Source organism: Gossypium raimondii, chromosome 12 (assembly GCF_025698545.1).
Source record: "Gossypium raimondii isolate GPD5lz chromosome 12, ASM2569854v1, whole genome shotgun sequence".
NCBI classification, from domain to species: Eukaryota; Viridiplantae; Streptophyta; class Magnoliopsida; order Malvales; family Malvaceae; genus Gossypium; species Gossypium raimondii.
Window position 1 is genome coordinate 51,841,226 of NC_068576.1, and position 51,561 is coordinate 51,892,786.

At 32.3% G+C, this 51,561-nt stretch overlaps 6 protein-coding genes and 1 non-coding gene across 7 annotated transcripts; 3 read left to right on the plus strand and 4 right to left on the minus strand.

Moving 5' to 3' along the window:
* Positions 1-6,570: 6,570 nt before the first annotated feature.
* Positions 6,571-8,370, plus strand: LOC105765001 (inositol oxygenase 4). Its single transcript, XM_012583861.2, has 8 exons — positions 6,571-6,685; positions 6,755-6,860; positions 6,936-7,014; positions 7,092-7,296; positions 7,377-7,436; positions 7,515-7,567; positions 7,661-7,783; positions 7,870-8,370. Exons 1-8 carry the CDS (start codon positions 6,658-6,660, stop codon positions 8,125-8,127), a joined length of 912 nt encoding a protein of 303 aa, XP_012439315.1. The 5' UTR covers positions 6,571-6,657; the 3' UTR covers positions 8,128-8,370.
* A 3,295-nt stretch (positions 8,371-11,665) lies between these two features.
* On the minus strand, positions 11,666-14,161 carry LOC105765002 (protein RGF1 INDUCIBLE TRANSCRIPTION FACTOR 1). Its single transcript, XM_012583864.2, has 4 exons — positions 13,883-14,161; positions 13,527-13,724; positions 12,609-12,824; positions 11,666-12,358 (listed from the first exon to the last, which is right to left on the minus strand). The coding sequence occupies exons 1-4, from the start codon at positions 13,883-13,885 to the stop codon at positions 12,131-12,133; spliced, it is 645 nt and encodes a 214-aa protein (XP_012439318.1). The 5' UTR covers positions 13,886-14,161; the 3' UTR covers positions 11,666-12,130.
* Positions 14,162-21,078: 6,917 nt separating this feature from the next.
* LOC105765003 (probable ADP-ribosylation factor GTPase-activating protein AGD9) lies at positions 21,079-25,159 on the minus strand. The gene is made up of 7 exons (XM_012583865.2): positions 24,775-25,159; positions 24,529-24,647; positions 23,021-23,453; positions 22,625-22,885; positions 22,065-22,190; positions 21,558-21,650; positions 21,079-21,464 (listed from the first exon to the last, which is right to left on the minus strand). The coding sequence occupies exons 1-7, from the start codon at positions 24,844-24,846 to the stop codon at positions 21,357-21,359; spliced, it is 1,212 nt and encodes a 403-aa protein (XP_012439319.1). The 5' UTR covers positions 24,847-25,159; the 3' UTR covers positions 21,079-21,356.
* A 7,968-nt stretch (positions 25,160-33,127) lies between these two features.
* On the plus strand, positions 33,128-35,576 carry LOC105765004 (transcription factor MYC2). Its single transcript, XM_052625407.1, has one exon. The coding sequence runs from the start codon at positions 33,314-33,316 to the stop codon at positions 35,252-35,254; it is 1,941 nt and encodes a 646-aa protein (XP_052481367.1). The 5' UTR covers positions 33,128-33,313; the 3' UTR covers positions 35,255-35,576.
* Positions 35,577-36,868: 1,292 nt separating this feature from the next.
* LOC105762262 (uncharacterized) lies at positions 36,869-37,210 on the minus strand. Its single transcript, XM_012580143.1, has one exon. It carries the CDS (start codon positions 37,208-37,210, stop codon positions 36,869-36,871), a length of 342 nt encoding a protein of 113 aa, XP_012435597.1.
* A 450-nt stretch (positions 37,211-37,660) lies between these two features.
* Positions 37,661-37,747, plus strand: TRNAM-CAU (transfer RNA methionine (anticodon CAU)). Its single transcript is given in 2 exon segments — positions 37,661-37,698; positions 37,712-37,747. It is a non-coding gene; the product is annotated as a tRNA-Met (tRNA).
* Positions 37,748-49,505: 11,758 nt separating this feature from the next.
* LOC105765008 (abscisic acid receptor PYR1) lies at positions 49,506-50,489 on the minus strand. The gene has a single exon (XM_012583876.2). The coding sequence runs from the start codon at positions 50,340-50,342 to the stop codon at positions 49,710-49,712; it is 633 nt and encodes a 210-aa protein (XP_012439330.1). The 5' UTR covers positions 50,343-50,489; the 3' UTR covers positions 49,506-49,709.
* Positions 50,490-51,561: the final 1,072 nt, after the last annotated feature.

Consider the following 51,561-nt stretch of genomic DNA (forward strand, 5'->3'; position numbering starts at 1 on the left):
TTTTTTTTGATAAATTAGGATGGTACACTTATGGTTTGACCTATTTAGCTATTTAGTTCTTTACACATAAACTTTTCAATAGCCTAGACTTAATGGGTAAGATTTTTTTTTTTTTAGGAATTATGAGTTTGCTTGACTGCCTACCTTATATCACATGTCAATTTTTTGTCTTCTCTTCTTAAAAAAAAAGAGAAAAAAAGAAGAAATAAATAAATACTCCTCTGATACGAATGTTAAGAGTGAAAAATTAGGGTTGTACATCGGGCTGAGTAACCGAAATGTGATGCTTGGGTTGTCATCACATCTCGCGCAAAAAGGTTCGTGGGACTATCTAATTTCTTTGCACTCACTCCGCTAACAAGCTATCACGAGTAGGGCGAAATAACCCGCTTAGAGACATCTGAATCGAGTAACCGGAACATGGTGCTTGGGTTGTCATCTTGTCTCGCGTAAAAAAATTCGAAAATGTCCTAAGTACACAAAAAATTATTATTATTATTATGATAAATAAAAATAAATTAGGGGTAGGTCTATCAAGCTCTAATAAATTCTGAAATATATTTACTTACTTCTTAGGCTAGGTTATTTGAGATGTTAATGTGCTAGGATTAAATTGTTGAATTGTGCAAACCATGGTGGTCAAGTCCTATTTTGGAGAAATTTTTTTCTTTTTGCAGATACATACAAAATGTTAGAGGACTAGCATAAGCTAAGTAGGGGGATTTGGTTAAATGCTAAAGTTACATATTTTATGTAATTAAATTGGTTAATTTATGAGAGTGCACCACTAATTTTTCCATGTTTTTGTTGAATTTTGTGCAGGGGTGCAATTTGGAGCTAAATAGAAGAAAAAGGAGACAATTGGGCTAGATTGAAGAAAGAAGCAAAGAAGGAGGACCAAAGTAAATTTTTTCCAAGATTAATTAGCTGAAATTTTTGTTGACTTAGTGGGAGATTATGTAGGGATTTTTAATATTTTATTCCTTGATTTTCTATACTAGTTGGCTCTTAATTTAGCAAAGCCACTAGTATAAATAGTGGACTACTTTGTTCATTTTATCATCAAGTCTTGAATCAAGTCATTAATCAAGTTTTTAATTACCAAGTTTTTTTTTATTAAGTATCCATTTCAGCTTTAGGCCGGAATTAGCCTCGTCAAAACCCGTGAGTTACGAACCCGGGTAAATTAACTCCTAATCCAGTACTTATTATTTCTCCGGATTAAGAGTATGATTTTGTCAACTCACAAATTCAGATCAACATTAAGTCAAAAAAACGTCGTTTGATTTAGTGTGGTTAGACATACAGTTGGAATTTCGAAAGAAACGTTTCTAATCGGTTTTCTGTGAACACATTGGCGTGCCAAGTGGAGATTGTTGTTTGGTTCCGTCAAGGGAAGTAGTAACTGGATTTAAATGTCCCACGCGGTTGATGGCATTAGTTCGAGCTAGGCTCTTCTAGAACGCAAAGTTGCTAGAGTTCTAAATCACGAACGTTTCGTGGTTGTTTGATCGGTAAGGGTTAGTTATTGGACGTTCCATAACTAATTTACACAAAGAAGAGTTGGTGTCTGAGGCGTCCTTGGTAGCTATAACTAGCTTATTGGAAAAGAGGAGTTCATCTAATTTCGAGGATCGGTTCAAAGACGAGGAAAAATTCGTGCCTAAAGCTGAGCTTATTTTAATTAATTTTTCTTCAGATTTATTTAACTGCTTTTTATTATTTATTTTCAATTTTTACTTTTTACGTATTTTATTTATTTATTTCAGGTTCTAGGTTTTCGATTTTTTCTTCCCCCCAGATTTTTTGGGCACGACAACTGCCCCAACATAAATCTGGTCAAGAGAGCAACAATTTACAGTAAACTCAGTCTCTGAGGGATCGACCCTACTCCCTATACTGCTTAAAATTGCAAAATTAGGTGTAGGTTTATATTGGTGGATTCGACACCCATCAACTACACGATCACAGAATTCCTTTGATGGATGAGCCTAAAGTGGTTAAGGTGCGGCCTTACAGATATCTTGCAATTCAGAATACTGAAATTGATAAGCTAATACAGGAAATGTTGCAAGCTGGAATTATCAGAGACAATAATAGTCAATTTGCATCTCCGGTAGTGATGGTTAAGAAGAAAGACAGTAGTTGGAGGCTGTGTGTAGACTATCGACAACTCAACCAGTTGACTGTTAAGGACAAATTTCCTATTCCTATTATCGAAGAACTGTTGGATGAGTTGGGGTAAGCTCATTATTTTTCCAAGTTAGATTTGCGTTCAGGTTATCACCAAATTCGAACGTGCGAGCAAGACGTGTATAAAACATCTTTCAAAACTCATGTTGGCCATTACAAATTTTTGGTCATGCCATTTGGCTTGACCAACGCTCCATCAAGTTTTCAGTCATTAATGAATTTAATTTTTCGAGCTTTCTTGAGGAAATCAGTTCTGGTTTTTTTTATGATATACTCGTGTATTCCCAGAAGTGGAATGACCACTTGACTCATTTACGTGAGGTACTTCAAGTACTGAGGTCAAATCAACTTTATGCTAAATAGTCGAAGTGTATTTTTGGAGCTGTGCAGGTAAAGTATTTGGGACATATAATTTTGCGAGGTATAATTAGTATGGATCAAACTAAGGTAGATGGTGTTTTGGACTGGCCTGCTCCGAAATTAGTCAAAGAGTTGCGGGGTTTTTTGGGTTGTCTGGATACTATAAAGGTTCATCAGAAGGTATGGACTTCTGGCCAAGTCCCTTACAGCATATTGAAGAAGAATGTTCTGTAGCAGTAGTCAACGGTGGAACAAGTTGCTTTTGATCAACTAAAGGCAGCTGTGTGTTAAGCGTCTGTTCTGGTCTTACCGAATTTCCAGGAGCCCTTTTGTGTAAAGACGGATGCCAGTAGTCAAGGGGTGGGAGCTGTCTTACAACAAAAGGGAAAACCAGTGACATTTTTCAGCAAGGTTTTGGGAGTTAAATATCAAGCTTTGTCTAATTATGACAAGGAACTGCTTACGGTAATATTGACGGTTAAAAAATGGCATTCCTATCTAGTTGGTAGACATTTTTTCAATAGAACTGACCACCAGAGCTTGAAATTCTTGTCCGAACAGCAAGTTATTACACCATTCCAACAGAAATGGGTTGCTAAGATGTTGGGATATGATTACTTGATTGTCTACCACAAGGGGGCTCAAAATACAGTGGCTAATGCTTTATCTAGAAAGCCCATTGACCTTAACTACCAGCTATTGCAATGTGAAGGCAATGTTGATTCGAATTGGTCCACGTTATGAGAACTTATTATTAATTCGTACGTGACAGACAAGAAGCATTCTTAATTGTGTCAGGAAGTTTGAAATCAGCCCCAGTTGCATCCAAAATATTCCTAGCATGGTACATTTCTCCTTCGAATGGGCAAGGTTGTGATCGGTAATGATGTCCAACTTCGAAGACATATCTTTAGTCTTTTCTATGACACTCCCTTAGGCGGTCATTCGGGGATCCATGCCACTCGCAATAGGATTTCAACCTTACTATATTGGAAAGGGTTGTTTACAAACATTAAACGCTGGGTACGCGAGTGTGTTATCTGTCACCTTGCAAGGCTGATAGTTCGGCTTCACCTGGACTCTTGCAACCCTTACCTGTACCAGACCGAGCATGGAATGATATCAATATAGACTTTATCGAGGGTCTACCACTGTCCCAGGGTAAATCAACCATTTTGGTCGTGGTTGATAGTTTGACCAAGTATGGTCACTCTATTGCATTGGCTCATCCTTTCACTGCCCTTACTGTGGCTCACAAATATCTCACTCATATTTATAAATTGTTAGAGTATGCCCAAAGATCAATATGAGATAGTTGTAATAACATACTTGATTTATCATGTTTATTAATATAAGGCATTACCATTATTATTTTAGTTTCTTTTCTGTGTGTATAAATAAATTGTTTTATAATAATGTCCTGAGAATAATATGATTATTCTTAAAAGGTCCTTAGTCAAGTATTATTGTTGGCTAGGACAACAATAATGCATTAAGACTAACATGTAGCTGATTGATGATAAATAGTTGTCATTGATATGGAATGTCAAAATCGATGCATGAATATGTGTGTTAAGATCCATGGATCCATGGTTAGGATCGTCGGATGTTTTATTTTTCCACTGCGCCATAGAGGTGTCGGCGTTCCAACATAAATTGCATGGGATTCCTGAATATATCATGTTGGACAGAGACAAAATTTTCCTAAGCAATTTTTGGCAGGAATTGTTCAAACAAATGAGCGCCAAATTAAAAAGGTCTACGACCTACCACCCTCAAACGGACGACCAAACTAAAATCCTTAACAAATGTCTTGAGGGGTATTTGCGATGCATGATTGGTGAGAAGCCCTCTACTTGGTCGTCTTGGTTACCATTGGCCGAATGGCGGTATAACACCACCCATCATTCGGCTATCCACACCACTTCGTATGAGGCCCTCTATGGACAAGTACCACCTATCCATTTACCCTATGTGACGAGTGCATCTCTTGTGGCTACGGTGGATAGGACGTTGCAACACAGAGAGGCTATGCGCAAGATTCTGAAGTTCCATCTCACTAGGGCGCAAGATCGGATGAAACAGATGGCTGACAAACGGAGGTCGAAACGTGAATTTTAGGTTGGCGATTTGGTCTACTTGAAGCTGCAACCATATTGACTACATTCTTTGCGTAAGTTCAAAAATCAGAAGTTATCACCTCGATATTTTAGACCTTTTTCGATAGAGGCTCGAGTTGGTCAGGTTGCTTACAAACTCTCGCCACCACCTTCTGCTTGTATTCATCCTATTTTTCATGTTTCCCAATTGAATAAGCATATAAGCTCGGTGGTGAGTGCACCCAATTTTCCACCAATTGGTTCTGATGACACTCTTCTTAAGACACCTGTTCGAGTTCTGGATAGGCGTTTAGTTAAACAGGGAAATCATGTTGCTGTGGAGGTTGTTGAGTGGGCGGACACCTTTCCTGAGGATGCTTCATGGGAAAAGCTCCATGAGCTTCAACGACGCTTTCCTACGTTTGATCCTTGATGACAATGATCCTTTTTCAGGAGGGGCAATTGTTATGACAGCAATCAACGGTCATTTTATTTTTATATTTTCGTTATAGTCGTTCTTAAACGTTGCGTTTTATAATTGTTTGTTTAGTTATACGGTGCGTTTCATGATGGTTAAACGATGCGTTTAGTCCTTATTATTGGGTTACTGTTAGTGGGTTCCCTTATATACTAAAACAGTTTCAAATGGAGGTTTTAAATTGAAAATAATATTTTTCAGTAGATCTCTCTCTCTCTCTTTCTTGATATCTTCTTCTTCTCTCTGTTTCTTGTTTCTTGTTTCTCTTTAAGATCTAACCCATTACACTTAATCATCATCTTACGTTCTTGTTTCAATCGATGACATGGTCTTTGAAAGTCTCCAAACTTTGGTCTTAATTAATATTTTTGTTTGCTCATCTCTCAAGCAATCTCCTTTTGTTTGATGTTTCCCATCTTAGCTTTCGCCTGTTTAAGTTCCTCTTGTAATAATGGCTAATGTTATAAAACGGAGAAGAGAGAACAAAAAAATTAGAGAAATAAAAGGAAAATTAAAGAAAATAAAAAGAATAGAATTGCCCCAAAAAATATAAGGACTAGCTCTGGAATTTTACCTTTTTTTTTGTCTAAAACGATGATATAACATGAGACATTACCTTGTTTAGGATAATTAATGGTTCGGTGATAAAAAAGTAACAAATTGATAACACTAGTGATCATATCGTAACTTTTAAAGTTTGATGATGGAAATGTAATTTAAATCATACATAAGTGACTAAATTTATAATTTGCCCTAAATATATATACATATATATAATACCATAATATTGTATCCATTAATGGTTTAATTTTTTATATTAAACAAATAGTTAGACATTTGTAATTTAGAGTGTATTTGATAAACCATTGAAAAATTTTATAAAATTTTTAATTAATATTTAATATATAATACCATAATATTGTATTCATCAATATTTAATATTTTAATTAAATACGTTTGATAATCATTTTAATATTTTATTTAATATAAAATTTTCAACACAAAAAGTGTTGAATAAAATAAAAGGTAGGTAGCTACTTATGACTTAATGTAAAAAATATTAAGTTAATTTTTAATTAAAATTTAAAACAAAAAATTTTTAGAAAAATGAGATATACAAATTATCATGTTTATCTTTCATCCAAAACTATCCAAATTAATATAAAATATATTTTTAAAATTAATATTTACTTTTATGAAATAAAATAATTATAGATGGTCCTAATAAACAAACATTCCCTTCTTTAATTTACCTCTAATTTTAACACCCAAATTAGTAAATAGAGACAATGATTATCCGAAACTTGTGCAAAATTCTTCTAATTTTTGACGATTTTAGTTAAATTTGGTAGTAAATAGAAAGTGATATTTTCATATTGTAAAATATCTGTTCAAGGTCCCTCTTATAGTTGCTATTAATTCCCACCTCTAACTGTCTCAATTCGTACCAACATCCGTTGGCTTCTCTTAATTTTATCTCAATAATCTCATCGACTATGAATTATTACCTTGGTTAATGCAGTGAAAATGATAGTTTCCGTTGAGAAACCCAATGGTATTTCATCTGATTTTGATTTTCATTCAATGATGATTAATTGTTCTAATGCTTTAATCTGGTTTTCAGCCACTCAAGCCAAGAGTGCCGAGCAGGCGCAGCCTGACGCAAATAAATTGGTATCGAATGACCAATTTACAGTGCCTCAAAACAATGCTTTTGGAAACAAATTTAGGTAAATTATTTCTCAAAACACATTTTCGAATGTTGCCTTCATATGATACTGAAAGTTTGGTGAATTTTATGGCAGGGATTATGAAGTAGGTGCAAGGACTGACAAAGTAGAGCAACACTACAAAGCTAGCCATATTAACCAAACATATGATTTCGTAAGGAAATCATTGTGGTAGTTTATTACTTTTACGATTTGATTGATGTTTAATACATGGTCATGCGAATAATGTAGGTGAAGAAGATCAGGGAAGAATACAAGAAGCTTAATAAGGCAGAAATGGGAATTTGGGAATGCTGTGAGCTCCTCAATGAGGTTGTTGATGACAGTGATCCCGACTTGGATGAACCACAAATTCAGCATTTGTTGCAGAGTGCTGAAGCAATCAGAAAAGACTATCCTAATGAAGACTGGTTGCATTTGACAGCACTCATTCATGGTAAAAACCAAAAAAAAGAACAACCCTTAACAGTTTTCTTTTTTGGAGTAATTAGCTTATAATGTTCCAATGCATTTTAGATCTAGGAAAGATCCTTGTTCTTCCAAAATTTGGTGAGCTACCTCAATGGGCTGTTGTTGGTAAGTGTAGTATTTGTTCTGAGTTTACTTAAGTTCTTTTTATACTTTTAATTGACAAATTTAATTTCAATATAACAGGTGACACTTTCCCGGTTGGATGTGCTTTTGATGAGTTCAATGTCCATTACAAGGTTTCTGAATCTTTGCTTTGATGTATCTTTTTATGGTGTTATTATGATGGAACCTAAGATTAATTTGTAGTTCTCACAAACTCTGTGGTGCAGTATTTTAGGGAGAACCCTGATTTCAAAAACCCCAAATACAACACCAATAATGGGGTTTACTCTGAAGGATGTGGACTGGACAATCTGCTTATGTCATGGGGACATGATGATTACATGTACATGGTATACGATTTGACTCCTTCAGTGGATCCTTTGATGTAATTAGGCTAATACCATAATATTGTAATGTCTGTCATAACTTTGATTAGGTGGCCAAAGAAAATGGGACCACATTGCCACAGGCAGGATTGTTCATCATCAGATACCATTCCTTCTACCCATTGCACAAACATGGAGCTTATGCCCAGTTCATGAATGAGGAGGATAAGAAGAACATGAAATGGCTTCATGTTTTCAACAAATATGACTTGTACAGCAAGAGCAAAGCTCACGTTGATGTTGAAAAGGTCAAGCCATATTATGAATCCCTCATTGCCAAGTATTTCCCAGCAAAGCTGAAATGGTGAAAGTTCCCAAATGCATGAACAATGGCGTGCTGCGGCTGCAATGCTAATAGAGTAATAGTCCTGATTCTTTGTAGAAATAGAGAGAAGTCGACTATAATGTGTAATTATATGAAGCAATTAAAACAACACCACAACACTCTATATTCTTTTGATTCAAACCCGAAATGCAATCCATTTGCCAGCACAAACCTCACCTCTGAGATGACCCAAAGCTGTATATTTAACTGGATCTAACTCCAGAGTCCAGCCCAATATAAGCTGAATCTTGGGAACCTTTTCTATTAAGGAATTTAATGGACTTGACTCGGTTTGTACGGTTCTAGTCAGAGCGCACAACACAAGCAAAAGGGAAATTCCCTCGCCACAACTTGCACTTCACACCCTCAGTTTTTATTGGGGTTTCTAAGGGACTGGACTGTTTTAAACTGGTCAGTAAAATAGACTCGAAAATTTAAGGCTTTCTTTAAGTTAGAAAGTCAAAAACGATGGGTGAAGGAGAATCATGAGTTTCATCAATGAAATGAACAAGCTAGTTGACTTTTTTTTTTTAATTATTGCCCCACTTCGTTACGTACAAATTTCAGTTCCACTATAAATGTGGCTGTAAAAAGTTGAGCACCAGTGAGAGGATACGAAGTTTCCATGCCTCAACCTAAAAAATAAAAATAAAAGGCATTGTCAACAACTTGTTGTCTGGTGCTTCATAACACTATTTAAGAGTGGGTTTGTGGAACTTTCTTGAATACCAGCTTTTGACTTTAGATAAAAACTATAAAAAATATTTTAAAGTCAGAATTGAGATTAACTACATTTGGGTTGCCCATGCAGAATGATGTCACAGTGAATTGATTTCAAACCATTCCTAGCCACACATGTCAACAACAGATTATGTTTAGAAAAGAATGTTAAAGCATAAAATAATCCAGGCATAATCCTTGAGATTGACCCCACTTCATTTACTTCAAGTGGGACACTGCTTTATGGCATGGGGATGGCTCTTGCGACCTCCTTTTGGTCAGATATTGGCAGTAACCTAAACCCTATCAAAAATAAAACCCCAACTGCCTGGAAGGCAAAAGCCATCCAAATCCAAAGAATCAACCACAAATGACAATCCAAAGGAGTTTTTGCATTTACAGGTGAGGTCCCTCCAAGTTGGGTTCCATTACTGATGATTGAATAAAAATGTGAGCCCAATGCCAGACACCGTGGGGTTGCATCACAAATTTCTTTAACTTGTTTGGCATTACGTGAAGGGATCTAACACCAGGATTGTCTAGCTAGCAGCCGTTCTTATCCACTTTACTCCAAAACACTATATAATGCTTGGTCCATCTTTTACATTGATGGATTCACAAATATCTTCCACCCATCATTGTTTTTTTAATGTGCATTCAACACTGACTTTGATCGAATTCGAGTAATATAAAATCTCGATTAAAATTAAATGAAACATTTTCACTTGGCATCATATATATTTCGGACGTAAATGGAAAGTTTGGAGTGACAAGCACCTAACCATTGAGGACAAGAGGAGAGCTAATAGTAACCGAAGCTTTCTGAAGTGCAATATTGCCCCGACTTGTGTGTGGGGGGTTGGATCCACCTTTTTGTCTCTGATTTTCTCTTTTGATTTCATATCAAAAGCAGCAAATGAAGCAGCTCAAAAAAGAAGGTGGACTGACATCCCCGTTGCCCACTTTGTTATGATCTTTTTTTCTCTTTTTCCTTAATGTGATATCCTACAAGTTCCCCACACACATCCACTCAAATGCACACATAACATATAATTACTTTTTTACTAAAATACAGACATACCATATATAAATATTATTCACTATAATTTTAAAATTAAAATTTAAAGGTTGAAACCCTGACCTTAACCATCCTTAATTCCAATTTTCTTTAAAAAGTTTTAAAATTTTAAATTAAATCCCTATCTCTTTTTTTTTTTAATATCCTCATAAGTCTCTAAAATTTTTAAAAATTTTAATTCAGCCAAAAACTTAACAACAGATTCCTACTAGCCATTTGAACTGTTTAAAGAGGCAAGGGCAGAATTATTGAAGATCTGATTTGTTTCAAGGAATCACAGTGTTATTAAGACATGAATTATGAGGTTGGATTCTATGTAGAGAAGTCCCACTCCCACTGGAAACAGAACACATGTTTTGCAATGCATGTGCTTTTAATCATGGGTTTATTGTGTGGCATGCTCTCAACCTACAGAATTCCTCATTGAGGTGGAGCAAACCGCAAACGAAGCAGCCATTCAACTGCTCACTATGCCCAATTGCCCCTCCAAATTGCACATTGCATCCTCTTTCCGTTATTATGAAGCAAAGAGTTTACCAAATCAAATGCCTTTTCTTGAATATTCCACGTGGATGATGCTTTATGTTTATAAAAGAACGGTGTTGCTAGGCTGGCAAGTAGTGAATTCACACGTGGAACATGATGTTTTGATACGTGGACGGTTCACCAACACTTGCTTAGCGCTTCTACCCCCAACGTGGCCGCAAATATATTCTTTAATCTTCCAACGTAAGCACGTTGAAAGAACAGCTATGTTAACCTCACGTGTTGCTTCAAATTAATTTGATTTGGTTGGATTCTATTTTAACCCAAATGTCAAGCTTCTTATTATTTATCCTAAACCCAAGTAAAACAAAGGCCAATGCCAAGTAAATGTTTTTCTTAAAAAATAGTTTATTTGCTAAAAATACCTCTTAAAAGTACATCAACAGCAAAGAGGTTAAATCAACATCCTGGAAAGTGAAAAATCAGTGGAGGTGCGTCACGTTTTAACGGGGTTTTTAGTTTTGATGTTTTAACCACGCAAATTTTATGACACATTTAAACCCTTTATTTAAAAAAATAAATAAATTTGAATCAAATGAAAACGTAAAGTTATATATGTGTTAATATAATAATGCGAAAAAACATTTCTAAACTATACATCTCATTTTAAATTTAGCTGTTTAAATAATTTAAAATAAAATTTTAAAAATAAATATTATAAAATCTCTTAGTTTTGGTATTTCAAAGTTTGTAGGAAAGTTTTATTTACCACTCTTATTTTTATTTTTTACTTTTAAAAGGTAGATAACAATATTTTATTTATTTTAAATTTCATTAAGTGTTATTTAATGATTAAATTAATAAATTTAATAATAAAAATCTAATTTCTATAATAAAAATAATTTAAAAATATAGTTAGTACATTTTAAAATTAAAAACACATTTAAAAAACATATCTCGTCCAGAGGCCATTGCAAGATCCAAGGGCCAAAATGTAATCACAGTTTTAAGGGTCCCACGAGTGAAAAAGCTGTGTTGCGGCAAAAGGGGCGGCTGACCTAAACCGTTGAACATTTGACGCGTGCGAAACACAAAATCTCAATCATACCCCCAAGCCACACGCACACCATAGAATTGGAGGGCCCTTCAAGCTTGGAAGTTGATCAGCGCCGTTGATCACCCAACCAACCAAAATCGAACAACCTTCTAAAACCGGAAAGCAATCGATCAAATCATATACAACAGAGCAACTAAAATCTTACTATGATTTCAATTCCATAACACCCCGAATATTAATATATGTAACATAAACATACCTCAGCACCACAGTAAGTGCCTTTCTTTTTGCACTACCCTTTCCCCCTATTTACACATCTGATTTCCCCATCATTATTTGCTAAACCAACCAACCTATTGTATAAGATCCCAAAACTCTAAACATGAAAATTAATGCTCTCAACCTAATTCTCAACTTGTAAAACACTAAAAGCAAAGCTCATTTGGGGCCCTTATTTTTGCCATCCTTCTCTGCTCCTGCTGCTGCTGATGTTTATATACACGACACTAGAGAGAGGTGGCGGCTCTAAACATTAGGGGGCATTGTGGCACCATGATTTTGTGCATCTGTGGGGCAAATACTATTAGGATAATTATATTTCAACTCGAGGACAAAAAGGATGAGCTCTATGGGTATGGTTATGGCTTAATATTGTATGATTAGTCCTCCCATTGGGGCTCTATGGGGAATCCCCTTTCTTCGTTTGGCAGTTCGGTAATTAACCGAAGTTGGAGGGGGCGTTGAAGGACGAAAGCTCTGCACTTTGTTGTTGAGCTTTCCATGGCCACTGCTGCTGTAGGAATCTTCAGAGTCTGATGCCATGGCGGCCATATGTCTCTTCTTCTTCTGGAAATCCTTCGATGTACCCACAATCTGAATGTTTAAAAAGTAGAACAAATTAGAATTAACATTTCACATAGCTCAATGGGAATGGAGTTTGAGATTATAATGTCCTTTAAAAAAGTCAACATAGTTTCACCAAACAAAATTAAAACAGATATTGACCATTATGGTTTTGCTTGGAAAACTACAACCTTTACTTTATCATACAGTTTCCCAGCAACCAAACAATACCGTTGACCAAAAGAGGAAATTTTAATTAAAAAGGAAACAGCGGATTTACCTTGCAACCAAGAGAGCAGAAGCGGAAGGAGTCGACCAGGCTACGGTCACAGACCTCACAGGTGTTGGTGACACCTTTTCCAGGCCTTGGCTGAGGCCTCTCATTGATAAACACAACCTTAGCGCTGTTAATAACATAGGTTTGAACACCAGATATATCCAGGTATTTCTGTATCTCAGATACCCTTATCACATCATGGTATGAGGACCTCCTAATCTGTCATATAACCAAAAACAGAAAGCAGAGCAAATTAGATTAGCAAATCGAAATAACTGTACAACTTTTGTGGCGAATTACAAGTAACAGTCAAATCCAATGAGAATTTTGTGAGCTTAAGACTTTAAGTCCTATCTGCCAGATACTGCAAAATAAGATCAGATTACACCCATTTTCACGAGAAAAGCGTTTGGCTTTCTTGTTAGAAACTGAGGATCGGAAAACCACCATTGTTTTGAAGGACAGGTGGTAGTGCTTTTTTTTATTATGCAGAAAAAGGGCTTTTGAAAAACAGATAGGAGACCTTGAAAATTGAATCATTGCCTGCTTGGATGGTGAGAACATGTGAGGTGGCTAACTAGAGAAAGAAAAGTACGAACACCTGGACTGGATTGGGATGAAAGTTCAAATCTTTTTTAGTAGATCACGAAAAACAGAGCAAGAACAAGTGAAACCTGGAGTAGAAATTCAAAGAAATGTGCTTAAGTCAAAATCGGAAACAAACTCGATTAAGAAAGGACAGAGAACAGAATCCCAGAATTGGAAACATGAATGCCGAAAAGGGGATTGAATAACGGGATTCCTCATATCCCCATAAGAGGAAATGAGACAAATTTCCAAAGAAAAAACCGATAAAAATAGATTTTTTTTTTTTAAGAAGAAGAAGAGGAAATGCGATTTTAAAGGGAAACAATATTGAACCTGAATATAACGATGATCCTTGTGATGAGCAAGGCAGAGAGAGCAGAGAGCGCCATTCATACAATCTAAGCAGTACATATTGCATTCACTCTTGTGAGAATCAGCATGAAGCTTGCATTGAACGAAGAAATGTTCTCCTAATAAAGGTTTCAACCATGGCGGCCACCTATTGTCTTCTTCATCAGGTCCACCAGCACCCTATCAAAACACCAAAAATAACATTAAAACACATTTCTAATCAATACCCAAAGTAAAGAAACCAAGAAAAAGAAGGCTGAATTAAAAAAGTCCAAAAGTGAAAGAAACAGAAGAATGAGGAGCAAAAAAAAGTAGCTTTTTTGGAGGAAAGAAGATACCATGATTCTTCTGTTCTTAGGCTTAATTTCACGGACAGTGGATTCTTGATTTTCGATCGCCAGCTTGAAGTCTTGAACTCGAAAGGGTAATGCTCTGTTTTAGGAGGCTGAGTGAGATTAGAGAGAGAGAGGGAGAGAGAGAGAGAAGTGAAGGCGGCGAGCAGAGACAGAAGAGGGGGAGAGAGAGAGATGATAATAAAGAAAAGAAGGGATAGTTCTTGTTATGTATTATAGACAGAGCCGAAGCTAAGCTCTGGAAGGTCGATGGGAGATGCGTTGGGTGCAAGGAACCCTTCTTTCCTTTTTATTTCCCTTTCATTTTCACACTCACATTTCTCTCTCTCTCTCTTTGGTCTTATCGTTATTTATTTATTTTTCATAAATTTATTCTTTCTTTTTATTTCTTTAAAGTATGTGATTATTTTAATGTGTCATTTTATTGTGAGGTAATTAATTTGTATAATCTTTTTATAGTAATTTAATATGTAATACGTTGAATTTTGCTTATTTTTATTTTCGGTGTTAGAAAGTTGCATTGGATTTTCAAAGTTGGATTTCGGGTCTTTAATATATTTATATAAATTAATAGAATATTAAACTCTTATCTACAAAATGATAACTTAAGTTGCTTTATTTATATATTTTTATTTTAAATTAATTATTTGTGACGTTGGGTTTGTCTAATTTTCTTTTATTGATTATGTTAGGGCCATTTTTTTAAAAATAAATAGCAAAATGAAGACTAATTAATAGGGGGAAAGCCTAATACATGAAGTTTAGGTAATATAGAATAGGGATGAAACAGGTTTATACCAAAGTTGGCCCTAATAATATCATGGAGTTTGGTTTTGGTCGGCCAAACCCTTGGTTACAAAACGTATATACATTTTCTAGAACTTGAGAATTATTATTGCATAATATTATCACCAAAAAGTTACACTTCACTCATGTTGTGCTGGGGAACAAAATCTAATTTCATTTTATAAAATGGGTTTTGGTGGGTTATATTAGACATGTTTAAAGCTCTAAAAGTTCGTCCGAAATTTGAAAGGATTTAGGCAAAAATATTAAACTCAAAAAATAAGTCAACTCTCTCATTTAGCATCACACAAGGAAGGACTTTTAACTGCAACTTAACTGCTTCTCGAAGAGAACGTAACTTCCCATATTTGATCAACATTTTTTAACTAAGAAACCTTGGACTACCAAAGCACATCTTTGAAGATTTTTAGCAATACTTTATTAAAGTTAAAATATGGTGAAAACAAAAGGATAGAGAGAAGGTTGAGGAGGCAAGGTAACAAGGAGTAACTGCTTAAATGTTGCTTAAAGGCTCCAAAAGATCCTCTTCGATATTTATAAGAGAGGTTCTCTTGTCAGCTAGTTTGGCGTGGCAGGTCATTACATAGGAGGTTGCCATTACAACATATGTAGGGGGTGTGCATAGTGAGGCCTATGGCAATACGAGATTGTGATGTTTAGGTGGGGCCCAATGACATATAAAGATGTGTTCACACCTAAAAAGCGGGTGCCTGTTAAGGATGCCTATCAAACAGGTTGCTATCCATAGAAGCAAGAGGTTCGTACTTTTTAAAAGGAAGCAGGTGGCATAGGTCTCTTGTTGAGACTAGGGGTTGAATGGAGACAAGAGAATCGAGAGGATTAATTATCAGGACGTCATGGTGGAAGAGACTGGATAATTAGAAAGTCAAGAGTGTTGATTGTGGGCATTTCTTATATAACTTATTGTGTTGACACGTGTTTAAATCCAGAAGAGGTATAATAAAAACTTTATCTAATTAAATTTAAAGACTATTCATGTGAGGAATTTATTTTATCGACACAAAAAAATACATTAAATTATTAGGGTCCAAATCGACTACTCAAAAAATAACACTTGGAATATTTTCTCCTAGAGAACCAATTTCACCTCATAATAAAATATAAAAAAAATCAACATGTTTGAGTTGAACCAACTTTTATTGTGTTTTATGATTTTCAAAACCTACGTATGCAAGAAGAAGGTGTTCAATGTGATATATATAAATACTTTAAAATAATTGTTAATCATGTAAGGTTATATAGTACTTGGATAAATACCTAATTTTTTTTTTAAAGAAAAGGTTGCGGGGGTCCACAAGAGAACATCCATGCTTATAGATAATCGAAAAGAGACAATGACCGGACAATTTCAACTTTGGTCTTAAATGCTACAAAGAAATTCATATATTGATTTGAAAAGATGATGCCATTATTTCATATAATAAAATCACACCAACGAGATTAAGGTGGCACATATGCTTTAGGTTATCCAATAACAATTATTTTTTAAAAAATTTACCCGACTAGTCTATTTAATACACGAGTAAAGTAGTGACAAAAGATTATATTAAATTTTTTTTTTTGTAAAAAGGAACAGCATTAAGCGATTATATTAGATAAACACATAATCAAGAGGAAACAGACATGTTGCAATCTCTTCCCAACAAGTTCATGACTAAAGTCGATGGGGATCTAAATAAACGTATCAAAAAACTACATGTATCAACACATTTAGTCATGTGATCAGCAACACCATTAAGAATTCTTGGGATATGTCGAATACGAATCTCCCATTTCCGACGCAAAACTTGATGTAACAACCGACTAAACTACTACTAACTCCTCCACCATACAAAAGTAATTCAATTACCAATAAAGTATTATCACACTCAGCTTCAACTTCCCAAAACCCTTTATCCCAAGTTAAGAATAATCCTTCCAACATCGCTCTTGTTTCAACATTAAATTTTTTATTAACATTAATTTCAAATTTGAAATCGAAATATTCCCTATCCATAGTATAGTATGAAAAACAAGATTTTGGACTTGAAAAGGTGGTGTGGCACTATAAAGATGAAGTCACTAAGTAATAGCATGCAATAAGGAGGTGGTAAAAGATGATTATTGAGAATCACCTAACTAAGCCTAGAAGGAGAAGATATTTGAGAATCAATGAGGATGATTATTACATATCCCTAGTTCATATTCTGGTATACACACAAATCTTGTATGGGATTTTTCTGGGGAAAAGAGATTATTCTTTTTTTCTAAAGTCGCCCATATTTTTCTTTTATAAAATAATTTTTTTTTATTTTGTTTTGTTTGCAGTGAAATTTCTTTGAACACACCCATACATATACTATGATGCTTTTATTGTGAACCTGATATGTCCATATCATGACATGAAATATAATTGAAGTAATTAAGTTTCTTTGCATTTCTTTAGGTTCAAGCTAGAAAGAAGCTTCTTTTTTCTTACTAGTGAAAAACTAGAGAAGAAAATTGGTTTTTGTTTGCGTAGACAAGAAGTTTAACTCCTAAGCAAGTTCCTGTTTGAATTACTTGCCAGAAACAAGAATCAACCTTTCTTTCCATATTAAACATATATATATATATACATATCATCATTTCAGACATCATATAATTATACAAAAAAAAATATTACATGAAAGAAAAATAAATATTTTTGTCGTACATTCTCCGCCTTACTTTTACTAAGAGGCATTTCCGTTAGACCTCATTAAGGGGCTATCTCGTTTAAGCACAAAAGATATATCCTTCAATCATGTTAACAACATGATTATTATTTATCATCAACATATTTTGCATATCTTGTAACGCAGTTAAATCACACAACCAACTTAACAAAGAACGGTTGAATGACAAGCTCACCAATCAAAAGAGGACAAGTGGCATGAAAAAGTCAACCTCACAAACATCTCCTATCTCTTATCTAGGTTGCACCTCTTCCTATCCAACTCTCTACAATTCTTCTACTAACTCTTCCTCCCTTCATGACCCTTTACTCTTCAAGTGAATCATTGTTTTCACCTTCATATGGGTTTATCACTTAACAATTTTTCTTTTTCGGTGAATAGATTTTCTAGACAGAATTTAATTGCACATAATTTATTTTATTTCTGAGTAGTTTATAAAGAACGGAAAGGAGTATAATCGCTATACGAATTAGAATAATTGGGGATTGAACCTTCTTGCAAGCTTCATCTTGCCTCCAAAATCCCTGGACAAGTAATTGCATCTCGTAAGGAAATAACAAACTTAAAACCATAAGGAAAAACTGCTTAACAATCAATTAAGAGGGCTGATCTACTCTTGATTGTTGAATCTTGAATTGCAACTTGTACATACCAAACTCAATTCTTTAGCATTCGTACCCTGACAATAAAATGCCATAAATATTTTAAGTTTTTCTTTTAATAAATTTGTAACAGTTATACATATTCTAGTTTCCAATTTTACCCAAAAATGATGACAAAGTAAACATCAATTATTGCTATATTATATAAACAAAACAACTAGCTCTCAACACTTATCCTCGTTTTAAGTAGTACATATTTGTGTTCAATGAAATAAGAAGGCAATAGGTGAATCAAACAAAATTAAGTAGCTTCTTCTCTTTTATTCATCAAAGTTAAACAATTAAATTATATTAAAATTTTATTTCAAGTATAGATTTGGATAAACTGTGCGGTGTGATGCGTTTAGCTTCATTTTTATCTCAATTTACAATATCACCACAATATTTAATCTCACTGTCATCATTGATTTTATATTAACTGCAAATAAACACACTCCAAATATATATATATATGAAAAATAAAACGAATAGAAGATGTTTTATGGTAGAATTAATTGGGTTGATTTGAATATGGGGATGGGTTGCACACAATAGAAGTCAATGGGCACACAAGGTTTGAACCCACCAAAAGATTGGTGCTGTTTGATGCTACGTCGTTTTTCACACCGTGTGGTTTGGTGTGGGACGGCTTTCTATTATTGCAACTGCGACTGCCCCCCTTCCGTGTCATTTCTCACGTCTTCGTAGGTTTAGCGTTCTGGCCAATGACTTTGTGCCATGTCATCAAGTCAAGATTTTGACTTTGACTATTCTTCCTCCTTTTGGTTTTGCTGCGTACCTTTGCCGTCGTTTTATTTTGTTTGAATTTTCTCAAATTTAAGGGCATTAATATCTTTCTTTGTTTCTTTTCTTTTTTTTTTTTTTTTACTTCTGACTCTATTTGTTTAGATATCTGATTTGAAATTTGTTGTTCTCTCCTAAGGCATTCAATGTATATTATATTTCATAATTTTTAAATTTTAATTTTGTTTTATTATAAATTACAACACCTTTTATCGTTTAATAAAAATTAAAAAAAAAAGCATAGCATCATTTATACGAATGACTATACTTATTCAAGAGTTGAACTATTCATTCAAGTTCAAATCTCTCTCAACAATTGAAAGGATTTGAAAATTGAACTTAAGCCAGGCTCATTTAAAATATAAGTCAAGCTTGTACTTCAACGTTGAAGGTCTTAACCGAACTCGGCTTGATCTGTTTTTAATGTTATAATATTGTATTTTATTTTTATATATATCATAAATGTCAAATATATAATTTTATAATATAAAATTAATATTAGTGAATTAAATAGGAAGATTTCTTAATCGAAATTATTGTTGAATTTCTAGAATGTTGACTTGGTAAATGATTAGAATTTTATAATAAAATTTGGTCATACACCTTCCATCCGTGTGAACAAAAATTCTAAAAATAATATGAAGGTAATTTTGTACGAACCATAAGTCTTAATAAAAACAAAGCTCCTTTATATAAATTTTATAATGTAATGTAAGGAAAATAAATACAGGATCTTTTAGGGTTGGAGGGGTGCAGCAAGTTGCAAAGAAGGTGGCATGATTTTCATTGCCACGAGAGCAGCCCAACCAAGTTGTTTCCTTCTCTTTGTCATTTGCCATCTTTCATTATCACAACTACGTCAACTTCACTGTGTTTATACCAAAATTACATTAAATCCCATGCCCTTTGATAGCCCAAGCTTGGAAGTTTCTTAGCGGTTTCCCACTATATACATACACACCCACATATATATATATATGAACTGAATATATGTGAAAGAGAGTGGAGCTTACTTGTGATGATCCAAGAAAATACTGAAAGCCTGAAAAAATGTGATTGCTTTGCCTTTTACTTAATTATTGTACACTAAAGTTGATTCACTTTGAATTTTGATTAATATGAAATTCATCCACTCATTCACCCACCCACTCACCATTTATATATGATCCCTGAGACTAAATAATAATGTAGGGTAATGCATGCTTCTCCAATGTCTCTCCCTTTTGGGTTGTCTTTATTCTTGATCCAATCTCTTTACAAAGTAGTTTTAGAGATGTGTGTGTTTTTTATACTGATATCATACATTTATGATCTGACTTCCGAAATACAGCTATATAATTGGAGTGTGTCTATTAATGCAGGCAATTTCAGTTTCTTTTCGTAAAAGTTGCACTTAGCTTAGCTGATAAAGAATCCAAATTCTATTTCTCTTGCAAGTATTTGGATCTTGTCTTCAACAAGGAGTGGGAGAGTCAATAATTATGGAAATGGATAGATCATGATAAGAGAAAGAAAAAGACAAAAAATAAAAAGAGTGAAAGAATTGTTTATTTATATAATCACTAGTATAAAGAAATGAAGCTATTGGAAAGAATATGTGCCTAAAAGCAAACCTCATGGGGTTTTTTTTTTTTTTCAGAAAAGGAGAAATAAACAATAAAAGAAATTGAAATTGAAAGTAGAGGTGAAAGCTCATTGGACGAGAAGGAGAGGTAGAAGAACCTTACCAAACCCATTAAAAAGAGGATTATGGGGAAAAAAAAGTTTTGGTCTGGTCTTCCAAGTTCCAACGAGTACGAAGGAAACTATTCCTTTAAAAAAAAAAATAGAGCTTTTTGGTGTACTTTTTAACTAGTATTTTGTTTTATTTATTTAATAACGAAAAAGCATAAGCATTATGTACAGCCAATGGAATGATGGTCGATCAATAGCTATGGCCTATATGCTTTGTTCCCATATCTTTTTTGGTGACTAGGGTTACCCTTACCCATCCTTTTTTGTTTACTTTAGATGGGTTTGCCGATATTTATTCTCATAGGAATCTGATAATGACAGCCAAAACCATAGAGGAAAACCATCCATTTGATGTAGCTTTATATGCATTACTTGGGGAGGGGCAGAGCAGTATCTGAAGAAACACGGTGAGGTTTGTTTTGGAAACGTATGAAGTGGGTAGTGACTTGGTCATTAAGCTATTATTTGAATGAGAAAGGGAAAGAAAATTGCAAAATTTATTGACGTAAGGAATCCCAAGCTATTAACATAAAGAAAAGAACATGAATACACAGGTAATGAAATGCCATTTTGGCAGCTTTGATTTTTTTTTTTTTTTTCATTGTTTCAGGTCCCCAATACACAAACACCATCCGCTCTGTGCTGTGGAGGATTTTAACCATCTTATTTCTCCCTGTCAACCAATTGTATGATAAACCCACTTTTGCTCTTCATTCACTACAAAAACTAGTATATATTCAGACCCAAAACACTACATTACAGCATTCTATCCTGCAGGTCCGACATAAAAGTGGATGCAAATGAGCTAAGTTTCTTTCCAGTCTCCCCTGCAATGTTCTTAAGGTTCGACATATCGTGTTGTGCCTGCCAGAAAAATTTTATACATAATAAATGAATAAATAATTCGACTTCATAAAATAAAGCAAAACAAAGGGAAAAGAACATTAGCCATCAGACCTGGAAAGAGAATCGGCTGATGAGGTCACTAGCGGTGAGGTCATGATCTGCGCCTTTACCAAATAGATCAGCACTGGAGATGGCTGTTGATCCCTGCAAAAAAGAACAAGATAGCTATTCATAATACAAACCATATTTCAAAGTAAATTTACACTTGTTACAGTTCTCACAGCCACTGAACTGATAATTGGATTACCAACTACTTCCAGTCATGCCTATATATTTTAGTTGAAGATGATTAAACAAAGCATATTACAAGAATTAGTGTTTTCTTTTGCTACCTGACCATAAATAAGTGATGCTAGTACGGTTATATACTAAAATCGAAAACAAAAAATTATCATCACGGTCCTTCTAAGAATCTACTTTGTTTACAGCCGACTGTCAAACCATAAAACTAAGGGAAAGGATAACATGCAATGGTACTAAAATTTGTGATAGAATAATTAAGTCTTTTGAGCACTTAAAAAAGATATCTTTCGAGAAAGGAATAGCCGCTGCACATACTGAGAATTTCTGCAAAGTGACTTGAGCGTCATTGTCTGCTGCTCTGGTCTGATCACCAAAAAATTGGGCTGATGAAATAGATTTCGCATTCAAGAACTTTCTTCTAGCTTCATCTGTTTCCTGAACCTGGGATTAAAAAGAAGCAATAAGAAAAACAGCAAAAAAGCAGAAACAGTTTAGAAAAGAAATAATAACTAAGATTGACCACTTCCAGGGGAAATTATAAAAGTAAAACATAATCACACAAAACTTCCTACCCATCAAATTCTCCAACCATAGTATTACATGGACATGTGCAATATAGGAGCATTTTCCTTTCAAATTCATGTTTTTTAATTTGATTTTCAAAGAAAATTTTAACTTCACTTTAGCTAAAACCATAACCGGAATAATATACTCATTATGAAAGTTGTAAACGTCTCTAGCAGTACAAGTTTGTGATATGAAGAATCAAACAGAAGAGCCATATGTTCTAAAACCAAAAGGAGGTCTTCCATTAAACCATCAGCCACTTGTACAAAATATTAAGCTTTTGGTCATCGAGGAGATATATTACTTACTTGCACTTTTGGGGAATTTGAGACTGAATTCTTCTGAAACCCCCTGTCCATTCCAAAATCAGCAATGAAGCTTGATGATTTTGGAGGAGCAATGTGGCTAACCACTTGTGGGCCACCAGAATTAAATTCAGAAGATTGACCATTTTCTACATACTCAAAACGCGATGGAAAAGATGAGGCAATGGGTACAGTGTTTTTAGTTGAGGAAGTAACAGGGGCAACTGGCTCTTCAGGCTTCTGGTCATAGAGGTTTTCACTTGGCTGAAATTAAAATGGACTATGTTATAAAGAGAAAAGGACCTTAAAGTAACTCCAAAATAAGTAATTGTTCTAATCAAGATATCCCTATGATCATTCTGCTGTAACTGCATAGCTTACAAAAGTCTATGCGAATACCTTTGAAGTAAGCTTCCGGGCACCAAGCCCCCCAGTTTTCCCAGTCTTCTTTGCACCAAGAGGCTTCTTGACAGTGCTTGTCACAACCGTATGAGAAGCCTTTTGTGTAGCAGAAACTTCCGGTTTTCCTAACCCTCCTAAAGAACTTTCTTTAGGAGTCTCATCAATCTTGCTATCAAAAAACCCATTGGATGCTTTCGATGACTGAGAAGCAACAGGGAACAATGGCATACCCACCTCTTCTTCCATGCTTTTAGTGACTTCTTTTGCTAGTAGTTGCCTATATAATTCGGCAGCTCTTGAAGTATATTTGGACTCAATTTTGCCACCATCAGTCCATCCATGCTGCTTAAAGAAAACTTGTGCACGGTTGTTTCCTCCATAGATCATCATTTTCAACTGTTCAGGAGACCATGAATCCAAATTTGTAGACCTGCAAAAATATAAGTACTTTTAAGAACGAGGACAGAAACACAGGGGCTCAAAAATATACCCAATAGCTGGGACATTGAATGATGGTATTAACACCATAAGATTCTCAAAGTCACAAGTCTTCACTAATGAACATGTTTCACAGTAGACAAAATATCTGAAAGCTCTTGCTGTTTTGGCTAGTAAGTAGGACACTCTAGGAAAGGTGCTTTTTCAGCCAGTAGGGAGGAAATTCTTGAGAAGGTTAAGTGATTATGTACCTCCAATTTTGGCTAAACATGAGCATCAACAACCTTAATACCCAGAAAATAGCGTGACAGGAAGTAATTTTCATGCTACATTGTTACCCACAAAAACTTGCAGACATGTTAAGTATGATAGCCTATTAATCTCTACAAAAAGGGTTTCGACTATCAAACCACTAAAAGAAATTCAATCCTCTCTTAGTTTTTGGAAATATATCAAAGAACAAATATTAACATAGTAGCGGCTTATCTCATATGCATGATAAATCAGAATGAATTTATCACATTCATTACAAAAACACAAAAGAAGATATTTCATATTACGATTCAGGTCCAATGCAAGCCACCTATAGAAATATGAACGGAATTTTCACACAGACACAAAATACAAAATGCGGGGAGACATCTTTGAAAACAAAATATAGACCACTCAGAAACAATATAGAACAAATCATAATTCAGCTGTGGCGGTTGTAAAAAGGAATATAACTATAAAAGGAACCAAATTTTCTCACAAGCATTCATTTGGAAATTCCATTTCCTGGAGAACCCCACCAGGAACCAATAGAACATAATCTGCTTAATCAAACCTTCCCTATATTAAATTTATAAATGTCAACACCAGATAGTTCAGTTTCCTTACGAAAAGATTAATCAGAAGGGAAAACAAAGCCTTTTTCTTCCCTCGTCTAACTTAAGAAAATATATACAACTTCTTCACGCATGATTGGAAATTTGGATCACAAAATTAAAACACATCAATTAATTCAAAAAACATAAATAAATAAAAAAACGGAAGTCGTCTTTATATATTCATTTATATGCTAGTACCTGACAAAGCTGACATGGACACCGAGACTCCGATGAACGGCAGAACAATCGATGCAAAGAAAGATCCCATACGTCACCGACGCCCACGTCGGGTTCTTTGCATTACAATCGAAACACATCTACAAAATTTAAAAAACAATAAGAAAAACCAGAGATCGAGTAACGGAATTTTCTAGAGTTTAATCAGATCTAAAAAAAAAAAAAAGAGAGAGAGAGAGAAAGAAAGAAAGAAAAACAAAAACAAACCTTGTTATCGGATTTTGTTTTCAGCTTTCTGAAAACAGCGTTCTTGTCGCTCAAGTTATCAGAGGACTCCATTGGTGTGTTTATTTTCAATTATCTTATTTAGAATTTCAGAAAGAAATATTGGGGAGTTTTGGATTGAAGAAGAGAAGATCTGTAGGGAAGAGAAGGATATGTAACACCTCTCCTCGCCTCTCTTCTCTTCTGCACAGGCAGGCTTTCGAATTTGGCGACAACAATGTATTAGCAAACAATATTTATTTATTTACAGAATGACGAATGTAGCCCTTTTGGTACTTACAGAATGAAGAGATGGTGGCGGGAAAAGAGGTGGAGGAGCTTCCACTTATTGCCTGCGTGGAGGTGGCCAAGTGGCGGTTTTATTACCAACCCCCCTAATTCGATGTTTATACCTCAACTAACTAACTACATATTTCGTCCACCTCATCTTTTTTGTTATTCTTAGGACTTTCCTCTTTTTCTTTTTTTTTCCTCCATTTCATTTTTTAAGCTATTACTCAACCACTCTTTTTTTTCTATTAAGATTTTTAAGCATATTTAATTAGATTATAGCATATTTATGTAAAATATTTATATAAAATAATGGATATATGGCTTATGAGAACAATGTATATGTATCTATGTATTTTTCTAATTTTAAAAAATACATAAATTTAATTTTTAAAAAATATATATAATTTTTAAAATATCGAGGCTTACTCCTTAGCCCATATTTGGTTTGTTGGGGCTTGAATTTAAAACTTAGTTGTAAGCCCATATTTTGGATTGGGGTTCATTCAAACATTAAAGCCCGTATTAGTTAAATTCTTTTCCCGTATGGTAAAATATACTGCTAGTCAATCACTCAATTACAAAATCCTTTTTAGTTATTCATTTTTTAAAATTAGCATCACAATAAGTTTACACAAGGTGTCTTTAGTCTTAATTTTTATAATTTTAGCACTCAATGTTTACACATTACTTAATTTTATCCTTTTTTACATGAAAATATAATTCAATATGCTATGTGTAATTTAGAAATAAAATGAAAATATTTTTAAAATTTGTTTATTATTAAACTAGACAATCCTCAAATATATTGTTTTCCTTATACTTCAAATGACAAATAACCCGGTCTCTCTCAATGATAACTAATTCCTTTTTTTGTTAGGTTGACCTAATCACCATTGATGAAGCAAATCAAAGTTGAATTTTTTTTTTAAGATGTTAAACTTACATTTGGGTTAAATTAACGAAGCAAGTTTTATTTTATTTTATTTTATTTTCAAGCAATTGAATTGGCTATTGTTGAGGGAGATCAACCCCTTAGAGAAGTCTTCAAAGTGTCGTCCGTTAGGCGGTCGATACAACCCTCAACAATCGTAGGTGTTGTATCGGGACCCAGGTTTTGTCCCTCGACTTCGCGGAGAGCCTCGACAGTTCACGGAGTGGGAGCACCTCGATTGATAGAGAGAGTACGTACCTGAAGGACATGTAGATAATTAATCGGTGAAGTCACACGCGACATGGATCGAACCACCAACCGATTAATTATCCCATTTGCATGCGACTTCACCAATTAATTATCTACGTGTCCTTCAGGTACGTACTCTCTCCACCAACCGAGGTGCTCCCACTCCGTGAACTCTCGGGCTCTCTATAGAGTTATGAGACAAAATTCGAGTCCTAGTACAATACCTACGATTGTTGGGGGTTGTATCGACCACCCGACGAATGACACTTCGGAGACTTCTCCTAAAGGGATCGATCCCCCTCAACAACTATTTTTAAAAATTTGGGTCGTTTCGTTTCTTCTTGTTCATTTTCTAATTTGGGCCAATATATAAAGCTACCACATCAACTTATTTATTTATTTATTTGATGACTAGTGACCAAAAAAGAAAAGATCAAATAATTGAGTGACCATTTTAGAATTTTATATAGTTGCTTCCTAAAAATTGAGTAATTACCAATTTAGTTTATACTTAAAATTATGATTTTATATTTGATATTTTGGCAACCTATAATTCATGCCTATAAAATATCACCATTTAAAAAATATAATAATTGCATCTAATTTTAATTCTAAGTTATTAACGATGTATTATGATATGATTCATTGACAATGTGTGAAGACATACCTTATAATTATATGTTTTAAAACTAACCTTTGTTGAATAAAGTAGTAAACAGCATGGGCTAATTTTATGAAAGGTTTGAAAATAAAAGTTTAATCACTATTTATACTTACTATTCTTTAAGTATTTAATTGAATTAGTGCCATCTATCGTCGAATTTTAACTCAAATAAAAATTTATCAAATGCGGAATTTTTATCTTTATACATTTTATATAAAATCTAAAACACCGTTACTTTTTGATGATTTAAGTTTACCATTACCACTAATAATTTTTGTTCACGATGTTTATAATCTAACCTATTTAATTCACCTAAAAGAAGATTGGTCACTTAAATCCTCTGGAATTGGTTGTTCAATTTACTAAACGCCACAAATAGCCCAACAGTAAAGGTTGGGCCTGTAAATTAAACATTGTTAATTACTTACTAATTAAACACAAAATCTTGCTTTCTCAACCCTTTGATCTGCTTAAAACTTTCATTATCGAATCAGTTATCATCAACCTTTTCCTTTTAATGCTCAACATATGTACACAAGCAAAAAGAAAGGCATTAGCATTATTATGGTTTTTTTTTTAACTAAAAAAGTTCCCTACTGGCAAACGATTGCTATGGAAGTTCAAACCGTGTTTATAATTTGGTTAAAATTAAATTAACCGACTAAATTAATCTAATTAGGTTAATCGTTCGGTAGTCGAATTTAGCTTGATCGGAGGTTGGTTAATGATTTTTTAAAATTTCGATTATCAATTAATTCGATTCAAAAACGGGTAATTAACCGAATTAATTGAAATAAATAATATATATTATATATATTATATTTTATATTAGCAATTTTTCTTAAACTATTATTTTTATATTAATCGAAATAAATAATATATTATATATATAATATATTTTTGAACTATTAAAAAAGAAAATGAACATTAGCAATTTATTTTTATATGTTTTCTACATATTTTAACCAAAAGACAAAATATATAAATTTCAGTTAATTCGCCGGTTAACGATTGAATTAACCAAATATTTCAATTTGATTAATGTATTTGAAAAAAATCAGTTTAGTTAACGGTTAAAACTTTTTATATTTCAAATAATTCGATTAATAATAATTTAATTCGATTAATAATCAAACCGATCGTTTAAACAATCCTAGTATGGAGTTACCATAAAACCTAAAATTTTCTCGAGAAAAGGGAAGCCAAATTAAAGGTATGAAGATATTTTTAATTAAAAAATATGTTTGGTAAATATAAATGAAAATTTATTTTAATTACAAAAGTATAAAAATATTTGATACGGCATTTTTTATAATAAAAGCATGAAATAAAAAGTTCTACATTTATTCAACTATGGTAAAAGACTTTGATCTTAAAAATTATTGAAAAAAATATATTTTTGCATTAATATGAATTTAAAGCCTACGAATATATTAGTAAAATTCAAATTTTAAAATGTTATTTTTAGTTCTATGAAATTAAATTTTTTAACGTTATTTTTTTTCTACAAAAATAAAACGAAAGGCCTATAACGTAGCAGGCCTGCGAGGCGACACGATTTTCAAATGCAAGAAAATTATATTCAACAACGACATGATGAGAGGGACCCACGTGTCCAATCTGTCAATGTGAGTGTGGTTGAAAGGTACAGGTAAAAGAAGCCAATGTTTGGTGAGTTTCGATTGATGATTAGGGGAAAAGACGCTGACCCTTCAATAAATTGGTCCTATGAATATTTGTAATTAATTAATTAAGGGAAAAATTTTCATTTAGGCCTCTAAAATAATAAAAGTTTAATGTAATCTTTTAAAAATTATAAAGATATAGATATTAAAATGATGAATTTGTATTTTTACTATAATGCAAATATACAATTTAATTTTGATCTCCTAAACAAATTTTCCGGTCTCATCCCTATTTTGACAAATGTTTTTTTCCTATTATATTGGAATTTGGCAACAAACTATGCATTGACACCTTAGGCCACCTTTAAAACTTCTCAAATATCATCGTAGATATTGTAATTTTTCATTTTGGTTCACTTCTTGAAACAGTAACATAGCTTGTGATTGGGTAGCTAAACATTTTTATATAAGATTTGTTCATCGAAACCCGTAACGAAATTACAAGCTCTCTTGTAATTTGCTCTTTCTTAATGAATGATAGCATGTTGAGAAAAAAGGGAAAATTTTTCATAAGATCATACGTAGGTTTGCGTTTGGTCTTCATGCAATGAACTGGTACTACTTTATAAAGCTAATGCCCGCTTAAGTTATCACATTTTCCTATTATGGTTGGCGCGAGTTAGGTTATAAACTTTACCATATTGTCAATGGTTGAAAGCATACAGCATCGCTATTTATAGTAAATAGTAAACCCTAATCATCATTTTGTGATAATTAGATGGAGTCAGTTTGAAAATACAAGCCTTAGAACACTTTTTCTTATAATCATCTCTTTCGAGCACCTTTTTCATGATGTAACTTTTCTTTTATTTCTCATATTTTGACATGAAATAGTTTCCCCAAATTCTTAATTATTACTCAATTTGAGGCAAATACGTAACGAATTTCATTGAGATGGCCTTTTTTCACGTTATATTTAACTATCCAACACCTCATACATCAATCAAAATGAATTATTAAGTATATTTTTATATTTGCACCAAAAAAGGACTTCATGTGATAATAGAATAATTCACATTGCAAATATGGCAACTCAAACTTTCAACAAGGAAAGAGATAAAAAAGAAAAAGGTGGTGGTGTTGAGGAAAATCGCTTTACCTAAATAAGCGGAGAGTCGGAGAAAGAAAGCAAGGCAAAAAAGTTTAGAGGGCCAAGTATTGAGAGTGCTTAAGGTTGCTAAATCTCTCCTTTATCACGGTACAAGTTATTTATCGGGAAAGAGGTCTTGTGCTCGGTGAGACCATGTCATCAATAAATTCGGGACATGATAACCATGCAGTCGACCAAGTGACAATGCTATTGTACGTGGGTTGTCCTCATACATGGTATTGCTTTGGCATTTCAGGTAACACCTAGTGATTCCTTGGTGGTCCCCTCTTTGGAGGTGAGTGTGCACCTTCAGGTGTGTGTCTTGTCATGTCGGGTGGGGTATAACACATATAAATTGCATGGTCTAATTTTGTCTGTAATCTTTGTACCCTTTCAACTTTTAAAATTTAGTTTCCTAAACTTTTAATTTTAAGAATTTAATCACTATTAATTAAATTTTAAATTAAAATTAAAATTTAACCAAAGCACGAAGATGAAAGACTATATGCAAATTTAAACCAAATTATATTCACTATAGATATTTTATTTTTCCTATGTTTCCTTCCTTCTCTTTGTCAATAGTGAAAAAGAGGAAGTAGATCAAGCAGGGCAGGGTCCTACCGGTTGTCTCAATCAACTGCTAACTATATGTAGTTACAAATTTAGATGGGATGTCCATTTTTACGATATTTTATTATTAATACATTTTTTATAGAGATTCAATTATTTTATTACTTATATTTAAGTATTAATCATTATGATCTATTTAAGTAGTTACAAATTGTGGTCATTCGAATCCATATCTTCTCGTATCGATAATAATATATATGCAGATCGAATTAAGACTCAAACGGCATTTAAATATAATTTTTATTATTTAGATTTTGCTCACATTTTTGAATAAAGAAAGGGGGCAAATAAAAAGTGGATTGGAGCTCTAATTGAGTAATTTGTCCAGCTACATAATGTTTCATAAGAGTGATGTTTCTTTTCTTCCACTTCCCTTTTGGTTACTCCTATTCCTATACATATTTCATTTACTTTTTTTCCTATAAAAATGCTGTCATTGATTTTTTTACCTCAATCAAAGAGGTCATTCATTCCGTAATGAGAAGATACATAACACCTAACCCTATCACTTGACAAGGAATTTAGGGATGATAAAAAAAAATACGAAATTAACGGTTTTGAGTCAATATAATTCATAGATTTAATTTTTTTTAATGGATTTGAATTGGGTCGGATTAAATTGAGACGATCTTAAAAAATGACTGGATCTGTATATACAAAGAGAATGAAAAACATAAATCCTTCAATATTTATAATTTTATTTGCGAATTCATCAACTCCATTATTTTTAGCAACTAAATTGGATTAAAGATGATGTCATAGGATGAGAATGATGGAGTTATTGCATTGATCTTGTAATCATGGCAACATACTAAAGAGTGATTATAGATTAATCGGGAAAATGATGGAATTAACCACGCACTGTTAGTTAAATAAATAGTGTTGAGAATTATGAATAAAACATAAGAAATAATCTGCCCTTCTCTTTTCTTGTCTATGTCTCCCATTCTCTTATAAAAATATTGATGTAAATTTAAGGTTCACATGTCTCTATTTGTCCCACATACCATGTTAATAAATAATTCAAAATAATTATTAAAAGTTCATAAAAATTCAAAATATTAATATGAAGCACACGTGGATTCTCATGCATTTTATTATGTTTAAAAGTTTAATATTTTAGTCAATATTTTAATTAGGAAACATCAATTCGGTTCTTTTTTAAAAAGTTGATGGGTACTCTTTTTTAAAGATTAAAGCCAATTTTGACTAAAAATAATAAAAGTTAAATAGATATAAATATTAAGGACTAAATTGACATTATGCCAAAATAAAAAGATCATAAACTGAAGTCAAAGTATCGGGGCGAGTGAGTGGCGGCGATTAAATGGAAAAGTGCGGCTGATATTTACGGAAGCAGCCAAGTGTGAAGACGTGGATATTTGATCGCATCACACACTGTTAGAATGTTCACGATGACGTTGCAACGTTATTGGACAGCATCGGCTGCGCTCACGATGAGGTTGCAATGTTTAAAGCATGATCGGGTTCACAAAGATATAATAAAATATGTAAAAAATTACTAAAAATAAAATATATATGATTGTTTTTTAAGATAAATATAGTATATTGAATATTAACTTTTATATTATATTAAATTATTTATTATAATAAATAATATTAATATAATGGTTATTTTGTTTTTATTTAAATATTTTTATATAAAATTTATAAATTGCGTACGCAAAAAATTTTGAAATTAATATTTAAAATCTCAATTTTAACTTAAAATATTGTTTTGTTTTTACATAATTTTTCACAAATATATTTTTACATATTATTTTTCACTTATATCAAAAGTTTCATAATCTATTTAAAATTAAATATTTGATTAAATAATTGTTAGACACTAACCAACCAAATATTATAAAACAGGTATATAATTATACACAAAAATTACACACATAATAATAAAAATTAAAACACAACGATGTCCAAAACTTCAACTTAATTATTTTCATTTATTTTTCTGCATATATAAAATATTTACATATTTTTCCACACACAATAAGTTTATTTTTACTCACAATTTATTTAAAATAAAATTTTTAATTTAATTTCGTACATATAATATGTAATGTTGTTATTAGTTTCAAACCATATGTTTTATTTTTATTGGATGTTGTTTTAAGCTCATATTCGTGTTCTAAATATGCGGTGCCCATATACGTACACTTGTGATAGAATTACTAGTATAAATAACGTAATTGATTGAGTTGTTTCACAAGTTAACTCGATATTAAATTTTTTATAATCAATTTTTAATATTGAAATATTCTTTCATCAACATGATATCTTTTGACGTGCTATAGAAAAATAACAATACCATGATAAATAATTGGAGCGCATTTATTGTTATTAACATTATATATTTACTTATTTAATTTCATTTTACTCACAATTTTATTTTTTAAAATTTCATACATATTGCATATGTTTATTATTCTTAGTTTTGAACAATACATTTTTTTACTTATCATGTGGTATTTTTAAATACATACGTATGTGATAGAATTTTTAGCATTAAATGTGTGAGTAGATTGTTTTACTTGTTTATATATGTTGAGGAAATTTACTAAATTTCATTTAAATGTGTGAATTTTTGTACAAATGTTTTAGCATGACACGTGGTTGAATGTTTCAACAGTTTTTTGAACATTTAAAGGACTGAACTGAAAACGATTGATAATATTAGGGACGAAAGTGAGAAAAAAAACTTAGGACCAAAAAGAGCCAAGGGTTCTGAAAATCGGCTCTCGATCGAACCTGACCTTCGTAGAACCCCCCTAAAAAGAAAAAGAAAAAACAAATCAGTTTTGGCCCCAAAATGAAATCGCAACCCCAAACGCAACCTCAAATAAAATAAATTTTTATTTTATTTTATCCCCTATTCCCATTTCCCACCATCCCTACATTCTTCATCTGCTTCCCGGCCACAAAAATCTACTTCCTTTGGTTAAAAAGGAAAAGAATTTCACAATCCGGTTAAATTTTAGGTTATGACTGACTATCGATTTGCGTCGACGATGAATCTTTGGACGGACGATAACGCATCGGTTATGGAAGCTTTTATGAGTTCTGATCTTTCTGCTTTATGGCAGCCTCCGCCGCAATCCTCTGCATCCACTTCCACACCGGCTGTTGTTGCTTCTTCTGCTGCTGCTGCTGCCAGTGGTGCTCCCGACCTTTTGAAGTCCTCTGTGGCTCCCCAATCTCACCCCTCCGTTGCTCTTTTCAATCAAGAAACTCTCCAGCAGCGTCTCCAAGCTCTTATCGAAGGCGCCCACGAGTGTTGGACTTACGCTATTTTCTGGCAGTCCTCCTACGATTACTCTGGCCCCGCTGTACTTGGATGGGGCGATGGGTATTACAAGGGCGAAGAAGATAAAGGGAAAAGGAAGTTGAAAACTTCGTCTGCAGTTGCGGAGCAAGAGCACCGTAAAAAAGTGCTTAGAGAGCTTAACTCTTTGATTTCCGGTTCCACAGCCCCCACCGATGATGCTGTCGACGAAGAAGTCACCGATACCGAGTGGTTCTTTTTAGTTTCGATGACGCAGTCTTTCGTCAACGGCGGCGGGCTGCCGGGACAGGCTCTTTTCAATTCTACTCCGGTTTGGGTTGTTGGGTCGGAGCGATTAGCTAGTTCGACGTGCGAGCGAGTGAGGCAAGGGCAGGTTTTTGGTTTGCAAACCATGGTCTGCATACCGTCTGCAAACGGGGTGGTTGAACTGGGCTCAACAGAACTTATCACGCAAAGCTCAGGTCTGATGAATAAGGTTCGGGTTTTATTTAATTTCAATAACGGAATTGAAGCTGGTTATTTGTCTATGTGTAATAATATTGCTGATGAAGGCGAAAATGATCCATCTTCGCTTTGGATCAGTGATCCAAATAGCGGGGTCGAATATAAGGAAAGCCATAACAATAATCAAAACCAGCAGATTGAAAAGTCAATTCAGTTCCATGACAATCCGAGTTCCAGTAGTTTAACCGAGAATCCCAGCTCCATTCAACAGCGGCAGAGTCAGAACTTCGGCTTGAATTTCTCCGATTATGGTTTTGATGGGAGTTACAGTGTGAGGAATGGGAATTCTTCTCACCTGTTCAAACCAGAATCCGAGGAGACACTGAATTTTGGTGAGAGTAAGAGGAGTGGGAATGTGGTGGAGGAGAATAAGAAGAAGACATCCCCCACTTCCAGAGGGAGTCATGAAGATGGGATGCTTTCCTTTTCTTCTGCTGTAGTCTTGCCTTCTTCTGGTATGATGAAATCCAGTGGAGGTGCTGGAGATTCAGATAACTCTGATATTGAAGCTTCCGTCGTTAAAGAAGCTGAATGTGTCAAACCTTTGGAGCCTGAAAAGAAGCCTAGGAAACGAGGGAGAAAGCCGGCTAATGGTAGAGAAGAGCCTCTGAATCACGTCGAAGCTGAGCGTCAAAGAAGGGAGAAGCTTAACCAGAGGTTTTACGCCTTGCGTGCCGTGGTACCTAACGTGTCCAAGATGGATAAAGCATCACTCCTCGGTGATGCTATTTCGTATATTAACGAGCTTAGCACAAAGGTACAAGATGCAGAATCAGAGAAACAAGAGTTGCAGAAACAATTAGAAGCAATGAAGAAAGAGCTGGCAAAGAAAGATTCATCCCCACAAAACCCCAAGACATCGAACCACCTTGGGAATAGACTGATAGAATTGGAAACCGAAGTGAAGGTTATCGGGTGGGACGCAATGATTCGAATCCAATGCAAGAGAAAGAACCATCCGGCAGCAAGGTTAATGGCTGCTTTAAAGGAATTAAATCTTGATGTGCAGCACGCTAGTGTGACGGTGGTGAATGACTTGATGATCCAACAAGCCACCGTAAAGATGGGGAACCCATTTTACACACAGGAGCAGCTCAGGCTAGCTCTAATATCCAAAATCGGAAGTGAGATATAGAGCATGAAGCAGAGCTATAATAAGCAATGGGGATAGAGATTGATCGGAGATAAAAAGGACTGCAGTTTGATTGATAAAAATGGCTGCAGGGCTCCGGGACATTTTAAGGCTCCTGGTAGCACACAACACAACCCAACCCAACCCTAGCTCTGTAAAACACTGTTTCAGTTTGTTCTTCGTACTGTTAGAATATTTAATCGGAGGATCTTAACTGGTTTGTAGGTTGGTTTAGGTGTCAACTGAAATAGCCCCCTTTTTTTGTGTGTATTAAATCTTGGTATGTGCTGGGAAATGAAGTATGCATGGTACACCTTTTCACTGAGATTTTGTATCTCTGTTCCTACACTCACATGCATTATTTTTATTTTTATTTACTTGTATTTTAATTGCTTCGTCATACCAAAAATGCTGGGCCACATAATAATTCATCACATGCCAAATATGCACCGACATTTCGTGATACTATCCCCTCTGAAACTGCGTACCCAGATTGTTGTTCATCAATCATTTTTATAACAAAAGAATGAAATCACGTCGAATAAAATTTAACTTCTTTTGTTTGTTTGTGCTTCGATTAGATTGCAGCTCTGAACATGTGGCTATGGGCTGTAGGCACGTCCTTTTTCAACATATTGGAAAGTTATGTTTGCTGGTGGCATTATAAACCAAATTCTAATTTCGACCCGTCTCCAATAATTAACAACTCAATCACGGTACTGGAATTTTAATGCCACTGTTACAGTAAAACAAGGGTCGGAACGTTTAACACATGGTTGGATGACAAGTAATTTAACCACGAATACATGAGCAAATTTTGAAACGGAATTGTTGAACTCGCATCAGGCTATCAAGTGCAAACGTTGATAGTTGACGTAAATTGATGAGTTATTTCCATTCAAGGCATAAATTGTTGGATCATGCCATATATGAAATCTTAATGGTATTCTTCAAAACCTTTTTTTCTTATTTCAACGTTAGCTGTTAAATGAATGTAGGCATAAAGTAGGGGCGGCGATTCTAGTACTATAATCATTGAATGTTTGAAAGATGAAGCAATGGAGAATCACATATCTGTTCCAGGAAGTCGAGAATTTTTTTTTTTTTAAAAGACACCATAGCTGGCAAGGAAAATGCTATCACTGTGCGGGTTTGATGAATCACGGGACTAGTAAAAAACTATCAAGTTTCTGTCTCATTCTACTCCTGTTAAAACACAGAAAACCTAATGGAATATCTTGAAGAGAGAAGGGTTTTTTTTTTTTTTTTATGACACAACGGTCCCTTCTATTCGGATTTGGAGTACAATACAAAGATTTCAACGTTAGATATGATTCGATTCACGGAATTCCATGAAAAATATTAAATATTCTTTGGTTATTATGGATACTTTCATAGGATTTTCGATCAGCTTTATTTTGCCAACAATCACGTTTTTATATTTATATATATAATTCACTAAATTCGATAATAAATAAAAAGCAGAATGAAAATGACATGAAAACATGAAAAACCTGGAACCAAATTAGAGCATAAAGAAAGAAATGAATAGGGTTTAAATTTTATTAATTAATTTTACAGAGGCATGCATGGGATATTGTATTAATATCTGTCAACCTACACTACACTCATCTCTTTTCTCATCTTTTCATCGCTTAAATCCTCGAAGCTCCAATCCCTTCTCATCCCACAGCTCCTCGTCAGCCTTGGTTGGGCGTCATCTTCATAACCTTTAGATTCATAGATGGTATGAATGGTATTTAAGCGGCGATGACCCTTCTTTATCTTCTTTGGATCACCAGTCGCCGGCATTGCCTCACTTCTGATTTGCTCATAATGCCCGGACCATGTTCTACTTACACAACAAAATGTCACTTTCTTTTGTTTACCAAATGGGTCCTTCTCATTGATCGAGTCGCTTTCTTCCAGAACCTGAAAAGTCAAGCAGTTGAAACTCATAGCTTTTTATTCCTCCAAATGTTTAATATTTAGAGAAGGAAGCGGATGAGAAAAGCAATGGAGGGTATTTACATTCAGGCTTTAATATAGCTTTAGAGGTGATGTTCAGAAAAAAGAAAGAAAGAGATAGCAGGGTGGAATTTACAGATAAGTTTCTAATTTGGTAATTTATACAGCTTTGGGTATAAATTTAAAACCAACAAATTGTTCTTTTTTTTTTCTTTTCTATGTTTGGTTACAGCTACGAACAACTAATGATAAAGGCAATTAAGATACTCAGATAAATTTCGTAATTTAATGTTTTCTAATAAACTCAAATAAGCTATCATTTCATCACCTTTCCTGTTCTAATTGTGAATTTGACTGTCGTATTATTCATTGAAGTCGAACAAACTGCTTTAATAAAATTACATACTTTAATACATAATTTAGCAATCAATGAACAGCACTGGGGTGGTGGCGCAGTTGGCTAGCGCGTAGGTCTCATAGCTTATTTGAGTGATCCTGAGGTCGAGAGTTCGAGCCTCTCTCACCCCAGAAATTTTTTTTAATTTTTGTTATATACAGGGATGGCAACGGCCAACGGGCTCGCTTTCACTCATTTGATTTTCATGCCTTCCATTCCGATTTCCACCCGAATTTGCATTTTATCTAAAATTTTTACACTTGAATTTGGTCTTATAAAAGAAAATTTTCCATTCATGCTTGATTCACCTTAAATATTATATAATTTTTATTTAATATAAGTTTAGCCCTTAATATTTATCTCTTCTATCAAATTGACCATGTTTTAACTAAATTTAGCTTTAAACATTGATTAAAACGTTAACTTGTTAAACATGGTCGTATGACAACCCACATGTATTTCATGCTAATTTTTTTTAACTATGTATATTGAATATTTTATAAATTTTAAATTATTTATTAATGTGGTATTTATAACAAATGGTGTCTTGTCAGGATGTAGTACACATAGAGCGCCATACGGGTTATGTAACCCCCTAAAATTGTTATACTTTAAAAGCAGTAATAAATCGAGATTGTGTACAATTGATTTCTCGATAAAGTAAAATAATGAAATGGAAGTGATAAAAGAGAAGATTTAAAGTATATTGTGGTACACTAAATTAAAGTAAGGACTAAATCGTAAAGATTAAAAAGTTTTGAGGTTTAGGTATAATTATTCAAAATTTAAGGGGTTGAAGCATAAATATAAGAAAGTTGAAGGACCGAAAGTGAAAATAACCCAATTTATTATGACAAGAAATTGGTGTGCAGGGACCAATTTGATTAAGTGGGGAAAGATGAAGGACTAAATCATAGTTTTACCAAATTGAGTGATGATTCAATGAATGAATTGTAGAGAATGTTGAAGGGTAAAATAGTCATAGTCTTTTTTCAATCAAGATAATTATCATGAAACATCATGATAATTATGAATATTGGTGTTAGATTTTGGTTGGTTAAAATTATTTTTAAATTGTTTTATTATTATTTTAATATAATATGTTTTTTTTATTTAATTAGGATGATGAAAATTTCTCCATCTTTCTTTCAACTCACGCCCACCATTCTTGAGGAAAAGAAAGTTTTACTTTTTTTTTTGCAATTTGATCTTTTCCATAAAAATTCACCATTTTTCACCTAAAAATCAAAGGAATTTCCATAACCACTAAGAGAGAAAAATGATAAGGAGACTAGGGAGAGTAAGAATATCAATTTAGATTCAATAAAAGAAAAGTTGGAGGAGAGATAAAATCAAGGTAAAGCTTGATTCCAATGTTAAGGTTTCATATTGTTTTCGAGTTTAATCTTGTTAGAAAATATGTTAAAGTGAAGACTACTCATGAAAAGTTTTATGTTTTGATATAATGTTGAAGAAAGAGATTGAAAAAGTGAATCAAGTGATGAGTAAAAAGGAAGAGCAAGTGATTTGAGTTTGGAAAAGGTATGTACCTATGGATTCTCTTGTTTTTTAAGGATTAAAATGTAGACTTTGTGAAGTTTTGTGGTAAATTAGTAAAATAAAGTGCGAAACAATTTAATATGTGAATAAGGAAAATATGATAAAAGTTTAATGAAGATGAAATATGCATAAAGTATTGTAAAATGTGAAATTGTGGAAATATATGAAATTTATATCATGACAAGGAGTAAATTGTCAAACTTGAAAAATATGTGGAGGAAATAATAGAAGTGAAATACATAGAAATTGATATGTGAAAAATATATGGATAAATAGAATGTATTTATGAAATTCAAATCATGATTAAATTGAAAAATATAAAATTATATTTAAATTATGAAATATTATATGGATAAATAGAATGTGTAAGAAAGTGTGATGAAATGGTATATGTATGAAAAGTGATAGTGAGATTGAATTACAAAGAATAGCTAGTAATAAATTATTTTTATTATGTGAACTATTTTGGTGAAACGAAAGAATTATGGAAAAGAAAAGGACTAAATTGTGAAATATGAAAAAGTGGAATGTGGGAAGCTATGGTAAATTTTATTAGTGAATATGAAATTTTATAAGATAATGAATTATGTTTTGAGTGTCAAAGAAAGTCGGTATTCCTGTTTACTGAGTTGTTACAATAAGGGCTAAATTGAAATAAATTCAAAATATACAAATTCTATTTTGAAATGTATAAATGAAGTGATTTCCGCCTCAATTGCCTAAAGTAGACAAGATAAAAACTATTAGGATATAGATGGCATGCCATTAAAGAAACACCTAGCGTGCTCTTTGTTCTGATTACACATTTCGGTGTTGTCCCGTTGTGCATTGCACTTCGGTGCTACTTTGTTCTGTTATTGTACTGTTTCCATGTATTCTATACGTTCTATTAAGTCTATGTTGGACCTCTGTTGAATAATAAAGGGTAATGATAAAATAAAAAAGTTATGGTAAGCAAGTTCTAATGAAAATTTTCTGTTACACAGTGAGATAACAAGTAAAGGATTTTGATAACAATTTCGTTAAACTGTGAAGTGATAATGTAGTGAGTTAGACTGGTAAAAGTTTTGTTCCTATCAATCCATGAAAGGATAAAAATAGTGAATTATGGTAATAATGAATCCTATAAATACGGAATGATCTTTTAATTATTAAAATATACTCAATTGATTATTAAGATATATTCAGGGATTATTGTAGTGGTAAAAAATGAGATTTGAATTCTTGGGGTACTTATTAAGCTTTCATGAGCTTAACATATGTTTTAAAGGCATAGGTAATAGAAGCTCTAGATTCATGTTGGGATTTCAACGCATCTCATCTCATCTTACCACCGAGGCTTGAAGAGGGTTATAGAATATGACATGTATATAAGTTATTGCAAGTGTTTTGATATAATTTGAGTTTTATAGTGATTAATTGACGTGAGATCGTCAAAGTTGTTCTGGCAACACTGTAACATCCCAGTGCTTTTATTTGATATATGGGTCGGTATAGGGGTGTTATAGGTTATCACGTCAGCATTGTTAAAAAAAATTATGTTTTTGTCAACATTTTCATCAAAAAAAGAAGTAATTTGACTATTTTTAAAAGATTGAAATCAAATTTAGCTAAAATGAGTAAAATTGAAGGCTAAATTTATCATTATACCTATTATATATTTTTATACCATTATTACGTATTATGAAATCTTATAAAAGTTAAAATATATAAAAAAAATAGTTTACAAAAGTTTTAAAGAACTAGTTAAAATGTTGTGTTTTTATAAAGATTTATAAATTATAAGTAATATATATATATATATATATATAAAGGTAATGAAATTAAAAGAAGGATATTTTGTAGAAAAATTTAGGTAGGAGGGTGCGGTTTAAATCTAAACCCATCGTTGATGAAATTAAATGAAAATCCACCTGTCTAGTCCCTCAATTCTATCTTTAAATCAATTTCATCCACTGGTGGTTGGAATTATCCGTGATCCAGACATTATTTGGTCCGAACAATCCATTCATCCTCCTTAATCTATTTATACTAACTACTAATATTATAAGAACCAAATTATTAAATTATATAAAAAATTATAATATAAATATTGAAGGTCATGTATTTAGATAATATTAAAGAATGCATTTCCAATTCTTAAAAGTTTATGTATATTTTAATTAGAATAATATATATAAATTATAAAAATTAAAATATAAATAAATATTGAAAGAAAACAAAATTGTATATTTGAATTATTAAGAAATGTATGGGCATGTCGATTGAGTCTTAACTTGATTGGCATAGACATTGTTATCAATGTAAAAAGATGTGAGCTTGAGTATATTAAAACACATTATTTTTTTGCATTTTTTTTAAATAGGGTATCGATTATTTATTGAGAATAATTAAGAATATAAAAGAAGTTAAAAATTAACCGGCCTACGCCTATCTATGGTTTTCTAACCGAAAATTAAATGCATCCATATCTCTGTATTCCCAATAGATGATGGCGATGTCCACGTCATAATTGCTTCTCTTTAATTTTACACCTAAAATGGTAAAATTTTTTTTAAATTACAATGTAAATTAATTGAATTAAAATCTAAATATATTATTTTATAATTATAAAGAATTATAATTCATTAGACACGTTTAATTAATATAGTGTAATTACATCGTAATTTTATGTGTCATGTTTGGTAGTAAAATTGTAATTTCACAGTTACATAATTTATAGTTTTAAAATATTAATTATTATAAAACTTATTAGTGTGATAAAGATAATTTCTAAACAAGTAATAAAACTAAAATCAAATCATCATATGCATTACTAACAAAAGTAGTTAATAATACAATTTCTAATAAAAATAACAAGAAAAATAAACATTATATTGAATTTTACCTCATTATTCTAGCGTATATTTGGTGGGTTACGCCTTCTTTAATATTTATCATATGCTACTTATTATCATTTGTTGGTCCTTAACTGTGTTCATCATCAAGATTATCAAGATCTTTTCAAAGTATGGATCATCTTAATTCCACTTATAATTGAAGTTATGAAACATGTAACAAGCTAGTACGATCCAACTTTTTTTTATGCTATACTAAGGTAATATTAATATGGGAAATGTTTTTTTAAAACACCAAATATCTTCTCAACCGCATTTCGAAGCCTTAAATGTTTCAAATTAAAGAGTTTTCGAGCTGTCTATGGTGCTTGTGTCTAGCACAATTCTCAAATGGTATCATACCCCATGATATGGTGCAACAAAACTTTTTCTATTTGTATAATTAGTATCGACATTATAATATTTTGGTTCACAATCCATATAGTTTGTAGCTTTAATTAAAAAAAATGTATAAACGTAATTTGAAGAAAAACTTATGATAAGTTATATCCCTTTTACAATACGTAAATTAAGTAAAAACAATATAGAATTTATAATATATAACCTCTATAAAAAAGTTTTTATAAATTGTCCAAAAATTCATAACATTTCTTATAAATAATATAATTTTTATCATAGCTTTAGGGAAAAATTATCAATAAGTTATGATAAAAAATTTATAACATTTTTTATGAATAATTATATTATTTTAAAATATATAGCATGAACACATATATAAGATATGTCCAATATATTATAACACTTTTATAACATATAAATTTTTAATAATAAATTTAAAAAGTTTTTATGTAACGCTCAATTTTCAGAGTGTCGAATAGTGATTTGAGATCACTAAATTCGATGAAAAGTTAAAAAATTTATTAATTAATAATTATAAGTTAAGCGTAATTTTAGAAATATTTTTGAATTAGTGAATTTTGTGATTTAAAAGAAATTATTAGGTAAATTGGGTCGAAAACGAGGTATAGAGACCTCGATATTATAAACTGAGCCGAAAATATTTTTATAAATATTTACGGAGTGTCATTCGGGTAGTATTAAAGTTTCGTTAAGAAATTTTAACGTTTCGATGGTTAATTGATTAAAAAGGATTAAATTGCAATAGGGATAAAATTTTAATTAAAGATTAAAGAAAAGTTAAAAGACCAAATAATCAATTATGCCTTTTTCTAAAGTTGAGACGGCATAACTAAAGAAATATTGAGATATTTTAGTTAATATGTATATTATATTTATTTACTTAATAAATAAGTATTATATTAACTATATTATTAAAATATTATATTATTATATATATATATAAAACAAATAGAAAAGAAGAAAAGAAACAGAATTGAAAAACGAAACAGAGAAGGAGAAAGGAGAAAGAAAATATAAAAAGGAGAATTGGGGTTTTGAGGTTCAAACGTAATTTGGTAAGTCAATTTAATCCATTTTCTTATAAGTTTTGAGTTTTGGAATCCTAAAACAAAATACTAATTGATTTAAGTTGAAATTTTGAAAGTTTGTAAATTTTAGATGTTGTTCATGTTGAATTAATCGATGAATTAGGGGTTAAATTGATTGAATTTCAAGTTAGAAGTTAGTAAAGGGTTGATTTGTAAAATAAAACATAAGTTTTGAATTAATAGGGACTAAATTGAGAGAATTTCAAAATTAGAGGTTTATGGTGAAATTAGAGAGTTAAATTAGTTTAAAGTGGGAATGGAATGAAAATATGAAATTAGTTTTGAGAATAAAAGTTAGTCTTGGTTTAGGGACTAAATTGGAATTTAGGTAAATATTGAGTAAAAATTGAAATATTTAATGTGAGATTGAATGGTGTTGTATTGATGATTTTTAATTGTTTTAATTCCGTAGCTAGCGTCGTATCGGAATTCTTGACTAAAAAAGGGGAAAAATATAGTCAACGTCGAATAGCTCGGAATTCCTGGTTTGTATTTCTATAATCCGAATCTAATTATTAATTGTTGTATTTTTAATTAAATGTTATGGTAAGTGATTGATGTGAGAATTATTGTTTTTTTTTTTACAATTGAAATAGATTATCTTGATATGTGATGAAATTATATTTGTTGAATTAAAGTGGAATATATATTATGAATATATATGTGTAAATGTGAAATTATGCAAATATGATAATTGAATTATTTTTTTATATGTATAAAATTCAGTCTTAATGCCCAAGTAGATGGAATTTAGAACTACTGGGATATTAGTGACATGCTATTAAGGAACTCTAGCGCGCTCTCTGATTATTAGCACGTCAGTACTCTCTAATATTTAGCACATCTGTGTTCTCTGTATAGCATTTCAATGCTCTCTGTTCATTAGTGCATAACAATGCACCTCTGTATTTGTTCCGTATATCCGGTGTGTTCTATAAAATCTACTTTGGGCCAAGAATAAGAATATGAGATAGTAAACTGAAAATAGAATGTGAAATATGTTGTAAATACATGGAATACACGAGTTATATACTCATAAATTGATTGTGGAATAGATAGTGCTATTGCTTAAATGATACGTGTAGGGGTGAGCAAAACTCGATTCGACTCGAAAAAATCGAAAAAAAATTTGAATTTTGAGTTAAACGAATCTAGTTATTCGAATTAAATCGAATTTTTTTTTCAAATTTTGAGTTCGAATCAAGTTGAGTTTTCGAATTCAAATATCAAATTCTAATATTTTATATTTTTACCCCAAAGTCCCAAACCTTTTTACTTTTCCCTCAAAACTCTTACTCCTTCCCACTTTCCCCCAAAAACTTTTACTCCCCTCCCCTCCCAACCCCCCAATTTACCCAAAATCCATTTCCCACCAAAATTTTACTCTCCCATTTATTTTTCCTCAAAATTTTACTCCCCAAAACCCTCAAAACCTTTTATTTTCCCCCAAAATTTTTACTCCCTCCCACTTTTCCCCTAAAACTTCTATTCTCTTCCCATCCCACCTCTTATCTACCCCAAACCCTCCCCCCTCCAATTTTTTTTCAATATTTTCCCTCCAAAATTTTACCCCCTATTTACTTTCCCTCAAACTTTTATTCCCAAAAACTTTTTATTTTCCCTCTAAACTTTTACTTCTCACCCTTTACTCTCAAATAAAAAATCAAAATTATCCAAAAAAAATCACTAAACATAAATAGTAAGAATTTTATTTATATCTACTATCTATATTATTAAATTAAATTTCACATTTTATATTATTTATATTATTGAATTGTTTAGTCATATTGAATATTTATATTAAAATTGAATTATTAATTATGCCATAAATTATTCTTGTTGAAATTTTCTATTGGTATCAATTTCACATTTTATTTTTAAAATAACTTTTATTAAAAAATCATATTTTTACATTTAATATATTTTTAATTCCAAAATACATAGTGATAAGAATCAAGATAATTGAAACAACTAAGCAAGCAAAGAAGCTAACCAAGATATAAAAATTAATAAATAAATTATGAGGTGATGAAAGTTAATAAAATTTTGATTAAGATGGACAAATTTTATTACGATGGGTGACAGTGGTTACAAGGACCCAAAATTATTTTTTAAAATTTAACTCGAACAAATATATTCGATTCAATTCGATTCGAATTCCATCTCACTCGACTCAGTTCGAGAAAACTTCAAATAAAGTTAGGATGATAAAATGAGATTCGAAAACTCGATTAACTCGAAAATTTTCGATTCGATTCGATCGAATGCTCACCCCTAGATACGTGAATAAATTATGGAAAGGTATTATATATAGCAAGTGATGAAAATTGAGTATTGTGTGATTTTAAATGTTCAATTGTGCTTAACATTTTATTATACATATTATATTGTTTTATTTTTAAATATTCAGATTACAGAAATACCACTGAGTTTTTACTCAGCGTACGGTTTTGTTTTTCGGGCGCAGGTTAAGTACTTAAGTTTGATCGCTGATGCAGCATCCAAAAACGATCCCGAACTCAAATATGGCGATGTTTTATTTCTTTGTGTCGGCATGTACCTAGAGTGTCTAAATATTAGTTATTTTATGGTTTGATTGTAAATGAAGTTATAATATCTATTTTTGAGAGTTTATACTTTAGATTAAAACGATGCTTGATGACTTGTTTTGATGATATAAAATGTTTGAGATTTCTGTTTGTTTGATCTGAAATCTCCGGTAATGCTCTGTAACTCGGTTCCGGTGAGGGATACAGGTTGGGGGTGTTACATTTTAGAATTGATTATTATCATTTTTTGTTATAACTCTATAAGATATACAAATCATTTTTATAATATAAGAATTTTTTTGCTATTATCATCCCAAGCACTCATACGTATTCATGCTTATAATGTAATTTGTATAACTTGTATAAAATAATTTTTAAAATTGAATTTGGGTGTAATTACCTACATAATTAATTCAACTCTCATTTTCCTCCTAAAATTGGGAAGTGTAATTGGGGTGCTCCAATTACATCTAATTCGATGGGACTCACCAAGTATAATGATTACCCAAAATATCATCCTTATATAATTACAAGAAATCACTAGATAAGTTCTTTTCAAACACAGTCTAAACAAAATTTGAAACAATTTAAAAAAATTAATTTTAAAAGTAAGTAACTAAGGACAATGATCATTATATAAACAATTTCATCAAATGTACATAATTTTGATTGGTATAATAATAAATTTAGCCATTAATATTTATATATTTTATCAAATTGATTTTTATTCTAACAATTCAACAAATTAAACTTTAACGCTTACACAATACAAAAATATTGTGAGCTAAATTTATTAAATCAATATCAAATTGATATAATATGTTGACTTTGAGAACTAAATTTATTATTAAACTAATTAAAATTATATACAAATTAATAACTATCTTTTAATTATTTATTTTCAAAATTAATAAAATTTTTTTATAAAAAAACTAATTTATTCAAAATCGAGAGAAATTGAAGTTGTTTTACCGATAAAAAGGAAAGGAAGTAAAACAGCCAATCATTGAACTTTTAGGCTCTGAAGATGGTGTTGTACGTATACGTAAACTAATAAATATGACATTAATTAACAAACCGACCTTTAAGTAGTCACCCCTACGCTCACCCAGACTCAATAATCAAAGACAAAAAACGATTGAAGGAGATGTAAGGAACATGCCTCAGTTCACTCATCACATCGAGATATTAAAGGACGGCTTCGAATATTAGAAAATGTCTAAAAGGTGTCATAAGTTCCTATACTTTTAGTAAATTTAGAATTTAGTTATTATTTATATTTCTCGAAATTTAGTTCCTTTACTTTTTAAATTTCAAAAGTCCAATCGTTAACATGCTTAAATATTTTTGTAAATTTATTAGACATTTTGAAATAAATAAAAACTCACTTGGTAATCTTGTAATTAAAAAAGTATGGTAATAAACTTGAATTTAACAAAAAATTAACAATGTTAATAATTGAACTTGTATTTTTAAATCTGAAAAGTATAGTGATTAGATTCCTTGAAGTAAAATAAAAGGACTAAATTATAAAAATAAAAAGAGAACAGAGACTTAAAGCATAATTAAGCCTTAGAAAATATTTTAAATAGTTAAGAGAAATAAAAAGACACCAGTTGAGGCCTGAGGGCAGACATTGCTTTGTTATTGTAGCAGATTTGGTGAAATTTAGGTGGCCGCCAATTGAATACACTGACACAAAGCTGATTTCAGTTCAACTCAAATTTCATTTATGATCGTCGGAGTCAACCCCTTCCCTTCCTTTCGTTTCTTCCCTTGATTTTTTTTTTTTAAAAAAGAAGCTTTTTTTTTTATGAAAATACCTTATTTTTTTATTTACAAAAATGTCTTACCTTTTCAATTAAGTATATAAATGACCTAAAATAAACAGTGAAAATAGGTGGTGCCAATCTATTTGGCATCACTACCTTGCCATGTCAACCAATGATCGACCCAATTATCTAAAAAATCATTTTTTTTGTGGTACCAATGTATTTGACGCCAGCACCAGTATAAATATCCCCTCCAATACTTGTATTACCTTTATTTTGTGGGGGGAAAATAAATTTTCAGGTGGTGCCAATCTATTTGACGTTTGGAGGGGGTATTTATACTGGTGATACCAAATACATTGGCACCACCAAAAAAATGATTTTTTAAACAACCGGGTCAATCATTGGTTGACGTGGTAGGGTGGTAATGCCAAATAGATTGACACCACCCATTTTCTCGGTTCATTTATATACTTAATTGAAAAGACAAGTCATTTTTGTAAAAAAAAAACGAGTTATTTTTATAAAAAAAAAACCAAAAAAAATCAAATCTCTTTCTATCAATAAAAAATAGCCTTAATTTGGTGGATTAAGAAATTAACTATGTGTCAATAGAGTTATAATTTAATTAATATTTATATTGTTGCAAGAGTAAGAGAACGTGAAGAATGCGAATTGCATATATTTGTACTCAAGGGTAAAAAAAAGATTATGAATAATTCTATAAAATATATTCACATAATTTATAACTAATAAATCCCAACCAAAATAACTGAAATTGAAATTCAGCAACAACATGGAGGGCATGACAGTTTTGGTTAAATAGTCATAGCCCAAATACAAAATATAATGAACAAATGCACATGCATGTAAAAAGGCATCATAAACTAAACTATGATGACAGTAGAAACCCCACCCCTGACAATGAAACATCATTGATATGTTGTTAATGGATTGTGCATGATTCTGATCCAACGGTTAACAACATATCATTTCAGGAAATAATGTAGGGTCAGATGCAACCTTTTATTATATAGTTTAAAATAGAATATGTGGCTGTACTAAGTGCGAAGTTACAGGCAACTGCCCCTTCCTTTTTCTCTATTTTTCAACCTTCCAAGAAAAAACACCCTACTTTACCTACCCTCCCTAACTGTTCTATTACAACAACATATCCAACCTTCTTCTTTGGTATGCTCATACATACAACGGAATATATGCATTTGAAGGGGAGAATCTCAACCCTAAAGCACATATTCGGATTGTGGATTTGGGTGGAGCGAGGTGACGTATATAACAAGACAGCCCTTGCCTTAATTCACTTTACTGCAACATTCAATACTTATAATTGAAAAATGGAAACAACGCTTGAAAGTCAGAATTGCTATGACTGGTCCTAACTAGTACTCAAATTAAATAAAATGGTGAAATTAGTGGAAAATGTCATTTTTTTAAAATTAATAATGTAGGCAGTCTTTTACATTGTTTAAGGAAATATAGCACGTCCTGGAAAGAATCAAATGTTTGGTTTAACAATACTAACATTGAATCAACAGACTAGAAGGAAATTTTTTTTACTAAAATGTAAAAACTGCGCTTAAATCACTAACTTTTTCACTAATTTGACTAAATATATTCATTATATATGAAATAAGAGAGGTCATTGTTGTAAAATTAAAAACTTGAATATATATAAACTCACTCAAACGCCCTTACAATGGATCATATTGATCCAAATTCAGAAAGGAAAAGACAACTTATTATGAACTTAAATTACTCACAAAAACTCACCGTAAAAGGAAAAGAGACAAATTTTCATTTTAATATGTACATATATTTTCCCTCGTGTGTTTTTTTTTAACATCAACTATGAATTATTACCGTCATTATCATCATCACGCGCCAACCCTTCGGTAACAGACGCCAGCTTTTGCAAGTTCAACTTCACAACGGTATCGGCGAACAGCCGCGTGTCTTCCTCCGTATTACCTTCCGGAACATCGACAACGTAAGATTCCAAAACGACGGTCCAGATCTTCCCGTTACGATTGAAACCGTGTACAGTCGTCACAGACCGGTAATTCCTCAATCGGTGCTCCCCTCCAATGATACTAAACCCGGTGACCCGTCTTTCGTCGTCTAAAATATCCAGTCTCTCGGTGCTGGTATCAGCAGGTAAGCCGGAGATCACGTTGACCTTACGCGTGCACCCCACCACCATTTGCGAACCTTGTTCAACGGCACAGCTTTGGATGAAATGTTTGTAAGCTTGGGGTTTGTCGAAACGGCGGACGATGGACCAGACAAGGTCGTGTGGGGCGCTGATACGTTTGGCTAATAAGGAAGAGCATTTTCCGGGACCATCTGAGTAGGTGTGCAACTGAGTTATGGAAGGGATTAAGTCGTGGAACTCGTCGTGGGATATGCCGGGGGGAAGGGTGAGGTGGTGAGTGGTGGTTTGGGAGAAGGAAGAGAAAGGAGCGGGTTTTGAGACTGCCATTGAAAAGGGAAGAGGAAGATAAGGCGTGGGTTTATTAGGGGGTTATAAGGGAATCGATGATGGGGAAAGATGGAGGGAGTTAAAATGAGGGGTGGCAGTGAAAGCGCCAAGCAGGCAGGTGGAGGGGGGGTTTCATGTTGGTTGCTTCATACCATCAACTTTGGGCAACACTAGAGTTCAAAATCATGTGGGTCATTATATTATCAACACCAATACATCTTATTTACGCATTCATTTTTATTTAATAGGCAGTTTTATATATGAATTTTAATTAATTTAATTTTTAATTTATGATTTATTATAAATTTATATTTGTATATTATATATAAATAATTATATTTATCCAATAAAATAAATAAATTGATACATTTTTTAATGTACAATTAAATTAAAATAAAATTATTTTATATATATATTTGAATCAAAATTAAAATTTTATATATATAATTGTGTCAAATCAAAGTGTATGCACTAAACTACCAATAGTGGTTGGGTGCAACAATAAGAAATCTTGTACTCCCAAGGGGATGATGCATGTTCGAACCTTAGATACGACATTGTTTGGAAGATAATCCCAAACTTCGAATATAGATTAAAAAACAGACATAAAAAATACCAAAAAAATTATGTATTAGATTAAAATTTATATATAATTTAAAATTTTACTACTATTTTTGAAATATATATACAAAGTTTACATTTACCCCTCAAAAGATTAAAATTTACTAATTTTTTTAATGATGATTTTTTCAAGGTTTGATACCTTCCATTATCCATTTTATTGAGTTTAAGGCTCCCTGCAATCACATTTTCAATGCGATGAAAGAATTTTCATTAACATGGCAGTGTATTTGGCAGCACACGAATGAAATATTTTAATATCACTCAACTTTAAAAGGACAGGGTTTAAAGCTTGGGAGAGTGCAGCAGCATTACGGGCTAGTAAGTTTAATTTATTTTTTTATTCAAATATGTTTAAATTAATTTAATTCTTGTAAAATGAGAATTTTGGTAGAATTAACGAAAATAATTCAAAGATAAAAGAAAGCTCGAGAGAACATAATAGTCATAGAAAAGTAAAACATTCAATATATTCTTTTAACTCAAATAATAGAATACAATAAATTATTACAAATAAGGAGAAGTCTTCTATTTATAATTGAGCTCCCCTAAATCTAACTATGCAATTAGCTTTGCATCAACGGACGAGATTGAAACA

Bases quoted from the DNA above. Each gene is read 5' to 3' on its own strand.
- LOC105765003 (XM_012583865.2), bottom strand. From the start codon at position 24,846: ATGGAGTCCTCTGATAACTTGAGCGACAAGAACGCTGTTTTCAGAAAG. The intron at 24,648-24,774 runs GTTTGTTTTTGT...TAAATTTTGTAG, and splicing joins AAACAAAATCCGATAACAAG to ATGTGTTTCGATTGTAATGC. The intron at 21,465-21,557 runs GTCTGATGGCTA...TTTTTCTGGCAG, and splicing joins TCAGCCGATTCTCTTTCCAG to GCACAACACGATATGTCGAA.
- LOC105765004 (XM_052625407.1), top strand. From the start codon at position 33,314: ATGACTGACTATCGATTTGCGTCGACGATGAATCTTTGGACGGACGAT.
- LOC105765002 (XM_012583864.2), bottom strand. The intron at 12,825-13,526 runs GTTCAATATTGT...GTTATATGACAG, and splicing joins AGGATCATCGTTATATTCAG to ATTAGGAGGTCCTCATACCA. The intron at 12,359-12,608 runs GTAAATCCGCTG...TTAAACATTCAG, and splicing joins TCTGCTCTCTTGGTTGCAAG to ATTGTGGGTACATCGAAGGA.
- LOC105765008 (XM_012583876.2), bottom strand. From the start codon at position 50,342: ATGGCAGTCTCAAAACCCGCTCCTTTCTCTTCCTTCTCCCAAACCACC.
- LOC105762262 (XM_012580143.1), bottom strand. From the start codon at position 37,210: ATGAGTTTCAACTGCTTGACTTTTCAGGTTCTGGAAGAAAGCGACTCG.
- LOC105765001 (XM_012583861.2), top strand. From the start codon at position 6,658: ATGATAGTTTCCGTTGAGAAACCCAATG. The intron at 7,015-7,091 runs GTAAGGAAATCA...CGAATAATGTAG, and splicing joins TTAACCAAACATATGATTTC to GTGAAGAAGATCAGGGAAGA. The intron at 7,568-7,660 runs GTTTCTGAATCT...TCTGTGGTGCAG, and splicing joins AGTTCAATGTCCATTACAAG to TATTTTAGGGAGAACCCTGA.